This window comes from Cetorhinus maximus, chromosome 25 (genome assembly GCF_964194155.1).
Source record: "Cetorhinus maximus chromosome 25, sCetMax3.hap1.1, whole genome shotgun sequence".
Classification (NCBI taxonomy): Eukaryota; Metazoa; Chordata; class Chondrichthyes; order Lamniformes; family Cetorhinidae; genus Cetorhinus; species Cetorhinus maximus.
In genome coordinates, this window is record NC_135903.1 from 20,243,034 (window position 1) to 20,296,125 (window position 53,092).

The 53,092-nt window shown below is 41.3% G+C and overlaps 2 protein-coding genes across 4 annotated transcripts; both read right to left on the minus strand.

Moving 5' to 3' along the window:
- Positions 1–1,875: 1,875 nt before the first annotated feature.
- tmub2 (transmembrane and ubiquitin-like domain containing 2) lies at positions 1,876–17,259 on the minus strand. Of its 2 annotated transcripts, XM_078529596.1 has the most exons (5): positions 17,122–17,250; positions 13,066–13,174; positions 11,988–12,608; positions 4,029–4,326; positions 1,876–2,015 (listed from the first exon to the last, which is right to left on the minus strand). In XM_078529596.1, exons 3-5 carry the CDS (start codon positions 12,584–12,586, stop codon positions 1,905–1,907), a joined length of 1,008 nt encoding a protein of 335 aa, XP_078385722.1. In that variant the 5' UTR covers positions 12,587–12,608; positions 13,066–13,174; positions 17,122–17,250; the 3' UTR covers positions 1,876–1,904. The 2 variants fall into 2 exon arrangements, with proteins under 2 accessions (XP_078385722.1, XP_078385720.1); XM_078529594.1 differs by lacking the exon at positions 13,066–13,174 and having other exon boundaries at positions 17,122–17,259.
- Positions 17,260–18,258: 999 nt separating this feature from the next.
- asb16 (ankyrin repeat and SOCS box containing 16) lies at positions 18,259–36,704 on the minus strand. Of its 2 annotated transcripts, none has more exons than XM_078529597.1 (5): positions 36,337–36,704; positions 31,952–32,219; positions 29,731–30,223; positions 28,009–28,122; positions 18,259–25,175 (listed from the first exon to the last, which is right to left on the minus strand). In XM_078529597.1, exons 1-5 carry the CDS (start codon positions 36,644–36,646, stop codon positions 24,990–24,992), a joined length of 1,371 nt encoding a protein of 456 aa, XP_078385723.1. In that variant the 5' UTR covers positions 36,647–36,704; the 3' UTR covers positions 18,259–24,989. The 2 variants fall into 2 exon arrangements, with proteins under 2 accessions (XP_078385723.1, XP_078385724.1); XM_078529598.1 differs by lacking the exon at positions 18,259–25,175 and adding an exon at positions 26,797–26,921.
- Positions 36,705–53,092: the final 16,388 nt, after the last annotated feature.

Sequence of the window (53,092 nt, forward strand, 5' to 3'; positions counted from 1 at the left end):
TTGTGGGCAGACAAAGTGGAGTTGAAACCACAATCAGATCAGCCATGATTTCATCGAATGGTGGAGCAGGCTTGATGGGTTAAATGGTGTACTCCTGCTCCTAAGTCCTACGTTCTCAACTGCATACTGTATCTGCTCAAAATCAGTCGCACTTGTAGTACTCTGAATCAGTACCAGTTCCCATACCATACATGTACATAAATAAATGTACAAAAATAAATATTTGTGTCGGTGCTCACAAGTGAGAGGGATGACGTTGGTATGGAAATCAGGCAGAAGGGCTGTGATATAATTAAAGAAATTAGTATAGAAACAGAGGAGGTTCTAAGTGGTCTGGCAGGCTTAAAAGTAGATAAATCTCCAGGCCTGGATGAAATGTATCCCAGGCTGTTGAGTGAGGCAAGGGAGGAAATAGCAGGTGCGCTAGCAATAATTTTCAATACCTCTCTGGCCACAGGAGAGGTGCCAGAGGACTGGAGGACAGCCAATGTGGTACCGTTATTCAAGAAGGGAGGAAGGGATAAACCAGAGAACTACAGGCCAGTCAGTCCAACCTCAGTGGTGGGGAAACTATTGGAAACAATTCTGAGGGACAGAGTTAATCTACACTTGGAGAGGCACGGATTTATCAAGGACAGTCAGCATGGTTTTGTTAAGGTGAGGTCACGTCTGACCAATTTGATTGAATTTTTCAAAGAGGTGACCAGGTGTGTAGATGAGGACAATGCATTTGACGTAGTCTACTTGGGACTTCAGCAAGGCTCTTGATAAGGTCCCACATGGGAGACTGATAACGAAGGTAAGAGCCCATGGGATCCAAGGCACTTTGGCAAATTGGATCCAGAATTGGCTGAGTGGCAGGAAGCAGAGGGTGACGGTCGGGTGTTTTTGTGACTGGGTGCCTGTGTCCAGTGGGGTTCCACAGGGATCGGTGTTGGGTTCTTTGCTGTTTGTGGTACATATAAATGATTTAGACTTGAATGTAGGAGGGTTGATCAGTAAGTTCATGGATGACACGAAAATTGGTGGGGTGGCAAATAGTGAGGAGGATAGCCTTAGATTACAGGAGGATATAGATGGGCTGATCAGTGGCAAATGGAATTTAATCTGGATAAGTGTGAGGTGATGAACTTGGACAGGACAAACAAGGCACGGGAATACATGATGAATGGTGGGACCCTTGTAAGTACCGAGGATCAGAGGTACCTTGGTGTGCATGTCCACTGGTCCCTTAAGGTAGCAGGACAGGTAGACAAGGTGGTTAAGAAGGCATGTGAGATATTTGCCTTTATTAGCCGAGTCGTAGACTATAAGAGCCAGGAGGTTATGCTGGAACTGTATAAAACGCTGGTTAGGCCTCAGCTAGAATACTGCATGCAGTTCTGGAATCCGCATTATAGGAAGGATTGTACTAGAGGGAATGCAGAGGAGATATACCAGGATGTTGCCTGGGCTGGAGAGTTTTAGTTATGAGGAGAGATTGGATAGACTGGGGTTATTTTCCCTGGAGCAGAGGAGATTGAAGGGGGACATGATTGAGGTGCATAAAATTATGAGGGGCAGACAGGAAACCAGGGGGCATAGAGTTACGGTGAAGGGCAGGAGACTTAGAGAGGATGTGAGGAAGAATTTTTTCACCCGGAGGGTGGTGGGAATCTGGAACTCACTGCCTGAAAGGGTGGTAGAGGTAGAAACCCTCATAACATTTAAGTAGTATTTGGATGTGCACTTGCGATGCCATGGAATACAAGGCTATGGACCTAGTGCTGGAAAATGGGATTAGAATACTTGCTTGACCGGCGCAGACTCGATGGGCCGAAGGGCCTTTTTCCGTGCTGTAGACCTCTATGACTTTATAAATGAACCACCACAAACTCAGAACTAGTTTCTGTGTTTAATTACATTCAATGAGCTGTTATTGCGAAACAAAGGGAGAACATTTCAGAAATGTTACAGATTTTAACCCCAATATCCCAATGCCCTCCTTCAGCACAATACAGGTCTGTTCTACAGATCTGAAAAATAAACAGCAATATTTTAAAATCGCAAAGGCACAAACAACTTTTAAAAAGTTATAAAAGCAGCAGAGATACTGACAACTCCCTCTGGGTACCCACGATACTGAGTCTCTTTTTATGTAGCCACATGCTCCCTGACCCTCTAGTCACAACCCTCCCTCTCCCTTCTGGGTGCCTCCATATATACATTGGGGTTCATCAAACTCCCACCCACTCTTACTAGGTACCAGCCAGCATCAAGACGACATGACTTCGGAGGGTGCACTCCTCTTCCTTCAGGTTTATCTGTTGCCCCCTCTCAGGGATCTGCCACAATATTTTTTCTTTCCCAAGCACTCAATAAGGTGACTTTTCCTACCTTCACCTTAGGCTTACACCAGATTATACTTGATTTTTCTATTGAAAATAACTCCAAAATAAGCAGCCCTTTCTTCATGAAGGGTTGTTTTAAAACAGCGAAGTCTGAGAAGTATTAACCTAAGCACAGATCACTTGAGCCCATCTTTGCTGCAATTCCTGTGGAGTTTTAGACTCAGTGAAAGGGGCTATTGAGCACATTTAACCTACCTATCAGACAACAAATTTAGGTGAAATACATCTTTTTACAACATTAAACCGTGAAAGCTATGGTTTTAAATTGGTGAGACATTCTAATGAAATCTCTGCTGCTGTTGTATTCTCTTTAAAGCACTATGCCATGTTTTTCAGTTTGTAACTGGTTTCTTGGTAAAACTCCCATTTCTGATTAGACAAGTTCTTCCACCTTCCACTGGTCCACTTTTTAAATATTTGCTGCCTTTTCTGGTTGTAGAACTTTCTTTCTCTCTAAAGCGGTCTAATTTGTACATTGGCTAGCTTCCCACTCCTCTTTTCCCTCTCAAACGCTGATCTTTAACTGCAAGTAGTACTATGTAATCTTAGGATAACATGATATGATATCAGGAAAGCAGTCATAGAACAAACCAGAGATTAGACACATCTTAATATAGTTATGCAAATACAATGGTTGCTGCACCTTAACATGATCAAGCAATTATAAAAAAAAATCATGTAAATATTACATAGCCTGACATTCAAAAAAATCAGGGGGTAAAACTCGTAGAATTGATCATCTGTTGAGCTGCTTTGCCAACAGCCATGAATAATGGCATTGAGTGGTTGTGGACAAGGAAGGGTACATCCTTTAACATAGTCTCCATTTCCCTAGCTTTTGGAGACCACTGTAACAACATAACGTAACACCTTCTTTGTCCACTGAACAAGGCTTTATCTCTTGGTGCAATGATTGATAGCTTTTATATATATCATGCTTTAATACGGAAACACTCATCACCTAAAAACAACCTTTAGGGCTTACAAGCTGACTACTGGTGCTGTAAATATAGTGGAGCTTGGATAAATGCATGCCTAACACATGGCAAATTTCCATTCGCTGGCACTATAAAAAAATCCAATCACACATACCTTCAATGCCATAGGGGCTAGGATATTTCTGAGAATCAAGGACAATAATCAGTGAGTTTAAAACTTGAATTTTTATATAGGCTGTTTAATCTTCATTAAATGCAAAACCTGATCTTCTTTATTCACGGTTCCTTAAAACCTTTTGGGGGGCAAATTTGCTTTGCATTTATCAGGATTCGACTGTGTGAAACATTACCTGGCTCAATGTAATCTTACTCTTTTATAAATCAACAGTAAAAGTCCCCATTCCAGTCTCTGCTTAATTGTAAATGATCATCTTCCTAGCTAGGCTTTTTAAAAAATTTATATCATTAAATGCTAGTAAGCAACAGCATGGTACTCAAAAGTCAGTGCCAAGCTGGATTCCCAATTTTTTTTTTTTAAATACACTGGTTCCACATCACATCTTATTTCAACATCGACCAGTAACACCACATTCAGTTGGGGTGGATAAGCAATGATCAAGGTGAATGAGAGAACATCACTGTGCCTTTATCGACCATAAATGCCGAACACAAGGAAACTAAAGAAAACAGTAACACCAACCAGGGAAACTGTGGCTGGTGCAGTGAAGAACTGACGGTAATTGATGCGGTAGTACCAGACTACAGCAAGCATGATGACAAAAACTGGGATCATCAGATTGCCAACGTTAAGGGCAGCTTGGTTCTGTTCCACCACGGAGGAAACAGCAGGGCCAGGGGAGGATGAAGTCTGCGAAATGTGACAGTGGATGACACAGTTATCTGTGATGTTGAGGGAGCCAAGGGTGCGGGACTGGTCCTGCAGAAGCTGGCCCTGGTAAATGAACTTCATTTGCTGCTCTTGCCCTGGGAAGTATTTGCTGGGAAGGAGGAGAAAGGGGACACAAAAACAGGGAGAGAAAATGGAAAGAGGCGAGTCAGGAAGTTAGAACAATTTTCATAAACTCTAAATAGAGAAATAATGCTGAGGTCAGACAATATATTAGCATTAACAATGACAAAAAGAAAATCTACACTCAATTATAGAAGATACTTCCTGGTTCCATGATTTTGTTTTGTCAATTTTCTCTTCTTCACGAGGTTTCTGACTTCTTCTTGGGGTATTGCTCCACAGACATCAGGCACCCTTTTGCACTTCGTCCAAATACCCAGTATGTGTGCTGAGAGCATAAATAGTAAGCAAAACACGTGGCACTTTTAGCATGGGTTGCTATATAGCAATCAGTGAGAAACACTCCTTTGCTTGATGGAGCTTCCACTATCCCAGTTGAGATCAGCACTGACTGGAAATTAATCTTGGCAGCTTCCTGATCTCTATGGCTCAGTTACAAGATATGATGCCAGACTCAGAATTGATGTAACTCCTGCTCCTAAATGAACAGCTGAGCAGCAGGTTTCAAATATACCATATAATTAAATCCCCACAACTCAGAATGAGCTATCTTCATTTATGATTTTATTAAGATTTCAGATATTGAATAAACCGTATAAAGTAGATTGAGAAGAAATTTAAACTGGAAAGTTTTGTAGCCACATATTCTTACTTGCCCTCCACTTTTTTTTGTTGTACCTGCTACTTATCTTCATTGAACCCCAAGTCTCATACAAACTGGCTCTGATGAAGTCTGTCCTTCACTCCAAAGTACAGCCATTCATTTAGGAATCTAAGGGTAGCAATCTATTTCCAGAACACTTGAAATTATTTTTGACATAACTTTCAATACTTAACTTTTAAAAATTTCTGTATTTGATAAATTGTCCAACAAGCTGATCTGCTAGCCTGGCCTATGTTGTCCATTTGAATAGATCATTTATTACAACAGCAGTAGAATGACTCACTTATTAATGGTGATTACTAGGAGCTGCCAATAAATTCACAACTTCTCATTTTCACTATTCTAATGTTATTAACAAAGAAAATTGTTGCCGGCAAAATAGAAAACGTTGTTTGGATTAAACATTTTAGGCTAGAAATTACTGACGATAATGTTACTGCACTTGTGACTACTGCTTTTGAAAAGATAACATTAACCTACTGTAATATACATACACCAATGTGTGAAGTGTTCCTCCAATAATAAGTGTTTGACTGGAACAGCATTAACCTTGCCTTTAGGCTTTCCAAATGATAAAATATAATTTATATTCTCACAAAATTCCATGAAGTTATCAGCTAAATCACTAGCAATGGCTAATTATTTCAAACAGCGAATTTAAGATAAGTATTAAGTCAATTATGATGTTCCCCCTCTCTCATTCTCCATAGATTCTTCCATTGATCAGGACATGATTTACAGTTAACATTCAGTGTTAACTATTTATCGCTACAGATGTTAAATCCTTTCTCTGAGGGTTTCTAGTGTGTGGAATTCTCTTCCCTAGAGAGCATTGGAGGCTGGGTCATTGAATATACTCAAGGCTGAGTTAGACAGATTTTTGACCGACAAGTGAATCAAGGATTATGGAGACAGACAGGGAAAGTGGAGTTGAGGGCACAATCAGATCAGCCATGATCTTATTGAATGGCAGAGCAGGCCCGAGGGGCCAAATGGCCTATTCCTGCTCCTAATTCTTGTGTGATTTAAATGTACTGTAATCAAGGATATGATTAATAAAAAAAAAAATCAAGGAGGGCACAGAGACCCTTGACTTGCTCCAAGCAACAAGGGACCAATGGGTATCAATTCACCAAGATGAGATTGTACAGTAGAACACAATCGGCCACGAAAATCTAAGGCACCAGGAAATGGCACCAATGGAACGAGGCTATTAGTATCCATGCAAAATATCCTAGGGTACTAGGAGACAAATTTTAATTTTCAAATTCTAATAAAATACTTCCTGTTATACAGGAAGGAATGAGCAACTGTTCTGAGCAGTTCCTATTTTATTGCAACTGTTTCTTTTTGGCCATTTCAGTTCTGGAAAATTACCTTTTAAGCCCATTGTGAAGGATGCGGGTAGGCAAATGGGATGGGAATATGAATGCCCAGATTCAGAAGGCATCAGAGAGAAGTGCCAAAATACTAAAATGTCTCTCTATACGATTAGCAAGGAGCTTTAGTTACATGACTGAATTAGCTTTTGCCGTGCAAATCCCATAAACTGAATTATAAACCCTTCTTGATGTATCATGCAAGATCTATACACAGGCAAGGTAGAACAGAACACTTGATATATTGCTCTCCCAACCACCAGTTCAATTCCTCATCCCTACAAATTTCTCCTTTCCAATCCTGAAGATGATGACTTCTATTTAGTGAGATGCTACCACTGGCAGCTCTTCAGTTTCACCCAAGTCACTACATATATTCTTCCTGCACAAGCCCAGACAATCAATGCAAGCAGGCTGTTATCCATGGAAGAGCCTGACCACATCTTCATTCAATATATAAACAAAATACCCAGCAAGAATTAGGGGGTGGCTTTAAGAGCGGGATTCTTGGCAGATGTTCCCTTTCCTACCCCTGGGCACAAATTTAAATGTATAATTAAAATCAATTCCAACAATACACAAAAATTCCCCAGAGATTAGAAAACAGCAAGGAAAGATTTTTACTATCTAGAGAATAAAAATTGTTTATTTTAGCCAGCAGATCGAAATACTGAGACTTGCTAAAGGTAAGAGACCTTTCCTAGCAGCAGTCCTGTAGACATTGTCCAGCATAGCCTCCAGGTCACAGAAGTGGAATGACATTATTTGGTTTCCTAACCCAGTAAGCAACAATACATTAACTATTACTTTGTCAGACTCTTTCAAAATAGGTGACATACAAACCCCATAAAATATTAAGGCCTGCATATAATAGCAGATAGGGCCAATCCATCTACATCCAAGTTGATGGCCTTCTTGCATTCATATATTAGATTCTCTGCTCTGTCTGTGACCTGTATAGAGGCAGTTAAAATGTAGGGATCTTCGAGTAGGTGCATAGGTATGGCCTTCCTCATTCTTCCAAGGATGAATCAGTTGGTAGTTCTCTTGTCTTAAGAGGGATTCTGCCCTCACTCAAGGGTGCAAGCACATAGTCAAAGTTGACACTTCAGTGTAATAATTAGAGAGCACTGCACTGTCGGACATGCAATCCTTTGGATGAGATGTTAAAGTTACACCCCATCTGCCTACTGGTGGTTCACATGGAAACTAAAGATCCTACTGCACTACTCAAAGAGCAGGCAGTGTTCCTTTCCAATGCTCTTTCAGCCAACACCATTAAAGCCAAATTGTATTGTTGTTTATGGGACATACTTTTTTACACAAAATGGTTCTGTGATTCACCTTAATAGCAAATGTGGCTACACCTCAATGTAATATATTGCACATGTAGCAATTTTGGATAATCAAGAGATGTGATAAGCTGTATTACAAAGGCCAGTACTTGCTTTGTAAAATAACTATGCCTTGGACCTCAGCCTGCCCATACACCCCATATGGTGTTTGAATTCCACACTGTGCAAAGATTTTGACTCCATCTGCCCTATAAGGGGTGCTAGATGCTGACAGTTGATCCTACAGCTAAAGATGCTAAGAAAAAAAAAATTGATTAATTGCTACTAGCTTTGAAATTATTGAATGATGATAAGGGCAGTGGGCAAGGCTTAGGCTCAGGAAACTTGCATTTAGAAATAAAGTACTTTCAGACTGAGAATCTATAAGTTGTATTTTGCAAATAGCTGCAGTTCTTGGTGCAAGGGAGATACCATGCTCTGAAATATGTTAGTATGGAAGAATTTCTAGAGTTGTTAAAAAAAGACAAATATTTTTAATCAGGCTCCAAAAGGAATAACTTTTAGTTTACAGGGACACAAAGCAAAGTCTTTGAATTTACATCCTTGCAGTCTTCTGACAAAGCGATCCAACAAGCCAACTATGTAAGTAAGGATAGATATGCAAGTGTCACAGCTGTAACTGGGTTGCAACAATAAAACTTCATTTCATAAACAGTTTGGGGCATATTTACAGCTCACTGGGAGAGCTAGTAACTACTGTCTAGGGAATGAAATCTTTAACAGTGCCACAGTTGAACCACAATAAAAGAAAGTATTTTCACAGTCCAGTGCAGTCAGTGAATCTCCAGAGCAAACTATCTGAATTATGTGAAGCCAGTCAGTGTCCATCCTTAGAAGGAATAAACAAACTTGCATTTATGTAGCACTGTACCGTTCATGCCCTCAGAACCTCCCAAAGTGTTTCTCAGCTAGCACATTAATTTTGTACAATAGTGACTGTTGTCATGTGGGCAATCATAACAACCAAGATACATTTTAAGAAATTCATAGGCACAGGACCCTAATTATTTGCAAAGCTCACAAACAATGTAATTTTATTACCATGTCTCATCAAATCTCCCACTCATGCCCTACTGAACCACATGGTTCATTTCAGCTGCTAGAATACCTTCAGATTCAAACACAAGTACCGTATATACTCATGTAAAGGTCCATCTCATAAAAGCTGACCCCATGAATTTTGGCCTAAAAATATTTTTTTTAAATATATACCTCATGTAAAAGTTGACCCTATTTTTTCAGGGATTAAAGACCAAAAATTTCAGAACTGAAGTACAATCTCTATGATTACATCAAAAACCACAATTCATTAAAAAAAGTTACACTTTCCTCCAGTTCCTATTTGCCAATTAAGGCAGGAAGAATGCAGATCAATTTTGATTTTTGGAAGCAGAAAATGGCAGATAGGAGAATTACAGAATTATTACAGCACTGGAGACCACCGTTGGGCCTATCATGTCTGCACAGGTTCTCCGAATGAGCAATTCACTTTGTGCCATTCCCCCACCTTTGTCCCGTAACCCTGCACATTCTTCCTTTTCAGATAATAGTCTAATTCACTTTTGAATGCTTCGACTGAGCCTGCCTCCACCACACTCTCAGGCAGTGCATTGCAGACCTTAAACAACTGATGCGTGAAGAGAATTTTTCTCATGTCCCTTTTGCTTCTTTTTCCAATTACTTTAAATCTGTGCCCTCTTGTTCTCAATCATGAGTGGGACCAGTTTCTCCCCATCTACTCTGTCCAGACCCTTCATGATTTTGAATACCTCTATCGAATCTCCTCTCAGCTTTCTTTTCTATAAGGAAAATTGGCCTAACTTCTCCAATCTATCTTTATAACTGAAGTTCCTCATCCCTGGAACCATTCTCACGAACCTTTTCTGCACTCTCTCCAATGCCTCACAATCTTCCCAAGTGCAGCACTCAGAACTGGAAGGAATACACCATCTCAGGCTGAACTGTCATGCAGACTCGAAACGTGAACTCTGTCCTTCTCTCCATAGATGCTGTCAGACCCGAGTGTTTCCAGCATTTTTGTTTTTGTTTCAGATTTCCAGCATCCGCAGTATTTTGACTTTATCTTAGCGTACGAATATTAGATTTGCCAGAGAATGATTCTAGCATCACATTAAGGTCCTGATGGCAACATTTTTTTTTTTATTTGCCCATTGGATGTGAATATCACTGGCTAGGCCAGCATTTATTATCCATCCCTAATGCCCTTGAGGTGGTGGTATTGGTGAGCCATCTTCTTGAACCTCTGCAAATCGTGGTGCAAGTACACCCACAATGCTGTTGGGAAAGATGTTCCAGCAATTTGACTCAGCAACAGTGAAGGAACAGCAATATAGTTCCAAGTCAGGATGATGTGTGGCTTGGATGAGAACTTGCAGGTGGTAGCGTTCCCATGTTTCTGCTGCCCTTGCAAAGGGCAGGTAGGTGGTAGGGGTCGCAGATTTGAAAGGTGCTGTCAAAGGAGCCTTGGTGAGTTGCTGCAGTCCATCTTGTAGGTGGTACATACTGCTGCCACTGCAAGCTAGTGCTGGAGGAAATTAATGTTTAAGGTTGTGGATTGGGTGTCAATCAGATGGGCTGCATTGCCTGGATGGTGTCAAAATTCTTGAGTGTTGATGAAGCTGCACTCATCCAGACAAGTGGAGGGCATTCCATCACACACCTGGCTTGTATCTGGACAGGATATAGGGAATCAAGAGTTGGATTATTCGCCACAGGTTTCCCAGCCTCTGATCTGCTCTTTTAGCCACAGTATTTATATGGCTGGCCCAGTTAAGTTTCTGGTCAATGGCCCCGTTTTCCCCCGCCATCCCCCCAGACAGTTGATGGTGGGGTATTCAGCAATGGCAATAACCTTGACATAAAGATGAGACGGTTAAATTTCTCTTGTTGTCGATGTCATTGTCTGCCACTTGTGTGGCACAAATGCTACTTGCCTAAGCCTGAATGTTGCTCAGGTCTTGTTGCATGCGGGCACAGACTGCTTCAGTATCTGATGAGTTGTGAATCATACTGAACATTGTGCAATCATCAGCAAACATCCTCACTCTGACCTTATGGTGGAGGGAATAATTAAGTAGTTAATGATAGGGTAGTGTCCTAGACCCAGAGGAAATCCTGCAGCGATGTCCTATGGATGAGAAGATTGGCCCCCAACATCCAAAACCATCTTCCTTTGAGCTAAATCTCCAACGAGAGGAGATTTCCACCACCAAACCGCCCCCACCCCTTGATTTCCATTTGCTTCAATTTTACCTAATTAGCTATCTGTCTAATAAAAACTTCAACCTGGTCAAAGTCATCTTCAAAATCTTAATAAGTTAACAGAACAACCCAAAATCCTCTGCTAATTATGAATGGAGTTGGCAGGTTACTGGAGTTAGCTCTAAACAAGAAGTGGCAACACCACAAGTGCAGCTATTTGAATTCCTTGTCTGAGAAAAATAAAATTCTTGCCTTGAGGAATTTGGGCATGAATCTGACAGATTACAACAGTCACCTACAGGTGAAGTGCACAAGAATTATGAACTGGTTGAATGTGCACACAAAATCTGACTGATAAAGGCAGCTGATGGACTATGTCCCACAAAACTCCTTGTGACATTTTCAATAAAAGGGGGAGGGCAAATTTTATTGAAGATAAAAAGATTGACTTTTCTGAAGGAGAGAGATAAATCCTTGGGAGAATCCTGAAAACTGATCTTGTTAGTGTCTCACAGAGTGCAGAGCTCTCCATCAGGTAATTCCGAGGCACCAAGTCCATGGATTGTCTTTGAGGTAGGTCTCATTAGTACCTGAGCTGGAACTTTGAAAAGCTTCAAAAACAAGGATGGCGAGATGCAGTCCTTCATCAAAAGATGCCTATGGCAGATCATACCTGCTAAACTTGCAGCCAGCAGTGACCAAACAAGCTCCCAGGTCTTTGTCAACTCAGATGACTGTTTCCACATTTATAGTATTTTAACCGTTCTACAGTGAACAGATTAGTCTATAACAGCTAGCAATATTTTACAAATAGGTTTGTTTCATTTTCAAAAATTACAAATTACATTGTTGCAAAGTAAAGTTTTGAAAATATTTTTACAATTTAAAATTTATCAGCATTTTAAAAATAATTTTAATTTGGCATTCCAGAGAGTCTACCAGCAAAGCACTCTGCGATAACGGTGCTTTTAAATCTTCTGAATAATCTTAACTTACAAATATATCTTACCTCTTCAGAAACCCAATAGTATCATCTGGCTTCACTCGTGCAACCTCTTCAGTGTCATTTAAAAACTTCAGCCGCACTTTAATTTGCCCTTCGCCCTCTTCACCACTATCCACAGTGTGAGGGTGAACGTTACAGTTCTCAGGCATTGCCCGGTCCAGTCCCTCTCCAGTGCTAATCGCACTGGTTGATGCTCTCTTGCGTAAACCCTGTATGTTCAAAAGAGGATCGAGACTCGAATCGGTTAAATTGGAAGCCCCTTCAATTGGCACCTGCTCACTTGCGGGTCCATTATTTCCAGGTGATGCTCCCATCCCAGAATCGCCTTCTTCTTCTGGTTTCTGCTCAACAGGTGCAGTGGCTGACTGGGTTTCATCTGCCTCAGGTGTTGCAGCATTTGCCACATACCTCTCTACACTGCTTAGACCCACTAATGATGAGTTCCCTGTCGTAACAATGGTCCCAAATATTTGATCACTACGATCAGCAACGTGTGTGGAGAGCCAGGCCAGAACAAGCGCCAGTACCAGGAGAACTATTCCACACAGAATTGTAACTTCATCACCAACTCCTTCGATAAATGACATGGCGGTGGTGTCCATTTATAGAAAATTCTCAAAAATACTAAGAGAAAATGAAAACACTGTCAATAATGTGTTGTAATAATGTAGTCTGTCACTATAACACAATTTCTTGCCATCCTTAACGCTAATAAACATCTTTAACATTCAAATATGTCTTGCTGTTCACCTACTGATTACAACCTATTCCTGACAATTAGGTGAAATTTTGCATTAAAAATTCTAAGTCCTTCAATAATTTATAATTAGCAATGTAAACAAAATATCAAAGTGGGGATTAAAAAATATTGAAGTATTAGATAATTTCGTTAAGCAACTGAGTCAAGACATGTCAGATAAGTTACTGAATCTGACAATGTGTGGAAATCCAATAAAAACATGACCAGAATAAGATCCTTACACCATCACACATTAATTTACCCCAGCCAGCTCTCTCAATTTGGGGGGGTAGCACTCAAACAAAGTTACTCAAAAATCAGATAGAAAAGTAATTATTGTACCATGTTGCTTGCTTTTTCTTTAAAAGGGGCCAGCCATTGTGGAGGATTCAATTTTTGCAAAATATTCTACTTTTGAATTACGTAGCTGTCACAATACACTAGTAAAAACCTAAGCAAAGATATAAAGAAAAATTATATCACAAGGAGAGAGGTCAAGGTCACACAATGCATCGGGATAGCATCAGTGCAATAACAAACTTAATTAAAGATTTTAACAGCCAAACATCAGAGGCAAGACTAAGCAAATCAGCAGGGGCATGGAATGATCTTGTAAATTAAGGCACAAGGTATCTCATGGTTGGTGAGGATCTTGACAAGGACAAAGCCAAGGAGATTTACCCTAATATTGGTAGAGGTAGTTGAGACAAGGTGAATTTTCACTAGAAAAGGTCTTAGGAGTGACTTCCAGTTGCAGTTGAATGAATATTTGCAGTAACACACATACAGAATTATAACAAAGAGAGAAAATGGACGAACAGTACAGCGAGGGGAAACACAGATACAAATGCTTTGCTTTCTCTATCCAGGGAATTGGAGGGCAATAACATATCTTGGACAGCATAATCAACTGCCTCATTCTTTAAGAAATTAGATAAAATGTGATAGGTTGGTTGCTATACTGTATCATAACTTGCAATGGGCTTAACCACTTGATGTGTAATTTCAGTTTGACTGGACGACAATGAAGATACAGAGGTTTTGGGAATGGAGCTCATCTCTTCAACTTTTCCAATATTAATCTCAGTTACCCAACAGTAGGCACATTGGCATCTGGTAGGTACCATGAAGAATTTTCAGTTGCATCTCCTGCTGTTAGTTGACAGTGGAAACAAATATCAAATAATGTCCATTAGGATTTCCTTCTTTTATCATGCCATAGCAGCCATCTGAACACAGAATTGCCAACTATCTGAATGATACTATCTGGAATGTAACCACACCGCCCCCCCACTCCCACCCCCCCTCCCCTCAACTACCAACTATCTCAGCTTTGAAATTTTCAATTGACCTAGTCTCAATAATTTTCTTTGAGGGAGTGTGCTCCAGAGTTCCGCTAATCTTTGTGTAAAAAAATGCTTTCTGACATCACCTCTGAACTGCCTAGTTTTAATTTTATTATGCCACTTTATTCTGGACTTTCTCACCAGGATAGGATAGAGAGAGAAGAACTATCAAATCCTTTAATCACCCTGAACACTTCAATTCAACCACCCCTTAACCCTCTATATTTTCAAGGGAATACGAGTTCAGTTTATGCAAAATATCCTCATAATTTAACACTTAGGCCCTGCATCATTCTGGTGAATTAGCACTGCATCCTCACTAAAGCTAATTATTCTATCCTGAAATGCGGTGCCCGGAACTGAATGAAGTACTCCAGATGGGCTCTAACCAGAGAACTGTCCAGCTGTAACATAACTTCCAGCCCTTTCTAATCCAGTTCTCTTGAGACAACAGCCAACATTCCATTAGCCTCAGTAGGTACAGTAGAAAGAGCTTTCTTTAGCTCCTAATTCACGTTACGCTGGACTTGAAAGTGTTTCATCTTGATAGTGTCTGCAAAAATGGCAAAAAATATTCTACTCCCTACATCAACATCTCCTACCTCATTGTTGTTCAATCTGTGGCCCTCAGGCAGCATTTTCTCTCCCATCCATGGTAATTCAAGTCCTCGAAGCCTAGACCTATTTGCCAATCTCCATGCTTTTAAAGCATTACACTCGAAATATGAAGAACTGATGGATTTGTTTATCTTAAATTATCAGTTGCTGCCTTAGACTCTTCCCCCTCCCAGGGCCTACCATATTACTTAACAACTTGCTCCAAACCTTTAACAAGCACACAGCCAATCCTAATTAGCGCAGTGCTTCAGCATTCTCCCTTCAATCTGATCTCCCCCATCCTTCAAGACTCCTGTCTTCACCATGTTCTTAACAATCTCCCTTTATCCTTCTGTCCTCTTAGGTTACCATCTTATTTTCCAACCACCTCTTCCCTCTTTAAAGACCTCAAATTTGTTGTTACAGCCCATTTCTCTATAAGCAACTCCCCTGTCATTCTCTCTTCAAATCTATTAAATTCAGTTTCTGCCTTGACCTTAGACTTCTGTGCTAAAAGTTACCAATGACATACTTTGTAAATTTGTCCATGGTGAGTTCCCCTTGACCCATTTAAACTTTCATCCTGACAGGGCTAATTTACTCTGAGAATTACTGTGGGTAATGTCAGGTAAAGGCATTAACAAACTTATATAACATTGCTCTGAATGCTATTTTAATGAAGCAATATCCTAGTTAAAATAAAGCAGTTAGGGGCCTCTATTAAAATACTGGGCAAGGGAACGCCAAACAAATGTGTCAACTGGTTATCGACTAATATCACCAACAATCAACATTTCGTACATCTCTTATCTCAAAGTGCATCACAGAACATAAATAATCTGAAGACCCTTCAGTAATGCACTGCTGTGGTCCACATTCTTAAAATAAAGCTAACAGTACCATTACTATTTGCCTCTATTACGACAACAATAATAATCAAAACAGCAGCATATCTGATATTGGAATGAGGGCTCCGAGTTGTTTAAAACACATACTTTATTCCTACATTTCTATTTCAACAAGACTTTAAAATTTTCATTGTAACATTAATCCGAAGTAGTAAAATAACTTGTATTTTAATAGCATTTCTCAAGTCAAGATAATTAAATCAATATATATTTAAGTCCTTGCCCCACATTGAGACACAGTTACATAAATAGTTACAAAATGTCTGTTTTCTATGAAACAATTAAATCCCTGCAGTATCACTAAAGCATCATCCAGCAAGTCGTATCTCTGCATTAATATTTCTTCTAGAGCTCTGAGGTTTATCAGGAGTAACATGGGACCAGGGATAACTGCATTGACTCAGTAAGAGATGGATGAATGTAGAAAATACATGATGAGGAGTTGAGGGATGCAATTCATTTTCTAGATGTAGGCTCAACCAATAAACATGACTGAGTGTAAATTATGCTCAGCATAAGTGGGATGTGGATTACACTGCATGGTTCAATACTTACTCTATTAGCTCAGTAATTAAAATACAAATTCAATACAAGTTTTACGCTGTAGCTGAATTAATGAAAGTTTTTGGTACTGTGAAATTCTTAACTATATATCTTCATAGAAATTAAAAAGTATACCATAAAAGTCAGACTATCACAGTCTAAAAATTACCTTTGTGGGAGTGGGCAGGAGATAAATCAAAGGAGTTTTTGATACCTGGCTGGTTATTAAGGATCAAGTGCCTGGTACAACACACGATGTGGTTATAGCCAGTCTGCCTGATTTAGATTTTATGGGTTCTTTATAGTAGGAAATAAACTCTTCCACAGTTAAGAATTGTTCCTTGATGAGTGGACAGTTTTTAACAGTCCAGATTTTTGGAAACATCTCATTGTGATGACAGTACTTTATATACCCCACCCTTGAACCATCTCAGTTGATTTCTATACCAATTCAAAATTCTTGCTGTATACTATTTTCACAGCACTTTTTTCCCCAGAGTTTGATGGTTCTGTAATTCTGCACCACTGGAGTTTAAGACACTGGATTCCAGGAGGTTTTATGGCCACGGTACCCTCTAGAATGACCATGGGCTTTGCCCACAGAGCATTACTCTGGTCAAGTTGCCAGAGCGGTGCAAATCCCCCACTGATGGTTCCGTAAAAATTGAAACGTTGTAAACTCTGCTGCCCCTCCGCCCCGCCCCAATCCCTCCATCTGAGGGGCTGGGCAGGGGCAGACACCTCGAGTTCACAATTCTGCCCATTCAAAGGCGGTTATGCTGCCCGAGAACGGGACGGGCTGCACCCGTACCCAGACCGTGAAGAGGGCTCGGCCTCAGTGCTGCCCAGCCCCGAGCAAAGCTCCCACTGACACAGTGGCGCGGCGCGACCCGGTCCGGTCCGGTCCGGCCCAGCCCGCCGCTGCAAACCCGGATAACTGTACACATAGAATACAACTCCCCCGTCCGTCGCTCCGCAACAGCCCCCCCCTCGCCTGACCTCACCTGTCCCCTAACACCATGTTCCCGGGCCGATGGGAGTCGAGTCCCTGCGAAATGTCGGCTCAGCAGATTCCTCCCAACCTCCACCGCCACCATCAACACACACACAGCACGACGTCACCGCAACCTGCGCTCCTCTCACCCAGCCGGGCTGCGCCATGACGTCACCGCAACCTGCGCTCTCGACTCTCCTCTCACCCAGCCGGGTTGCGCCATGACGTCACCGCAACCCTGCGCTCTCGGCCGCGCTCTCTTCACCCAGCCGGGTTGCGCCATGACGTCACCGCAACCTGCGCGCTCGGCCGCGCTCCTCTCACCCAGCCGGGTTGCGCCATGACGTCACCGCAACCGGCCCTCACGGCTGCGCGCTCGCACAGCAGCCGGGCCGCGCCATGACGTCACCGCAACCTGCGCCCTCCACGCATAAGCCGGGCTGCGCCACGGCGTCACCGCAACCGTGCGCGGAAGCGAATGTGTGGGTTGATCTCCCGGACGTTTTGAGCCAATGGCAGCTTGAATGGAAACTTGCTGCGGGGATTGGCCATAGGCAGCAGCCGGGAAGATCCAGTGAAAAGAAAACACAGGGACCTTTCTGCCCCTCGAGTTTAGTGAATCCCGACAAACTTGCTTTCAGGTTGTAGCTGGATGCAGCCCAGCAAAGCCATTAGCCCAGGTCTTGTACCATGGAAAGGAGGCATTTCCGCCTATTAATTACTTTAACCCAATTACCCTGCTCGTTGGCTTAGGACATTGCGCTCATACTTTGTAATTCTTGTCACTCTGCATTATTCCTTTGTACAACTTTTATTCTGTTTAGTAAAACTTGCTGACGTACCCTATTTATACTTGGAGTATTATGTGTGGGATTCTTTTACTTGATTCATTATCAGTCGATGTTATTCGTTTTTCCGCACCTTTACCCTGTCTGTTATTCTATTCTCTTTTTGTTTGCTTTGTCTTAATTACTGAATGTTGAACTGTGCATCTAGTATTCTGATTTTTTTTTCTTTGTACTAATAACCAAAACCGTTCAATTCAATATATCACAGCTCCTTTAATAGAGAAAGCGATGACTGTTGTAAGGTTGGCCGAGTTGCTACTATTGTTGATAGACTTGATCAGCAGACACTTCTTGGGTGGAAACATTAAGTTTATTTACAGGTACTCAGCAGCAACTACAGATGTGCTTTCAACTCCAACTCTACACTGACTGCTGAGGGAGCCCATGCTACTCGCCCATTGGTTATTACAGATCATGTGATCTTCCTTAACAGGTATTATTCTTAAAGGTACGTTACACAATATAAAACCATAATTACTACATTTCTCCCCCTTTAACTCGGCTATACATATACTTACAAGTACATATTTTTCAAGACAACATAATATTTACACTGGGTAAGGAATTTACAAGTTCAGTCTTTCTGGTGGTTTCCTGGTACATGTAGAACATCGCAGCTCCACAACTTCAGATTCTTTGTCAGGAGCCTCCTTTTTCGGAGGTGCTTCGGCGGGCACTTGCATTTCTGTATCCTCAACTCTTACAGGAACATCAGACATGTCTGTCCTGGGCTGAGTATCCTCAAGAGGAAACAGACCCGGTCATGATCACTGGTAGAACCAAATCTTGGTGATTTGTCTCTCCCTAAATGGTCAACATGTTTACAAATAACCTGTCCTTCCACCTCCACGTGGTAAGTTAGAGGTCCAGTCACCACACTTATTTCACCTGGTAACAACTTTGGTCCTTCTCCGAAGTTCTTCATGTATACTGGCTCCCCCACATTAAATTTCCTCTCAGGACTATGGCAGTCCTGTCTAGTTTTCTGGCTTCTTGACTCCTTTCCACCTTCCCCTCTAAATTCGGCATTATTAATCTCAATCTCATCCTGAGACAGCGTTTCAACAATAACTCTGCAGATGTGACACCTGTTGTTGTGTGAGGGGCTGTCCTGTAATGGAAACGAAAGTGTGTTAGCTTGGTTGCCAAAGAATCGCCAGCTAGCTTTTTCATGCCTGCTTTGAACGTTTGAACCGCCCTTTCGGCCAGTCCGTTTGAGGAAGGGTGGTACAGTGCAGTTTTTACATGACTGATAAACCATTGAAACTCAGCACTCATAAATGTCGTGCCATTATCAGAAACGACTAATTCTGGAAGTCTGTGAATGGCAAAACCTTGACATAGTTTCTCAATTGTAGCAGCCGACGTTGGTAACTTCACCTCATATACGTCCAACAGTTTTGAATGGACAATGAGCAGGTCTAAGGTAGTCAATGTGTAACCGCACCCAGGGTCTACCTGGCCACTGCCGTGGGTGGAACGGAGCTGTCACAGGCAACTTTTGCAGTTTCTGATATTACACACAGCGCTTTACTAAACTCTCTATTTCGCCATCCATCCCGGGCCACCATAGATAGCTGCATGCTATGGTCTTCATTCGGGAAATTCCTGGATGTGCGCTGTGTACTTCAATTAAAAGTGGCTCCCTTCCTGTTGGAGGAACAATCACTTGTGCATCCCACAATAAGATGCCATCCTGGCTGGCTATTTCATGCCTTCTGCTGAAGTACGGTTTCATTTTGTCAGATATGGGCTCCTGTGACCATCTATGCAGCACTTGTTCTCGTACTTGAGATAGGACTGGGTCCTGACTCATCCAGCCTTTGATCTGTCGAGCACATACCGGTGAGGAATCTAAGAAATCTAACAGTAAAACATGTTCCTGTGGAACTGGGGCGTGCTCATCATTTTCTTGTAAGGGCATCGACGTTTGCAATTTAATTGCCAGGCCTATGTACGAAAGTGTATTCGTATGCTGCCAGAATTAAAGCCCCATTAGTATTTCTGTATCTTCTTTCTACGTGCGTTCTTCTTTCTAGCGCAGACTTTAACCTCGGCCTTATATTTGACTTCACTATTGGCCAGACTTCTCTCAGATGCAAGTTCAACTTGTCTGAGCTCAGTAGCTGAGTTTTCTAAAATTTCATTATCTGTCTGCTTCTGGGAAAATTCTGCGACTTTAGCTTCCAAAGTCTCTTTGGCTTCATTTAGCTGATTCTCCAGCTCTTTTGTCTCTTTTTTTTGTATTTGTTTTCTGCCTCCTGCAAAATCAAACATTGTTGTGTCTTCTCTGCCAACTCATTCTTCAGTTTGTTCAGAGAAGTGCTGAATTCTTTCTGTTTCTCTTCATACTTTTCCAGAGGTATAAACTTTGACCTGAGGGAGTCTTGTAGTGTGTGAAGGTCTTTTAACAGCTTTTCTTTTTCCCTGCAAAGGTTGCTCACCTCATCTCAAACTCTGTCATCAAGCGGGGTCTCGAGTTTCTTCTACTGTTCTTCCAGGTTCTGGCTGCAGACAGACAACCTGCATTTCTTCAGGTTGTTGAGTCCTGGCACACTCATTTTTCAAAACAGGAATGCTTCCAGCTTCCTTTTGGAATCTCAGTGGCCAATCAAGGTTGATTTCCCTTAGCCAATTTCACTTTAGAAGGCTTGATCCTCTGCCTCTCAATACCAACACTGGTAGCTTTGCCGATTGGCTTCCATAATGGATACTCTGCTTATGCCTTTTACTTGAATATCTTCACCCATATATGTTTTGAGCTTGGCAGCTGTTTCTTCTAAACTTAATTGATGTTCACCATTATTCTGATATCTGAAGGTATGTTCCCCAATTACTGTGGTGGAAGCTCCTGTGTCCACTTCCATTCTAACAGGTTTGCCATTTACCTTGACTGTGACAAATATTGGCTCTGTATTTCCAACTTTCAGATTAAACAATGAGTAAATTTCTGCATTTGTTGATGTTTCAGGCTCTTCTACGTTGTAGATTTCATTGGGCTGCTTCTTTCATTTACACGTCTGCTTGAATCTTATATGTCCATTTCTGTTACAGTAAGAGTATTTGATTTTTTTAAACTGCCAATTGCTAAAAGACTGCTCGTTTCCACCTCTATTGAAATTATTCTTCAGTTTCGCTGCTAAGTAATTTTTCTTTATTCTTCGGCTAGCAGGGGCTGTTTCCTGCTTCTCAGCAGAGTCTTGCATTTTCATGCCCTTTTCGGCAGGGGTTTCCCACCTGATGTGGAGGACAGCGTCATTTTGCGCAATCTGTATTGCTTTTGAATCTCTTCCGTGGCTGGTGCCATTTCTGGTGCCTTCTTGAAATCCAGATTCACTTCGGACAATAATCTTTTCTGAATAGAGTCCTCATTCACACCACGCACTAAACAATCCCTGAGCACATCATTCAGAGTCGTACCGAACTCACAATGTTCCGTTAGCTGCTTCAAATTTGCCATGTAACATGCAATTGTCTCACCCGGGGCTCTACTTCGCGAATTAAACCTCAGCCTCTGCATCGTGACAGAGGGCTTTGGTTGAAAATGACCTTTCATAAGGTCCACCAATTCGTCAAATTTTTCGAGTCACTGGGTGCCATCAAACTTCGAATCAGACTGTAGGTTTTGTTCCCACAAGTACTCAAATGGATCACTCGCCTCTTCTCTTCACCCGCAATCTCATTCGCTTGAAAAAAGGACGTGAGGCTTTCTATGTAATGAGACAAATCATATGTGGCTGGTTCAAAAGGATCAATTCTCCCAAATTGTGGCATTCTCTTTGATTCTAACAGAGCTTGCTACTTACAATCACTGGGCGAGGTATGGTGCCGATTTCTTTTTAACTTTATTTCTTTTGTTCAATCCTGTTTTATCCTCATCGCCAGTTTGTTGTAAGGGTGACTGAGTTGCTACAATTGTTGATAGAGTTGATCAGCAGACACTTTTTGGGTGGAAACATTAAGTTTATTTACAATGTACTCAGCAACAACTACACGTGTGCTTTCAACTCCAACTCTACCTCTACGCTGACTCCTGAGGTAGCCTGTGCTACTCTCCTGTTGGTTACTACAGATCGTGTGATCTTCCTTATCAAGTATTATTCTTAAAGGTACATTACACACTAAATAAAATCATAATTATTACAATGACAAACCACTGAAGTGGATAAAATGATTTACATACATACATTACAACTCTAAAAGGATCTTAAAACGGAGACATTAACCTGCCTTTTCTATTTACAGATATTGACTGACCTGTGTATTTCCAGCATTTTCTGTTTTTATTCCATATTATGCTCCAGTTCTGAAACACAATATTACATTGCTGGATGGCAGAGTTTCCTGGAATCCTTAATTATGACAGTTTTTAATTTTATGCTTTATATGAATCCCTAATTGCATTTGTTATTTAGATTAGCTTTCTAATCTTTGTGCTTCTCCATAAAGGAAATATTTCCATAAAACACACAGAAGCATCGGACGCTTATTCTATTTTATTGAAAATATTCTGACCTAGCTATTCAGTTATACGCCATTTATTGAAGCACTTTACACAGATAGCAATTCCCCATAGAAAAAAATGTTCAACTGGGAACAAGTTAGACTGTAATATGTGAAGGCATCAGGAGATTAGAAAAGCATTTGCAGAACCAATGCTGCAAGGTTTCTTGAGCAACAAACCAAATGTTTCTATATCCAACAGTGGGAAGAGTTAATCTCATTAAAATTTCCCAAGGCAGGTGTTTCCCTTTGTTAAACTAGACTCCCTGCACATGTTAAACAAGTGGACCAGACTGCATGGCTGTGCATTGGAAAATTGGGCGAGCCAGCACTTCTGAAAGGGCTCATGTTCTCCCAGAAATGCAAACATCCCCCACCCTAATTTGTTTTTGCACCTAAAGATGTTGTGCCCTCATGAGTTGGTACTTCTCACTGAAGTCATGCCACACTATGGGAAAGCCCAAAAGGATTCCAATTGTCCCTTAGCTGAGTAGTTGCTAAAACTTTTTTTAAAAAAGAGTCTTGGCATAAGGAAATCTTAAACAAAAAAACAAAATCACTGACAAAAAAAAGTCTTCCATGTGGAATCAAAAAAAGGCCAACTAGCTATAAATAAAAACAGGAAAATGCCAGAAATACACAGCAGGTCTGGCAGCATCTGTGGAGAGAGAAACAGAGATAACATTTCAGGTCCAGGAACTTTCTTCAGAACAGCAAACTAGCCTCCAGAAATGCAGGAAAGCAGGCCAGACCATTTCCTGTCTTGTGCCAATTTTATATGGGCAAACAGCAGGTTGGGAGTGGATCCTCACCTTAACACGTGAAATTCAGCGTGCGACCTAATATGCCTAATTAATGTACGGTTGTGTGGGCTGCCCCTGTCTGCTGCAAGTTTTCATTCTTACAAAATGTGAATTGAGCATGCAAGGTAGGGGGTTGGATTTTGAAACCGTCACCCATACCCATGAAGTTCCTAATCACAGGGCTAAAATTCCAAATTTGTCATAATCTTTATGCACAAATACAAATAAAAATTATTTGAACAAGGTAAATTGTATACAATTTCCAATGTAATTTGCACAGAATTACTGGTCTTCAAATGGAGATTTTTTTGTTCTCTGGCCTATTGCATCACAATCAAATCAGTTTAGTCAATGTCTTTCACACCTGTAACTGAATATTCTAGATATTGCTGAATGAATTTCTCCTGGGAATATAGGTTGTAGATGATGCACCACTTTTCAAAATGGTCAGTGAGACCTCTCACATCAACACAAATAGTCAATTAGAGAGTGTTAGACACATCTGAGACCATTGTAGCAAGAGACCAATAGAAGAGACCTATATGTCAAGTTTGATTCCTATCTTGTGCCGGGTTATTCAATCTCAGCAGGACAACAATGTGTTACAATGCCTTCAGCATCATGAGTTGCAGAAAGGAAGAAAAACTAATAAGCCAGGGTTCCTATGTCTATCACTATATATAATTCATTTGTGCATGTTTAAAAGCTGAGGAAGGACAGAATTAAGTTTAGCTGTAATTTTAATTCTCACCGCCAAAGTTCACACATGAATAAATGTCATGTGGATACTAAAGGAAATGGTAACATAGTGGTTTTGTTACTGGACTAATGATCTGGAGACACGAGTTCAAATCTCAATGTGGCAGCTGGGGAATTTAAATCTAATTAAATAAATCTGGAGTAATAAAGCTAGTATCAGCAATGGTGACCATGGAACTATTAGATTGTCATTAAAACCCATCCAGTTCGCTAAGTCCTTTACGGAAGGAAATCTAGCATCCTCACCCAGTCCGGCCTACATGCGACTTCAGACCCACAGCAACGCGGGTGACTCTTAACTGGCCTAGAAAGCCATTCCGTTGTATCAAACTGCTATGAAAAAGTCCAGCCAGGTGCACGGGAACACCACCATCTGAAAGTTTCCCTCCAAGTTATATATCACCTTGACTTAAGAATACATTGCTGTTCCTTCATTACCACTGGCTCAAACATCCTGGAACTCGCTCACTAACAGCACTGTGGGTGCATCTACAGTACATGATCTGCAGTGGTTGAAGACCCTCACCAGCATCTTCTCAAAGGCATTTAGAGATGGGCAATAAATACTGGCCTTGCCCACATCACATGAATGACTCAAAAACTTAGGTGAGGTACTCGATGATGACTGGCACACATGATACAGAAACCTAGCAAGGGTAACAGTCAGTGCCTTCAGCAGAGGAGAAACATTGGCAGGTTAAATATTTTTAAAACTATAATTAGGAAGCAACTGCCACTCTTACATGGTATGCCAAGGGAAAGAGGGCAGGTATTGTGGGCTCTTGCCAGAACACACGCTAGTTCTCCCATGTTAGTTAAATAGTCAATAAATAGGCATAATAAATTTTACAGATTGTGAAACATAATCCAAAGTACATAAAAGCAACGCATTTTAGTCGCTGCATTCAACCTGGAGTACTCAATCAATGAACTATAAACAAAGTAACTAAGGATTCTAAGCTTTTTCACTTGATATAGCTTTCAAATTTCAAGAGTAAAAACTCCGTAAAACTATTTGGAAGTTGTAGCTGTGGTATGACTGAATGGCATCTTGTTCCAAGATAGTTTCTTAAGGTACAACGTGCAAGATGTTGAAGAGAACGAGGTTTGTTGGTCATTTGTATAATGGATTCATAGAAAATTTGATGTTTCTGTAAAAAAGCAAAAAAGACCTCATATAAAGCTGATTCTGTGAACATTGAATATTATCACAAATTAGCTCGATAGGAAATGTTAGAAACATTACAGAATTGTAAAATTTATAGGACAGTGGGAGACCATTTGGCCCATCGTGTCTATGCAATGCTAGCACTATATCTGAAACTTCTACTCAACTACAATTCCCTAACCTATCCCTGTATCCTTTTTCAGTTTTCCTTTTCAAATATTTATTGAATTCCCTTTAAATGAACTTATACCCTCTGACTCAGTAGATACTTGTGGTTAAAAATTTCCAGATTCTATTAACCCTCTTAAGTAGAAAACAATTCTGGCTTCTCCCTTTGGTCTTCTAATGATAATTCAGAGTCTGTGGCCTAGAAATTTGTGTGTGTTCATTTTAGAGTCACGTGGAGCGTGCAAGTGTCAAGTGAGGGAAAGACACTGATCAGTAAGGTGAAATTGGTGTCGAATGGAAGAAACCAATTGGCCCATTGGGTCCATGCTGGCTCTTTGCATGAGAAACTTAGCTAGTCCCACTCCCCTGGCATTTCCCCGTAGCCCTGCAAATATTCCCTCTTCAGGTGCTTAAACTATTCCTTTTTGAAAGCCTCAATTGAATCTGCCTCCATCATACTGTCAAGCAATGCATTCCAGATCCTACCTACTTGCAGCGTAAAACAGTTTTTCATGTCACCGTTGTTGCTTTTGTCACTTTAAGCCAGTGTCTTCTAGTTTTCAACCCTTCCACCAAATGGGAAAAATTTCTCTCTACTCTGTTCTAGACCCCTCATGATCTCTCAAATCTCTTCTCAACCGTCTCCTTTCTAGGGAGAACAGCCAAGTTCTCCAACCTATCCTCTCAGCTAAAGTCCCTCATCCCTGGAACCATTTTTGTAAATCTTTTCTGCACCCTCCCTAAAGCTGTCACATCCTTCCTAAAGAGTGATGCCCAGAATTAGACAAAATACTCCAGTCATTGCCAAACTAAAAGTTCAGCAAATCTTCCTTGCTTTTGTACTCTATGCCCCTACTTATAAAGACCAGGATCCTGTATGCCAGAAATATCCACACTCATCCAATTTTGGCCTCTTGAGCATCCCCGAATTTAGTAGCTCCATCATTAGTGCCACACTTTCAGTTGCATTGGCCCCAAGCCTTGGAATTCCCTCCCTACACGTCTCCGTCTCTCTCTGCCAAGGTTTCCTCCCTTAAGACACTCCTTAAAACCTACCTCTGTGACCAAGCTTTTGTCATCTGACCTAATACCTCTTTATGAGGCTCCATGTCTTATTTTGTTTTATAGTGCTCCTGTGAAGTGCCCTGGGACCTTTTATTAGATAAAGGCTCTGCAGAAATATAAGTTGTGTTATCCATATACACCACATCAACTGCATAAATTACTTACATTTATCCCTCATCACCTGCCTTTAACATTTCCAGATCATACAGTCTTACATTAAAGGGTTGGGGCGGGCACCCTTCAGATCAGCAATGGTGAAGCCATTTATATCTCGAGCAATTCCTGTGTTCTGAAGTCTGTCGACATTTGCACGGAAATGACTCATTTGATTTTTTATGTTCTTGACGAATTGCGTTTTATCTTTTAAAATGCACCCCTTAAAATTAAACATATCTCTTGGTCAGTATCAAATTCAAACCCAAAATTCCACTTGACTAATATATTGAATATTTATTTCTCTCTGTGATTCATTGATTGGTGATTGGCATCCCTCCATCTGCAAGGGATAACGAGAAAGCAGCCCCAGAACTTTCGGGAGGTCAGATGAGGTCATTTACGGCACTTCTTTCGATGGCTGAACACGTCGATTCTGGAAAGGCAAAGTCTGTCACAAGTGCCGCAGATGAAGTTGTTCCCTGCTGGTGGTGCAGGATGAACTCTGCTGGTGTCTTGTTTGCAGGGCTGGTGTCAGCTTTGGAGCTTCTGAATCCACATATTGTGATGGTGAGGAATTTCTGCCCATGGCTGGTGTTGCCACTTGTTTGGATTGTCAGCTGGAGTTTCCCACTTGTCCTGATTGATGTTGTGGGCTTTCGTGTCTCTCTTGACAGCAACCTTGATGCTTGTTGGGCGCCCTGTTGGTCTTTTGGTACAGGCCAGCTCCCCATATACCATACCCTTGGGGATGTGGCCATCTTCCATCCTGTGCACGTGCCCAAGCCAGTAAAGCCTTCTTTGCTTGATTAGCACTAGCATGCTCAGCATGTTGTCAGCAATTAATTACTCACTAACAAAACTGTGGAGCGTATGACTATAAAATGTGATTTAATATGCTGATTACTAACAGGGCCAAATGGATATTCTTCCATCTCTTTCTTGGTAGAATTTCACTTCATTCATGCCATGCTGCCATTGAATTTTACACTGGTCCATATTTTTCACTGAATGCTTGCTTCTTGTTATTTATTCTCATTTGGTCAACATGTTTAAAGTTTATTAAAAACAAAACCAAAAATTTTGAGTCTTTGTGGCACAAAAAGTATCAGTATTTGATTGCATTTGTTTCCTCCACCCATAATTTTTATCTTGATGAATTTTGCAATCTGTTTTCAATAGTCAATTTGTGTGTTGCTGTCTTCAGATTTAAAGACCACACGTTGCAGCAACAGGAAACTGAATCAGTATAGGACAAACTGCAGTGCTAATCTTCCGGTTAGTCTTTTACGAGTTTATCATTCATGTAGGCTAGTTATATTTAGTGATTTATTCTGAATTAGTTAAAAATTAGTTTCTTTGGTCAATCTCCAGTGTAATTGTAGGATATATAGAGATTGTTAATGAACGTGTTGTTCCACTGTACATACCTGCCACACATCCAGGGGAACTGCCTCGATCCAAGAGTCACAAAGTGGAACACTCTCATAGGTATTTAACAGAGCTTCCATTGTCCAGGGAGACATTGCACATTGTTTAAGTATCTGAAAGATAAACAAACTCTGCATCATTACACTTGTCCTAATCTGTTGAGTATTTTCAAAACAAGCTTTGTTGGTTACTGTATATATATTAGATTTAATGGAATAACACAATTGTTGGAGTTGTGAGCATTATGATGTTAGGGCAAATTGTATAAGTAACATGGTCAATGAGTTCTTCAGGTTCCTTTTTGTATGCCATGATGGCTTGATTTAAAAGATAAAGATCTCCCAATGGTTAAGTGAAGAGCTGAGCCACACAGACCCAGAAGCTCCCAGGTTTGATTCCTAATCTGCACTCAGTCGGTGAGGCAGCAAGTGTCACAATTGAAGCCTCAGTGCCCTGGGTAGAGGGGGACAAAGTATCAGCCTGAGTTCTACCCAACGACACTTACTGGAAATGTATATGTATGGACATCAGGTGAGGACTGGACTGGATGACAAAAAGTTATTATGCAGGTATAGCAAGTTATTAGGAAGGCAAATTGAATGTTGTAGTTTATTGCAAGGGGAATGGAATATAAAAGTAAGGAAGTTTTGCTACAGTTGTATGGGGAATTGGTGAGTCCACACCTAGAGTACTGTGTATAGTTTTGGTCTCCTTATTTTAAAAAGAGCATAATTGTATTAGAAGCAGTGCAGAGAAGGTTCACTCCACTGATTGCTGGGATGAAGGGGTTGTCTTATGAGGAAAGGTTGGACAAGTTGGGCCTGTATCCATTGCAGTTTAGAAGAATGAGAGGTGATTTTGTTGAAATGTAAGATCCTGAGGGGATTTGACAGGGTGGATGCTGAAAGGATGTTTCCCCTTGTGGGAGAGACTAGAACTGGGGGACACAGTTTAAAAATAAGGGGTATCCCATTTAAGATGGAAATGAGAAGAATTTTTTTCTCTGAGGGTCATTTGTTTGTGGAATTCTGTTCCCCAGAGAGTGGTGGAGGTAGGATCATTGAATATTTTAAAGTCTGATTAGATTGTTTCTTGAGTGATAAAGGAGTCAAAGGGTATAGTGGGTAGACAGGAAAGTAGAGGCCACAATCAGATCAGCCATGATCTTATCAAATGGTGGAACAGGCTCAAGGGGCCAAATGGCTGACTCCCACTCCTAGTTTGTATGTTCATATGGCTTGGCTGTGAGGCCTTACATAGTTTAATATTCTGTCAGCACTTATGAGGTTCAGACATGGATAATAGCAATATTGCAAAAGTGCAACCACATATAACAATAGCTAACAAGGAGCCTTTGGGAGAATAGGGGAGGGAAGAACATACATTAAAAGGAAAAACTGCATTTTACTACGTGACAAACAATCACATCATTACTTCAGCACTAGTCAGACTGCATGGGGCTAATTATAAAACTTAACTTACAAGGCACAAAACCAATGGGATTGGGTATAATGCCAGTTTTACAACCTGCTCAATATTACTCTGGATGGGGTGTAAAACTAGCATTGCACCTGATCTTGCTGGTTTGCTGACAGCCAGGTTAAGTTAAAATTCATACCCGCACCCCCCATGCCTGTTGTTTCTCAGCCTGGTCATTTGTTTAACAGCTCCCTGACCCAAGTTAGTATTCACATCACATATTCATTGCAAGGTCTGAATACCTTAGGGTCAACTGGAGCTGCGCCATGGTTCAACAGAGCTATGACAATTTGCTCTGGATGATGTTCCAAATGATCTTCGACAGCCTGTAAAATGCAGTCCATCGGTGTGTAGCCAGCGCAGTTCTTGGCATTTACAGAGGCACCGTGCAGCAGCAAAAGATCCACAATCCCAGGGTGCCCATTCCCACAGGCATTGTGGAGTGGTGTGTGATTTTTTTTCCCAGCAGTTTTCACATCAGCTCCACAATTGATCAGCATTTCACAGACTCTGTAATATCTGCCAAAAGCCTCAGGTTTCTCTACATATGAGCAGGCAGCATTTAGTGCAGTTTCTCCTTCTCGGTTCTTCTTGTGACTGTAGGCACTGTAGCTCAGGTAAAGGTCCACATGTTCGTCTAAACCATGTTTTGCAGCCACATGAAGTGGAGTATTCTCTCTGTCTTTGGTCTGCATATTAACTCTGGCACCATGTTCCAGCAGGAGTTTAGCACACCTGAAACAGACATAGAATTCGATGACCCTGTATCATATGCATTTCCTTAATTTCTGCCATGTTATCTTACTGTCACTGATATAGGTATTATATGTTGATGTTCAGGTAAATAATAAAAGGACAGTACAAAAAATTCTCCTGACCTGATATTATATATTACGTTTGGTATTTGCAGTATTTTTGTATTCATTCACAAGATGTGGGAGTCATGTTTATTGCCTATCCCTGATTACCCCATTATACAACTGGATGGCTTGTTAGGTCATGTCAGAGGGCAGTTAAGCATCAACCGCTGTGTATCTGAAGTCACAGACCAGATAAGGACTGAAGTTTTCTTACGTAAAGGACATTAGTGAACTAGTTAGAATTAATTTCATGGTCACCATTACTGATACTAGCTTTTCATTCCAAATTTATTTAATTAACTGAATTTAAATTCCTCAGCTGCAGTGATGGGATTTGAACTCATGTCCCTGGGTTATATTGTTACTATGCTACCATACCCATGGGAATTGTAAGCATGCACTATTTCACTCATGTATTTATTCTACAACTGCCAACTTAAATTCATTAATAACCAATCTCAATTCACAAAGGCTGACAAAGACAACTCGCCATCTAAACTTACATTTCCCTCAGTTGCCCAAACTTTAAATAGGGCACATTGTAGTTAATTAAGTCAGAGTTATACAAGGAAAAGTGATTAGGGACTAGGTGACAAAATATGGAGGATTACAGGATTTGATCATACCACTTGTGACAATATTACCACTAATTGGTTACACTTGGGTTCAGATTTATTTTGCACATGTTCTCACCTCCATGAACTAGTCACTGTGTGAGATGAAAGATGAGCAGCTAAGGAATGTCCGTGTCAACTTGACTCAGTAGTGGCATTCTTGCTTCTATGGTACAGGACTTGAGCACATACCCTAGGCTAGCACTTCAGTAGAGTACTGAAGGAGCACTTCATTGCCACAGGTGCCATTTACTGAACAGGATGTTACACCAAGGCCCCTGGCTATTATGTAAAGGTGCCTCTAGCACTCTTCAATGAAGGGGGAATTCCTCTAGTGACAAAGCAACCAATTATTCCTCAACCACCAAAATAGATTAATTGGTTATTTATCTCATTTGCAAGACCTTGGATCTATGAAAATTGGCTCCATATTTGGCCACTTGACAACTGTGACTATACTTTAAAAATAATTCATTTGCTGTGAGGCACATTGAGACATCCTTACAATATGTGGCACTCTTACAAGATTGAGTTGTTGTTCTTGCTACCTTCATCCCCAGAAACAAAATAATATGCAGCAGCATCCCCTTCCTCAATTTCCAAGGAAACACATCATCCTTTTGTACACAAGCTGCTTTTGGCTGAGCTCAGAAAACTGAGTAAGGAAGTATTGGGAAATGTGCATCTTACTGCCCGATGGTAATACCAATGCATCAATAGGGAACCCTTTTATATTTGTAGATTTATTTTGCTGATAAAAACATTGACTTACAGTTATATTTTTATTGGTGCTTTGATGATATAGTAATTGAAAGGTTAATATCATCTCTGTTACTTGGTTTTTCAACACTGTTATATTTGTGTACAGATACATTACACTGTGCATTTCTCCAATGTCTTGAGTTCTAAATCTAAACACTCAGGGAAAGAGCTCACTGTACTAGGGATCAGCTGCAACATAACCATGTATAACCAAGAAATAAACTTACAGGAGGGTCTGGGGACTGGTGCACAGGTGCAAAGGAGTATACCCTTCTTCAGAGATTGCATTGGGATTAGCACCAATACTAAGCAGAAGCTGGGCACATTCTGCGTGTCCATTGGCACAAGCAGTATGCAAGGCAGTTGCTCCTCCAGGGGCAGCATTTACATCAGCACCATATCCCAGCAGGTGCTTCACACAAGCAGTGTGCCCTCGCTCTGCGGTGATATGGAGTGCAGACGTCTGCTTCTGTTTAGAGATCAGTGACCAAAGACCTGCAATAGAAAAATAGATCATATGTCCATTAACATGCTTTGCTCAGCATTTCTCACGAAGCTTCAAACAACCACTTGACACAGCAATTCTATTTAATTGGTCACGATAAAACAAAATCTCCTATATGTATTTGACTAAAAAACCTCCTGAATGTACAGATGAACCTTAAGCCAATCAGTAAAACTTCACAATGAAAAGGCACTCTGGTAATAATAGTATAACTGCAAAATGAGATGAAGTTTGAAAAAGTGCTGTTAATGTAATTACTGCACAGGAATACTCCAGAAACTCTATAGCAATGTTCTCGGAATTGTAAATATAATGGAAATCATACAATCTATTAACTCTTTCTCTTGTCTAGGATGGCGTCAGTCAAAATGTCCATCTTCCTGTTCGCCATAGCTCTTTTCCACTTTATTAATGAACTGACACTCCATCTGCACTTAGTAAGAATAGCTTTTTGAGAAAAACAATGTAAGATCATCCACTCACTTAACAGAAAACTAATCAGGTTAAAAAAAAGACGTTGTGTTTATAATACACTTTTCACAGCTATTGAAGGACTTTTGAATTATTTTATTCTTTCACAGTTGGGTGTCTCTGGCTGGACATGAATTCATTCACTCCCTCCATTAGGGATGGGCAATGTTTAAGGTGGTGGATGGGGTGCTAATCAAGCGGGCTGCTTTGTCCTGGATGGTGTCAAGCTTCTTGAGTGATGGTGGAGCTGCACTCATCCAGACAAGTGAGAGTATTCTATCACACTCCTGACTTGTGCCTTGTAGATGGTGGACAAGCTTTGGGGAGTCAGGAGGTGAATTACTCGCCACAGAATTCCCAGCCTCTGACCTACTCTTGTAGCCACAGTATTCACACCGTATGTATTTGGCTCGTTCAGTTAAGACTTTGGTCAATGGTAACCCACAGGATGTTGACAGTGGGGAATTCTGCGATGGTAATGCCATTGAATGTTAAGGGGAGAAGGCAAGATTCTCTTTAGCTGGAGAGAGATGGTTAGATTCACTCTTGTTGAATGTAGTCACCTTTGTAACATAGAGAAACACGGCAGCAAAATTGCTCCCACCAAGTTCCTGCAATGAGATAAATGACCAGATACTCTGTCTTTGGTATATTTAGTTGAGGGATGCATGTTGTAGAATAGTACAGCATAAGGGAGCCATTTTGGCCCATTGAGTCTGTGCCAGCCCTTTCAAAAGCACAATCCATCTAGTCCTACTCCCCCACTCTTTCCAAATAACCCTTCAATTTTTTCTCTTTCAAGTATTTAATTGACGATGGAAGTGGGAGAACTTCCCTTCCCTTCTTCAAATAATGCCAGGGAATCTGTTACACCTACCAGAGAGGGCAGACAGAGTCGAAAGGCAGAATTTCTGATATATTGCACTGAAGTGTCAGTCTAGATTATTTGCTCAGGTCTAGAGGGAAGCATGCTACCACTGAGCCAGGACTGACACGTTAGTTGTTACCATTTTTAAAAATAAAACTCGTTACAATACTATCTATTGTTATATTCTAGAAAGCCAGTTGGTGAAGGATAGAATGGAGGCTAATCTTCACACACTTTTATAGGCATTTATTTACAAAGTTACACATTACAAACATGCACTTTCTAACCCAAACAACCATAGTTTCATCCTTGTCTATTTATAATCTTTAGAATGATAGACCTAAACAGAGTTGGTGTATTTGATGACCGGTTTCGTGCCTTCGGAGATGGTGTATTTGGCCAGTTCCCTTGGCAGCAAGAAGCGGACGGTACTCTGGATCTCTCTGGCTGAGATGGTGTGGCGCTTGTTGTAGTGAATGAGGTGTGAAGCCTCAGAGGCAATGCGCTCGAAAATGTCGACAACAAAGGAATTCGTAACACTCATGGCCTTGGATGAGATCCTGGTGGAAGGGTGGACCTGGGTCAGCATCGTGTACACGTAAGTAGAATAGCTCTGCTTGTGGGATTTCCTCCGCTTCTAGGTGACTTTAGTCAGCGACTGCTTTGACACCTTGCGGGATGCACTGCCCTTAGCCGCATTAGCCACCTCAGGCATTCCTCTCGACTTGGACCAACTCAAGTCAGCTCTCTTTATAGGAGTGAATCCCCAGCTAATGACCACCACCGGCACACAATTAATATACAATTAACATCTATGTACATTATATGGACACCTAGGATAATATTTATCCTTCTCCCTTCTGTCCAGAGCCTGGAACTAGTTGATTAAAGCCCAGTTACGCAAAACTGCAGCAGTGAAATTCTACATGTGAAGCCCTTAACTGTGGCAAAATGAGAAAAAACAAGTTTGAAATTATAAACCCCATCATAGCCTTGTTCCCTCCCCATCGCCTTTCTGCAGGGTACGTACAAGACCAATCTAATCTGTCCACTAAACTTTGCCAGAAGTAACTATTCCGTATTTTTCATTCTCCTTCCCTGCCACCTGAATGTCTACTGTCCAATGGCATGGTTAGTACAAATGACACTATTTTCAGTAATAGCTGGGCAACTTTGATGAAATATCAGGAAGCCACTTTTCATTATTTTCTAAAGGCTGCCTCCTTGATTTCTTAGCTGTATGTATTACCTATTGTGGCCATTAATGAATAAAAATGTAAACTGCAGTTGCTTGGTTATCTGTTGAGTCACTTGTTTGCAACTGGCAGAACAGAAATCATTCTAAGTGCCTGAATCCAGTCATTACCATTAGTGTGCATTAACATTTTAAAGCCATAATAAACCAGCCACATAAACAAGACCTGAATGGTTTATCATTAGACACTAAAGTTAAATGACGGTTGGCTGCATTCTCATTAAACTAAAAGATGTCTTCAGATAGCTTTGTATTTTGTTCCCCTCTGTCCCAACACCAAGACAAAAGAGCTGTGTGTTTCTGCCACAGCTACTGGGAAAGCAATTTTAAAACACATTATCTTTTTTATTCTGACTTCTAAATCAGATGACAGACCTGTAGGCTGTTTGACACTGCATCATACTTCTGCTACATCAAAAGTGAATAATATTCCTGAGGGAGGCAGAAGTAGTTTGATTTGGAATACATGGACAAACTCGACCCTCTTCATGAACAAATTCCTGCTGAACAAAAAGTTTACGACAGCACCTCTACAAAGCAAAAAAAAGTCAGTGCTAAGAACGTCTGCCCAGTTTTTAGTTATTTAAAAAACCTTTTGTTGTTGTTTTGTTTGCACTTCAGTCCCACGCTCCTGATCTATGGACACCCGGTGCGGAAGGGGGTCGGGAAGGAGGAGGACCTCCTTGTGAACCTGCTCCTGGGCCTGGCCAGGTTGGCCATTAACAAGTCCAGGCAGCGGGCGATCGAGGGGGGAGTCCCGCCCGATTGTTTGTCCCTCTTCCGCGGCTACGTTCGCGGCCGGGTGTCCCTGGAGAGGGAGCACGCGGTGTCTGCTGGCACCATCGAGGCCTTCCGTGCCCGGTGGGCACCGCGGGGACTGGGGTGTTTTGTTGACCCCTTTAATCACATTTTGGTTTAATGTTTGTAAGTTTCCTTTAAACTTTGTCCTTGGTTTTACAGCTGACCTGACTTAGGGGCTGTGCCTGATTTATCCCTTATTGTGTTAATTTAGTTTATTGTTTTGACTCGAAAAGAGTTACAATAACTAATAAACACCTCAAAAAGTATTGGATAGAAAGTTGAACAGTACACTCTGCTCTCCTTGTCATCTAGGGGGAGGGGGGGGGGGGCAGTCAAAGGTATCAATTAACATCTAATAATAGCAGATAGTGAATTCAAAATCAGTCAGTATGGGGCAATGGCTTAAATATTGTTGTCGCTAGGACGAAAAAGGTATTATCTGACTGAACAGGAGAGATGGGGGAGCAGGGAGAGAGTAGGAAACGCAAAAAAAAAACAAGATTCTGAAGCAACAGGAAACAAGGGGCACATACACGAAGAGAGATGATGGAGAGCAGACTGTCCCAATCAGGATTCTGTGAACAGGCCATTCATCCCACCTAACACTGGTATAACCAGAAAGGATAAAATCACAACGCTTTGCCACAAGCGACAGAACTTACACTACCTTAGGCTGGAAATTTTAGCGTGGAGTATGGAAAAGTATTCATACCTAGCTCTGCAGACCAGCTTAGTTCATGACTGGACGTCTCTATAATCACATTGACCGAGTCCTTGCTTTTGAAGACGCTTCTGATCTTGTCCAAATCTCCATTGCACAGAGCGTCGTGGACAGCAGGATCGTTCGAGAGCTGCGGTCGCGATCTCGATTCCCTGAATGCGGTTTGACTGACAGCCGTAGTTAGCCTGTTTCTGCGAAATCTGTACAAAGCTCTCCTTTCATCCTCCAGACCCTGCAACTCTCTCTGTAACCTCAACGACCTGAGTGTCGAAGCAGTGAAAGGAAATGTGTCCCTGAACATGGTGGAACTGGAGTTGCTGTTAAAAGTTCCTCCAAGTTTGCCTGTTCAGCTGCTCTGTGCCCTCGGGGTTGGCTGAAGCCAATGTTGAGTCATGAGAGCAAATAATTTAAAAACACGATCACAAGTTCAAACATCCAAGGGTCACTGATACATTTGGTAGTCTGTGCAACTGGGATATAAACAGATCCAGCAGCGTAGCTGTAATTACTGGTGTCACTTCATGCATTTAGGATAGTATAACATAGTCATAGTGTTCCCAAGGACCTGCCTACTAAATCTAAAACATTTACACCGCCAGCTGGAAACGTTACTTACTCGTGGATTGAATGCTGTAATTGAAAGTTTACTTGTGGCTGGGGAATTATCCTTTAAGTAATAACAATTCTCGTCATTTTCTAGACTGAACCACACCACAAAAGGAAATGTTCAGATATAAATGCAGGTTTCTAGCCATGTGTGTGAATCAGTAACAGAAAAGAAAATAACACAAATGTACCAATGAATGTCAAGTATACCTCCACCCCGCCACATACACCTTTTTCTGTGTGCAAAATGGCAGCAATGCTTGTTTATACTGCACTTTAACATAATTTGTTAAATGTTTGCAAAATCTTCTTAATCTAATGTATTTGCAGCGTTTTGGGATATTTATGAAAGGTGCAATAAGGCATTATAAAAATCCAAGTTCTTTCCTCGACGTCATCCAACAAAAAAAACCCGCACTACTGGAAGGACGTCATTCTCAGCAGGGTGTCCACATTCCTGATTGCTGACCAGTTCTAATTCACAGGGATTCAAAAAATCTACATAAGCTTCCATTATCTGCTTAAGTGCAGAAACCCCTAAAAGTTCCTAATTCCCTTACTTTCTATTTTCATGAAGAATAGCCCAATTTTTGATAGTAGATAAACAGTTCCTGGTGCTGTCCTAACTGGCAAGTAACATTCATGCCACACAAGTGCCAGGCAATGACCATCTCCAACAAAAGAAAATCCAACCATCTCCCCTTGACATGCAATGACATTACCATTGCTAAATCCCCACTATTAACATCCTGTTGGTTACCATTGGCCAGAAACTGAACTGAACCAGCCAAATAAATAGTGTCGACAAGTGCAGGTAGAGGCTGGGAATCCTGCGGCGAGTAACTCACCTCCTGATTCCTCTAAGCCTGTCCACCATCTACAAGGCACAAGTCAGTGATGGAATACTCTCCATTTACTTAGATGATTGCAGCTCCAACAACACTCAAGAAGCTCGATACCATCCAAGGCAAAGCAGCCTGCTTGAATGGCACCCCATCCACCACCTTTAACATCCACTCCCTCCACCACTGACAGACCACAGCAGCTGTGTGTACCTTCTACAAGATGCACTGCAGCAACTCACCAAGACTCCTTCAACAACACCTTCCAAACCCACGACCTCTACCACCTTGAAGGACAAGGCCAGTAGATGCATGGGAACACCACCACTGTAGGTTCCCTTCCAAGCCACACACCATCCTAACTTGGAACTTATATCATCATTCCCTCACTGTTGCTGGGTCAAAATCCTGAAACTCCCACGCCAACAATTGTGGGTGTACCTACACCATGTGGATTGCAGCAGTTCAAGAAGGCGGCTCACCACCACCTTTGCAAGGGCAGTTAGGGATGGGCAATACACCCGATATCTTAGAGCCAAATATTCTCTTTAAAGCCTGGACAGGAGGGGGGTTAATTCAAACCACATTAATTTGTCCTCTCACGCCTTTCTGTTTATGGACGGACAGTTTTTGATTTGCTTCCCTCTCTATAAGCGATGGAGTTTTCTCCAACCCCTCAGTTTTGGTGTGATACAATTTTCTATTCATAACCCCACAGCAAATTCGAGATAGGATGAAATCAAAATGTCATTTTATTTGCACACACTCAAACATGGGAGGGTCACAACGTTGCCTCCTTTGCGCCCATACAGTAAAGTGGGATAGAGAAAAGAAAGATTTAGAGTGCAGAGACCACAGAGAAAATAAATATTGTTCCACATGTGTCCAGAGACTAGAATCAAAGTCCAATGAGGTCTCCCTTCACTGAGGTCAGTGGGTTGAAAACCTGATGCTGGTTAATTCACTTTTCTGGTGATGTTGACTTCATACGATGAGATAGGCATGCAGAGATAAATCAGTCTTGTAGGCGTTGGCACAGAAGTTCCAGTAGAAACAGTGTAGATGGGGCCAGATATTCAATCTGGGCAGAGTTCCTTTTCTGTGATGCTGCTAGTTAGGTGGCAAAATGGCAGACTGAGATTTTGCAGTGCAGCAAGGCAATATTACTGATTACACAAGCTTAAGGTCCATTTCACAATACTCCTACATCTCCAAATTTTCTTTGACAAAGAATGTGTATCCCTCACCTGGGTTCCTGAGATGGTTAAATATCCTTTCAATCCTTAATAGTTGGGAAGATTGTGGGGCCCTTTGTCCTGGCAGATGAGTGGACTCCAGTTGGCCAGCCTGGGTTATGAAATGCAGATATCCTTTGTCTAGTTCTCTTTCAACTTGTCTCTTCAGAGATAATGAGGCACCAGTTTCTGTGATACTGCCAGCTAGCTCCTTTTGTTCGAGGATCACAGACTGACATAGCTTCAGCCATTTTAAAAGGTCTTTGGCCAGTTTTAAAAAATTTTAGAAATAGCCATGGGGATATCTACAAGTATTTTATAAAAATATACAGGGTGAGGTCTTAGTCCCCTCACAAGCCAGAAATTGCAAAACCTGTCAAAACCTTCATGAGTGGTGTCATACTGATAGATTTAGCTTTCATAAACGGTAATATATTAGGGTTTGTGCTACATTAACACAGAGCTAATTAGTACAAATAATTGTTTCCATGAAATGCAAATCAGTAAGAATGAATAGCTATGCCCACTATGAAAGTATTTAACTGTCAAAAAGGAGTAATCACTTACAAGTGTTTCTGAGGCCAGGGTACTGAGCTGAGCTTAGTGTTAAACTGAGGTTCTTAATATATCTGGTTCAACAGATGGAAGTTTTATCCTGTGGATTCCTTGCAAAATCAAATGATTTTAAAAGGTGTGTGTATATGAATAAAGCTATTTCTATGGGGATAGTCATCTTTATTACAAAATAATCCCATTAATTGCAAACATAAGAGAAGGAAGCTTTCCTGGAGTCTTGGGATGGTGAGAGGGAAGATACCTCTCGTACACGCCTGGCTATGAGCCAACAGGCCAGACACTTCCAGGTTTGTTTCCAGCTCCATATTGTTAGTTGATCTTTTCAAAGACAGCAACTATAATTGGCTCAGTACCTCTGGGCTAGGGTGTGGGGAAAAATCAGTTAAAGTCCCTCCATCACATTGCTATTTCCTCTTGGAAGTGTGTTTGTGGGGTCATTGGGTAAAAACGGGATCAGGTTCAACTGTGACACCCTCCACAGTTAAATAATCTGCAACACTGAACAATGATGACATGAGTAAGGTACTGGAGGTTAGCAGCAGCTGTGGAACTAGATCCAGGAAAAGCCCTTAGGATAGTGGGAAAGACAAAGAATAAAATGAAGTGGGGCAGGAAAAGGAAGACTAGAAAAACCATTGGTGCTAAAAAGTCAATAACAAAAAAAAAATACTCAAAATCGAAAAGCTGAATATTGTAGATGCTGGAAATCTGAAATAAAAACAGAAAATGCAGCAAACTCAGGTTAGGTATCATCTGTATGGAGAGAGAGAGAGAAACAGAGTTAACATTTCAGTTCTGTGACTTTTCATCAAGAGAAGTACTCAGCTCCCCTTTAAACTACACCCAGTTCACTGCTTCCTCAGATTCACAAAAGTGACGACAATCCAAGCCCTTGGGCTTTCTACTGCTGCAGCCTGACAACACATCCCCACACTTGTGACAGATGTAATATGACCTTTATTCCTAGCCTATTGCCTATAGCAAACTTCCAGGCATGCAACACAACCCAATATGACAGAACAAAAACAGAATTACCTGGAAAAACTCAGCAGGTCTGGCAGCATCGGCGGAGAAGAAAAGAGTTGACGTTTCGAGTCCTCACGACCCGTCAACAGAACTGAGTAATATTAGGAGAGGGGTGAAATAAATATATGACAGAAACCTGAGATGCAAACCTTCCAGTTTAGAGGATGAACAAGGGTGTACATTTGTTTTTCTGACATCATTGTTGGCTGGTCACCATAGTTATAGGACATCACTGTAGGACCTCTTCAGAGAAGCATCCCAAGTCTAATCATCTTTAGCTCCTTTTTCAAAAAGCTTTCCTTTATCATAAGGCGCAGAACGAGTTTGTTTGCTGATGATATCAGTATTCACCTCCATTCACAACTTCTCTGATAATGAAGCACCCATACTAGCTTACAGCAGGATCCAGCCTTATGTTAACAAATGAAGCATGACACGTGTCACATAAGAACCAGGCAATTACAATCCCTAGCAAGAGGAAAACCAGTCATGGCCCATTGACCTTTAACGGAACTACCATTGCTGAGTTACTATCAACATATTGGAGTCACCAGAAACTTCATTGGGTCAGCCGTATCAACGCTGTGGTTGCAACAGCAAGGCAAATGCTGGGCACTCTGCAATCAGTGGTAAACGTCATGACCCCTCAAAGCCTATCTACTCGCTATAAGGCTCATTGTAAGGATGAAATATTCAGCACTCACCTGGATGGCTCCAACTGAAAAAACACTCACGAAGTTCATCATCACTCAGGATGGATCAGTTCATAGGAACCTAGGAGCAGGGGTAGGCCATTCAGTACATTGAGCGAGGTCTGCCATTCAATATGATCATGGCTGAGCGTCCACTTCAATGCCTTTTGCCCACACTATCCCCATATCCCTTTATGTCATTGACAGATTTCTAAATACTAATCTCTGCTTTAAACATACTCAATGACTGAGCATACACAGCCCTCTGGGGTAGAGAATTCCAAAGATTCACAACCCTCTAAGTAAAAAAATTTCTCATCTCGGTCCTAAGTGGCTTCCCCCTTATTTTCAAATTGTATTCCCTGGTTCTAAGCTCCCCAACCATGGGAAATATCTTACCTGCATACTCTATTTCTTTAAGTATTTTGTAGGTTTCAATGAGATCACCTCATACTTTGAAAATCTAGAGAATACAGGCCGGGTTTCCCCAATCTCTCTTCATAGGACAGTCCTACCATCCTGAGAACAAGTCTGGTGAACCTTTGTTGCACTCCCTGTATGGCAATAATATCCTTCCCAAGGTAAGGGGACCAAAACTACGCACAGTACTCCAGGTGTGGTCAAACTAAGGTTCTATACAATTGAAGTAAGACTTCACTACTCCTGCACTCAAATCCTCTTGCAATAAAGGCTAATATGCCATTAGCCTTCCTAATTGCATGCCGCATTTACATTTTAGCTTTCAGTGACTTATTGATGAGGAAACCCAGGTCGCTTTGTACATCTACACTTTCTAATCTCTGACCATTTAAGAAATACTCTGCATACCTGTTCTTCCTACCAAAGTGGATAGCTCACAATTTTCCACATTATATTCCATATGCCACATTCTTAACAATTCACTAAGTCTGTCCAAATCCCTCCCAAGCCTCATTGTATCTTCCTCATAATCATTCCCACCTAGCTTTGTCATCCGCGAACTTGCAAATGTCACATTTGGTCCCCACATTCAAATCATTGATATATATTGTGAACAGCTGGGGCCCAAGTATGATCCTTGCAGTACCCCACTCGTCACAGCCTGCCAGTGAGAGAATGACCCATTTATTCCTACTTTGTTTTCTGCCTGTTAACCAATCCTTAATCCATGCCAGTATATTACCTCCTAACCCATGTGCTTTAATTTTGCTAATCAAACTTCTGTGGGGAACTTTATCAAAAGTCTTCTGACAATCTAAGTACACTACATCGACTGACTCCCCTTTATCAATTCTGTTAGTAACATCCAAAAAATACTCCAACAGGTTCATCAAAAATGAATTCCCATTCATAAATCCATGTTGAATATGCCCAATTAGATCATTATTATCTAAATGTTCATTTATTACATTCTTTATAACAGATTCCAGCATTTTCCCTACTACTGATGTAAGGCTACCACATCTGTCATTTCCAGTTTTCTCTCTCCCTCCTTTTTTAAATATTGGGGTGACATTTACTACCTCCAATCTGCAGGAACTGTTCCAGAATCTATAGAATTTTGGAAGATGATCAATGCATCTACCGTCTCCATAGCTACCACTTTCAACACTTTGGGATGTAGAATATCAGGTCCCGGGGACTTCTCAACCTCCAGTTCTATTAATTTCTCCATTACAACCTTCTTAAGAATACTAATTTCCTTCAATTCCTTATTCCCTCTAGTCCCTTGGATCTCTAATTCTGGGAGATTTCTTGTATCATCGTCAGGGAAAACAGACACAATGTAATCATTTAGCTTCTCTGCCATTTCTCCATTCCCAATTCTAAATTATCCTGACTCTGCCACATTTGTCTTAGATAACATGAGTGTCAGGACAGATGATTGGTCAGAATATAAAGAACGGCAGAGAATGATAAAAGGTTAACCAGGAGAAAAAAATTAGAGTATGAGAGGAAGCTAGCTAAGAATGTAAAAATGGATAGCAAGAGTTTCTACAGGTATTTTAAAAGGAAAAGAGTAAGTAAAGTGAGTCTTAGTCCTCTAAAGAGTGACAGTGGGTAGTTAATAGTAGATAAAAAGGAAATGGCGGAAGAAATGAACAAATATTTTGCCTCTGTGTTCATAATAAAGGATACAAAAGACATTCCTGTAATAGCTGCAAATCAGGAAGTGAAAGGGAGAGAGGAACTTGGTGAAATTGAAATCACTAGGGAAACAGTACTGAGCAAATTGATGGAGCTGCAGGCTAGCAAGTCTCCGGGTCCCAATGGACTACATCCTAGGGTCTTAAAAGAGGTTGCTAAAAGAGGTAGTCAATGCACTGGTGTTAATTTTCCAAAATTCGCTAGATTCTGGAAAGGTTCCATCAGACTTTTCAAGAAGGGACGGAGGCAGAAAACAAGAAATTATAGGCCAATTAGTTTGACGTCTGTCGTAGGGAAGTTGTTAGAATCAATCATTAAGGAGGTTAAAACTGGGCACTCAGAAGAGCTCAAGACAATAGGGAAGAGTCAACATGGCTTTGTGAAAGGAAAATCACGTTTAACCAATTTATTGGAGTTTTTTGAAGGAGTAACATGCGCGGTGGATAAAGGGGAGCCTGTAGACGTAATGTAATTGGATTTCCAGAAGGCATTTGGTAATGTGCCATATCAAAGGTTATTACAGAAAATAAAGGCGCATGGTGTAGGGGGTAACACGTTATCATGGATAGAAGATTGGCTGGCTGGTGGAAAGCAGAGAGTATGCATAAATGGGTATTTTTTGGATTGGCAGGATGTGACGAGTGGAGTCCCACAGGGGCCTGTACTGGGACCTCAACTTTTTATGATTTACATCAATGACTTAGATGAGGGGAGCAAAGATATGGTAGCTAAATTTGCAGATGACACAGAGATAGGTAGGAAAGTATGTTGTGAAGAGGACATGAGGAGGTTACAGATGGATATAGATAGGTTGAGTGAGTGGGCAAAGACCTGTCAAAATGGAGTTTAATGTAGGAAAATGTGAAGTTGTTCGCCTTGGCAGGAAGAACAAAAAAGCAGAATATTACTTAAATAGAGAACGGCTGCATAATTCTGACGTGCAGAAGGATCTAGGTGTTCTCGTACATGGGTCACAAAAAGTTAGTATGCATATACAGCAAGTAATTAAGAAGGCTAATGGAATGCTATCCTTTATTACAAGAGGGATTGAACATAAAAGTAAGGATGTTATGCTTCAGTTATACAGGGCATTGGTGAGACCACACCTCGAATACTGCGTGCAGTTTTGGTCTCCTTATTTAAGGAAGAATGTAAATACATTAGAGGAGGTTCAGAGGTGGTTTACTAGATTGATACCAGGAATGAGTGGGTTGTCTTATGAGGAAAGGTTGGACAGGCTGGGCTTGTTTCCACTGGAGTTTAGAAGAGTGAGGGGTGATTTGATTGAAGTATACAAGATCCTGAACGGCCTTGAAAAGGTGAACGTCAAAAGGATGTTTCCTCTTGTGGGCTAGTCCAGAACTGGGGGCGCTGTTTTAAAATCAGGGGTCGCCCTTTTAGAACAGAGATGAAGAGAAAGCTTTTCTCTCAGAGGGTTGAGCAACTTTGGAACTCTCTGCCTCAGAAGGCGATGGAGGTGGGGTCATTGAATATTTTTAAGGCAGAGGTGGATAGATTCTTGTTAGACAAGGGAATCAAATGTTATCGGGGGTAGATGGGAATGTGGAAATCGAAATACAAGATGATCAGCCATGATCTTACTGAATGGCGAAGCAGGCTTGAGGGGCCAAATGGTCTACTCCTGTTCCTATTTCTTATATTCTTATGTTTCCTTTTTACATTCCTATAGAAGCTTTTAGAGTCCATCTTTAAGTTTTTTGCTAGCTTACATTCATATTCTAATCTCCCTTTCTCAGTTTCTTGGTCCTCCTTTGCTGTATTCTAAAATGCTCAAATCCTCAGATTTACTACTATTTCTGGCAACTTCATAGGCCTTTTCTTTTAATCTTACACAATCCTTAACTTTCTTTGTTAGCCACGGTTAACTGACTTTTCTTTTGGGTTTTTGTGCCTTGAAGGAATGTATAATTGCTGTAATAATTCTTTAAAGCCTATCCATTCACACATTCCATTCCCTATCTAATTACATTGGGAGCACCAGCATCACAAGGACTAAAATGTTTAAGGGGAAAAGACCCACCACCATCTCATGGGAAATACGATTTGCATTAAATATTGACAAGAGTCGCCTCCTAGGAATAAAGTTGAGAAAATGACCAATAATATCAACTGTAAAGTGTATACTGTAATTATAAAATAATTGCACAATAAAATTTAGAAGTTAACCTTTAAGTCTTGAAATAGCCAATTGTTATGTGCATGCTGCAAGACCAAAGCCATACAAAGAAATGCTATGTCTACATCTGAAATAGAACAAATATGGCAGCCCTAAACCAGAGGCCAGCCATCACAAGGTAACCAATGTAAATTGTATTCTCATTCTTAAAAATGTAATGAGTTGTAGTTTAATTTGGAAATGATTATGAGGATTTTGTTGCAACAGAGTGTTCAGAGGAAAAATAATTGCACTTAGGTTTGCCAAATCATAAAATGAGAGACAAAGTGAACTTGCTTTCACTGGAGAGAGAAACAAAAAAATATATTACCTGGGCACTTGAAACAAGATCAGAAAGAACTTGTATTATATTGCATCTTTCACAACTACAAGACACCATCAAGCACTTTAAAGCTATTTGAAGTACTTGGACATTGTGTAAAGTGAGAAATGCAGCAATCAATTTGTGTACAACATGGGTCTCACAAACATTTTTGATTGTCTGATCATCAATCTAGTTTAGTTTGAATATTAACCAAAACACTGGCAAAATTTCCTTCTTCAAATAGTTACATAGATCTTTTACATTCAGCTGAGAAGGCAGATGCATCCTAAGGCTGCATGTCCAACAATGCAGCACTGCTTCAGCATTCGTTTAGATTATGTGCTCAAGTCTCAAGAGTGGATTTTGATCCCACAGGTTTCTTATTCAAAAAGCAAATGCTACCTGAGCCTAGGTTGGCACTTCAAGAAGGGCCTTCTTCTTAGGCAGCCCCTCAGGATCTAGGATGACCTGCTTCCACTCTGGTTAGATGAGTTCTGATATGGCTGCTAAGTCTAATGTGCAATCTGCAGACTCTGCCACATGCAGGGCAGGTGCTGTTTGAAGAGTTGGGTAGATGGGCTGTTTGGAAGTTAGTGTGCTCTCTCTGATGCCTCGACTTCACCGCTCACGCCCCTAACAAAGTCTCTCGATGTGTTTGGTGCCTTCCCGAATGAGCCTTCTCCATTTTAGTCGGTCACAAACCTGGGTCTCATGAGATGGCAGGGTGTTTGACCTAACATACGACATAAGAATTGAGAGGAGGCCATTCAGCCCCTCAAACCTGCTCTGCCATTCAATAAGATTATAGCCGATCTGATTGTGGCTTCAATTCCACTTTCCTTCCTACCCCCTATACCCTTTGATTTCCTTGTCAATCAAGGAACTAATTCAGCCTAAAGAATATTCAATGACCCTGCCTGCCTCATAGACTCATGACCCTCTGAGAGAAAACATTTTCAACTCCATCTTAAATGGGAGACTCGTTAATTTTCAACTGCATCCACTGTTTCAAGTCTCTCCTTATAAAGGAGAAACATCCTTTCAGCATCCTGTCAGGTCCCCTCAGGGTCTTATATGGTTCACTAAGATAGCCTCTCATTCTTCTAAACTCCAACAGATACAGGCTCAACCTGTCCAACCTTTCCTCATAAGATAACACCCTCGTTCCAGGAATCAGTCGAGTGAACTTTCTCTGAACTGCTCTAATGCAATCATATCCTTTCTTAAATAAGGAGATCAAAAACTGTACACAGTACTCTAGATGTGGTCTCATAATATTCTATACAACTGTAGCAAAATATCCTGACTTTTATATTCCACCCCCCTTGCAATAAACAACATTCCATTCACCTTCCTAATCACTTGCTGTACTTGCATACTAACTTTGAGATTCATGTACTAGGACACCCAGAACCCTCTGTACCTCAAGAGTCTGCAATCTCTTCCCAATTAAATAACATGATGCTTTTTTATTCTTCCTGCCAAAGTGGACAAGTTCACAGTTCACACTTTCCCACATTATACTCCATTTACCAAATTTTCATCTACTCACTTGGCCTTGCTACATCCTTTGGTAGCCTCCTTGTGTCCTCTTGACAACTTACTTTCCTACCTATCTTTGTGTCATCAGCAAATTTAGCAACCATACATTCAGTCTGGTCATCCAAATCATTAATATAGATTGTAAATAGTTGAGGCTCTAGCACTGATCCCTGTGGCACTCCACCTGTTAAATCTTACCAACCTGAAAATGACTCATTTATGCCTACTCTGTTTCCCGTTATGTAACCAATCCCCTATCCATGCTAATATGTTACTGCCTGCACCATGAGCTCTTATGTTTTGAAACATCCCTAAAGTGTTTCCACTGTCTCCTGGGAGTCTATAGCTGCATCTGAGTTCTGGGTAAAGCAGTTGTTTCGAGAGTCTGGTATCAGACATACAAGCCATCATGTCTTGCACAGCAGAGCTGGTTTAAGTGATTAGCGCCTCAATGCTGAGCAAGTTGGTTTGGGAGAGGACACGGCTGTTGGACTGCCTTTCTAACCACCAGGTTTGGAGGACCTTATTGGTACTTCTCCAGTGCTTTGAGGTGCCTGCTGTGGGTTGCCCAAGCCTCTTAAGCATATAGGAGTGCAGGGATCGCTGCTGCTCAGTAAACAATGACAGTCTCAGGTTTGTGATCCTTGTCCTCAGTCTGCTGAAGGCAGTTTTTCTTCAGTCTGCTGAAGGCTGTTGTGCTGTGCATTCTGGTTGGAGGACCTTAGCTTTCCACGTGTTTAGGAAAGGCCCATTTTCTCATATGCTCCAGAGAAGTCATTGTCAATGATCTGGAGCTCAGCTGCTGAGTGAACACACACACAAACATCGTCTGCATACTGAAGATATATGATGGAGGCTGGAGTGGTTTTGGATTGATGGCGGCATAGGTTGGACAGTTTCCTGTCTGTTCTATAGATTATCTCCACGCCTGTGGGTAATTTGCTGGAGGTGAGGTGCAGTCTTGCAGAGAGAAAAACGGAGAAGAGAGCTGGTGCAATGATACAGCCTCATTTGACCCCAGTCTTCACTGAGATAGTAGTGTGGACAGTAAGGAAATAAACAGAACCAGTAAACAGGCCAGAAACATGAATATAAATTACTCCTTCCCATAGAGCAGTAGATATGTGAGATACCTCAATCCTTACCTGCCCCCATCCACCCCTACCCAGAAACAGTTAATGATACATCAATAAATTAATTCTTTAAGAAGGATAAAATATCTGAAGGTTAAGAATGCACACAGATGCTCAAACATTGCATTTTGGAATGTGATTCTTCCTATCCTGCTTCAATTATGGATGATGCCTTTTTAGAACGCATTTGGAACTGAACAGTGTCAACTTTAATATTCTGGCATTTAGATGAATTACCGTTCGGAGATTGGGCAAAACTTTCCAAGAACATTTTTCTCCAAGAATCTTTTTTGTAGTTTGTCAATTCCATCAAGAGATTGATTGGATTAGGATAAATCTGCAAGTTGCTCAAGAAAGAAACGGTTGGAGAGGTTCTCAAAGTCATTGCTCTTATCCATTGGAAAATTTCATAAGAAAGACTATTTTAAAAATTTAAAGTTGCATCATTTCCTCTGCAGCTGGCGCAAAGAAACTGAAAAACACAATAATTGTGCATGATGGCCACCTTAGACACCAGATTAAGGCACCCATTAAATGTAGGATATTTGTTTGAACTGAGTCTCAATATCAGGAACCAATATCAGATAGTAATCAACAGACATATCACTGCTAAAACCGACCATCTTAAATAGCATTACAAATTCTGGGAATAAAAGCCAATTTCACATTGATTCTATAAAAGGTGAGTGAAAACCTTTGCTGATATGTTTCGGCTCCCTATGGAGTGGCTGTATGTTGCTTGCTTAAAACGAATAGTGACCCTTGCCATTTCACCATCATGGGTTGAGTTACCTCTGCTGACACTATTTATAAATCCAGGCCAAAGAATCCCAAAATAGAATAGTCAGATCTCTTCTAAAACAACTTAGGAGCCTGCATTCAACGCACAGTATCTGGGGTGGGGGTGAATGCATAATTTTTTCAATATATGTTACCAATACTTATGTTTGATCAATATCACAAACTCAAACTGATCCAAATCTTGATAAGAAAAGATTGTTGATAAATATTAGTGTATGAAAAGCAGATAAGTTAAATTATCCTTGTAAAATAGATCTTTACAAACCAAGGATCAACGACTAGTTAGGAAAAGGGGCTTCCTCTGCAACATGAACATTGTAAAGTCCGTCCTGTTTTGAAGCCACCATGGCACCTTGTTAGAGTTTCTGCCCACTGTGTTGAAGAGAAAAACATTGAAAGGTCTATTCTGCAAAAAGATAAAGAGATTTTGCATTTATATAACATCTTTCATGACCACAGGGTGCCCCAAAGAACTTCACAGCCAATTAAGCCCTTTTCAAGTTTAACATAAGGAATGTGCACAACAAGCTCCCCTAAACAGCAATGTAGCCAGATAATCTGCTTTTTCAAAAGTGACGCTGATTGAGGGATAAATATTGGCCACACACCAAACATAGCTCCCTTGAGCTGTTTCTTTTCACACTCACCTGTGGGGGCAGACGGGGCCTCGGTTTAAACATTTCATCCAAAAGACACACCTCTGACAGCAGAGCATTTCCTCAGTAGCACTGGAATGTCAGCTTTGGTTTCAATACTGAAGTCTCTGGTTTGGTATTTGGATCCACATTGCTGTGACTGAGAGGTTAGTGTGTTACCAACTATGCCACGGCTGACACACTACATTTATCAGAAAAGATATTTGATGTATCAGAAATGAAACAGCCAGGGCTATTACCTAAAGGAAACCTTGTGAGGATCAATTACTCCCCCCATTGAAGAGAGAAGGGGCAATTCTTTCTAGGGCTTGGGAAAATAACACTGTAGTTGTAGTTGAAAGCTTTAAATGGAGAGAAGAAAGCAAATACAGTCGTCACCTTTTAAAGCAGGAGTATTGGTATTGACAGGGTTAGATAATGTAGGGTGGATCAGTTAGAATGTACAGGGCAGAAACATGCCATGTAACATGATTTGTCTGCTTATACATGGTGAACCAAAAAGATTAAGTAACAATCTTTTTAAAAACAGGAAATTAAACCTTTCAATGGCTCCTAGTCATTAGCAGTTATATCCAGAATCTCATTCACTAAAGTAAACACACTTTAACAAAGTGCTAAGACCTGACTTTGCTTGAAATCAGCACAGACTTTTACATGGGCAAATACAATGTTGTAATAACAGGTGATTGACTTTTCTTGATGATCTGATTTTGTCTGAAATCAGCAGGGCCAAGTACTTACTAAACTGCCCAAAATAGACAGCAGTTATTACGTTATTCCTATGGTAATGACATGTTGTTGACGTCCATTGCTGCTGCCTGTTGATGTGCAAATGTAATGTGGTTCCTGGAAATAGGAACACCACTAAAGGGAAGTACTTTCTAGGCCATTGCCACATTAGATGGGAACACTATGGGGTAGATTTTATACTTGATGCCAGCTTTACCACCTACCCCAAAATTTTCTGCCTCTTGCAATGAACTTTTTTTTTGCACAATATTTCAAATAATGTTCTCATATTGCACAATCTATTGCTGACCATGCCATATCATATGACTGCTACAGAGGCAGATTTTATGTTGAGATTAGCTTGATAACTAAGGACTTTCCACTGAAAGAATCATTAAGCAAATCCTCTTTTACTGTACAAAAGCAAAATACTGCGGATGCTGAAAATCCTCAACAGCTTTGATAGCATCTCTGGAGTGAGAAGGAAGTAATGTTTCAGGTTAATGATCTTTCATCAGAACTGGGAAAGTTAGAAATGTAAAACAAAAACAAAAATACCTGGAAAAACTCAGCAGGTCTGACAGCATCTGCGGAGAGGAATACAGTTGACGTTTTGAGCCTGAATGACTCTTCATCAGAACATCAGAACTAAGGAAATAGAGAAATGAGGTGAAATATAAGCTGGTAGAGGGGGGTGGGACAGGTGGAGCTGGATGCCACCGGGATGGTCTGAGGGATCTCCGCTTCTCCCTCGAACAGAGGCCTGAACAATCCCCATCCACCACTACTCTCCTCCGTCTAGCTGAACTTGTTCTCTCACTGAACAATTTCTGCATAAAATCGTCTCACTTCCTCCAAACAAAAGATGTGGCTATGGGTACCTGTACGGGCCCCAGTTATGCCTGTCTCTTTATTGGGTATGTGGAACATTCCTTGTTCCAGTCCTACTCAGGCCCCCTCTCACAACTCTTTCTCCGGTACATCGATGATTGCTTCGGTGCTTCTTCATGCTCTCGTCTGGACCTGGAAAAATTTATTAATTTTGCTTCCAATTTCCACCCCTCCATCATTTTCACATGGTCCATTTCTGACACTTCCCTTCTCTTCCTTGACCTCTGTCTTAATTTCTGGTGATAGACTGTCCACCAATATTCATTACAAGCCTACCGACTCCCGCAGCTACCTCAATTACAGCTCCTCACACCCCGCTTCCTGTAAGGACTCCATCCCATTCTCTCAGCTCCTTCGCCTCCGTCGCATCTGTTCTGATGATGCCACTTTCAAAAACAGTTCCTCTGATATGTCTTCCTTCTTCCTTAACCGAGGTTTTCCACCCTCGGTGGTTGACAGGGCCCTCAACCGCGTCCGGCCCATCTCCTGCGCATCCGCCCTCACACCTTCCTCTCTCTCCCAGAACCATGATAGGGTCCCCTTGTCCTCACTTATCAGCCCACCAGCCTCCGTGTTCAAAGGATCATCCTCCGCCGTTTCCGCCAACTCCAGCATGATGCCACCACCAAACACATTTTCCCTTCACCCGCCCGGTGGCTTTTCGCAGGGATCGCTCCCTTTGGGACACCCTGGTCCACTGCTCCATCACCCCCTACACCTCTACCCGCTCCCAAGGCACCTTCCCATGCAACCGCAGAAGGTGCAACACCTGCACCTTTACTTTCCCCTTCCTCACTGTCCAAGGGCCCAAACACCCCTTTCAAGTGAAGCAGCACTTCAATTGCACTTCCCTCAATTTAGTCTACTGCATTCGTTGCTCCCAATGTGGTCTCTTCTGCATTGGAGAGACCAAACGCAGACTGGGTGACCGCTTTGCGGAACACCTTCGGTTTGTCCGCAAGCATGACCCAGACCTCCCTGTTGCTTGCCATTTCAACACTTCACCCTGCTCTCATGCCCACATGTCCGTCCTTGGCCTGCTGCATTGTTCCAGTGAAGCTCAACGCAAACTGGAGGAACAGCACCTCATCTTCCAACTAGGCACTTTACAGCCTTCCGGACTGAATATTGAATTCAACAATTTCAGATCATGAACTCTCTCCTCCAACCCCACCCCCTTTCTGATCCCCCTTTTTCCAATAATTTATAATTTAAAATATATCTTTCTTTTCCCACCTATTTTAAAATTTATTTCGATCTATTGTTTTATCGCCATTTCGATCCCTTCCCCCCACCCCACCCCCACTAGCTTGTCCTGTTTGCTACTCTTAATGCCCCCATTAGCACATTCCTGAGATAATATCACCACTGTCAACACCCCTTTGTCCTT

What these genes read in the sequence shown, in the direction of transcription:
- tmub2 (XM_078529594.1), bottom strand. Translation starts at nt 12,586, where the DNA reads ATGGACACCACCGCCATGTCATTTATCGAAGGAGTTGGTGATGAAGTT. An exon ending in ACTATTGGGTTTCTGAAGAG is followed by an intron (nt 4,327 to 11,987) that starts GTAAGATATATT and finishes CCTCCTTCCCAG; the next exon opens with CAAATACTTCCCAGGGCAAG. An exon ending in CACCAGCCACAGTTTCCCTG is followed by an intron (nt 2,016 to 4,028) that starts GTTGGTGTTACT and finishes TTTATTTTTCAG; the next exon opens with ATCTGTAGAACAGACCTGTA.
- asb16 (XM_078529597.1), bottom strand. Translation starts at nt 36,646, where the DNA reads ATGTTCAGGGACACATTTCCTTTCACTGCTTCGACACTCAGGTCGTTG. An exon ending in AAGCTGGTCTGCAGAGCTAG is followed by an intron (nt 32,220 to 36,336) that starts GTATGAATACTT and finishes TTTCTATTGCAG; the next exon opens with GTCTTTGGTCACTGATCTCT. An exon ending in ACCAGTCCCCAGACCCTCCT is followed by an intron (nt 30,224 to 31,951) that starts GTAAGTTTATTT and finishes TGTCTGTTTCAG; the next exon opens with GTGTGCTAAACTCCTGCTGG.